Genomic DNA, 66,883 nt, shown 5'->3' with positions numbered 1-66,883 from the left:
CCAGAAGAGGAAAAAGGCTCCACAGTGCCGGGCACAGCCCGGAGCATCTCCAGGCACTCCCAGAGCCTCAGCGAGCGGCCCCGGAGGGTCCCGTGCACATGGGAAAGCTCCTGCCTGCACCCTGAGCCGCGCAGAATCCAGTTAAAGGCAGAACGAAGCAGCTCCCGCGTTCACAAGGCGGCTGCCACCAGCGATGCCTGACCCATCTGGGGCCCTGCAGCGCGGCCGGCCTCAGGCAGCGTCAGAGCGGCCGGGAGGAACCGTCCTGTGAGCGGGATGTGGGATGGAGGAGATGGAGGCTCAGCTCCTGGGCCCCCCCGATCGCTGCGGGGAGTGACGGGGGGGGAGATGGGGTTGGATGACGTGGGAGGGGGGGACGTGGTGGCTGCAGCCGGGTGCTGTGCAGCCTGCTGGGGGGGCGATGGAAGGAGAGAGGGTCCTGGTGGTGTGACTGCTCGTGGGACCGTCCCTGGGTCTGCGCTGGAGCGGGAGGTCTCATGGGCACCGAAGGGGTGTTATTGCACGACAGGCCTTGGGGTGCAAATGGGAGAGAAAGGAGGGTCTCTGTAACAATGACGTTTTGGGACAGGCACCGGTGGGGGCTGAGGGTAGCCGGGGTCTCCCCGCCTCGGTCTGGGACCTGCCAGTGCCCCCCGTGGCAGGGCGAGATCCCAGGCTCACCCGGCAGCGATTTGCTGGCACCTCCTGAAGTCGTTTCTCAGAGGGAGCCGTCAGTTCAGCTGACACCTTGATGTAGTTTAAAGCAAACTGCAAACATGAAGATTTATTTTTATCGAACAAGCAAGCATATAAAACACGCTGTGCGACGCAGCGCAGCCTGGCAGGAAGCACCCTGAATCCCAGGAGTGGTGACTTGGGCACGCGGGGCCATGTGCCATCCCTGGCCTACCCTGCTGAGAGCAGCCCCGTGGGGTTTAAGGGGGGGGAGAGAAGGAAACTTAATCACCAACTGCCAAACCCTCCAGGATTGCTGGCAAACACCAGGACCCTTTTGCAAGGTGTTTTTGCACTGGCACCATTTGGGATGGCAGGTCCTGACCCAGCCAGCTTGCCGAGGTAGAGCTCCGCCAGCATTACCGGTTCCCTGTCCCAGGGAGGTACTGGGAAGGGTGTACGACCGCACTCCCATTTTCCAGGGGGTCTGGTCATTGCCGTGGCCAGAGTGTGGATGCCACAGCTTCTGTGGTATTGCTACGCTTCAGTCAGAAGTGCTTAGTTGGAGGTAAGAAAGGGAGTAACCTAAACCTTTAGGAGATACTGCTGTTGTGCTGGAGCAGCCGGGGCAGAGAAGTCCTACAGATACAGAAAATAAATTAAACAGGCTTAGATATTATTATAAACTGCGTTAAGAGGCAGTCTGAACAGAGGGTCTGAGCTGATGGAAGCTTTAACAAACGTGTATTTAATGTTGGCTATAAAGACTGAGCAGAAATTCTTGTTGTGCCAATGCAAACCCACATCTCCCGCTCTCCTGGAAGCCACTGGAAGCTCCATCTTCATCTGCAGGGGGATGAGCCTGGGATGTCCCGCATGAGGAACGGTTGCGTTTGGCAACAGCCGTGAAATGAGCCGCAGCCCAGATCTTCCAGAGGGAGCATCCTGCCCCTGCCCAGGGTTTTGCCCAGAGCCGGGCCCCGGGACACTGGGGTTTGCCCCGTGCCTCTCGCTGATGCCCAGCGTGGGCCCCCCATTGCTGCCGTTCGTGGAGCCCAAGAACGGGACCACCAGGACGACTCCAAGAGTTACCTCTCGGCCGGAGCTAAAAATGGGAAATTGCAACCCAGGAGCTGCTGTGAGAGCTGTGAGCAGCAGAAGCCGGGCTGGAAATTCGGACTCAACATCTCCCGCCCGCCCGGTGCCGGCGGTGGCCGGGCGAGCACGGGGTGGCGAGCGCCAGCTCGGGGCTGGCCAGCGGGGACCAGGCTGGTCCAGCCCGGCCAGGGTGATGCTCGGCGGTGCCGTGTCACACCGGGTGCGCATCGCCACGCCAGCCCCGAGGCAGGATCCGTCCCTAGCCGCTTTTAGAGAGCAAGAAACCGGGGCCGGGGCCGGGGGGCGAGCAGCCGGCGGGGCGGCGAGCGGGGCTGCCCGCAGCGGGGCGGGGAGGCGAGCCGGCGGGCTAAAATGGCCACGCTGGGCTGCGGGCGTGGGCTCTGCCATGCGGCAAGGGTTAACCCCCCCCCAAAAGGCATGCTGGGAAAGGGGGCGGCAAAACTGCACCGGGAGAACGGGGGCGGCGGGGGGCAGCGCTCCCCCGGCTGCCCCCGGCGCCGGGCACAGCAGCGGGGAAAGCCTCAAAATGCCCTTTGTGTGAGCCTGGACGTCGTGGTTTCAGAAGATGGGGGGGTTGGGGGGGTTTCCCCCCCTCTCTTGGCGCTGATTATCTGGGTCTCCGCGCCGGTGTCTCCATCTCCCGCTTCCCGGGGGCAGCGCGCCCGCTCCCACCGCCGCTGCCGCGGGGGGGAAATGCCCCGCACCAACCACTGCCCCAGCAGCTGTTCAGAGCTCGGGGTCGCGGGGGCCTGAGAAAAGAAATAATTTATATTTTGATTATTAAAAAAAAAAAAAAAAAGAGCGTCAGGTTATTTAAAATACCAAACATAAGCTTTGGAGGGGGAAGGTTTGCTCGGTATCAGGGAGCCACCGAAGCATCTCAAAGCAGAGAATAAATGTTAATTTTTACATATGCTAGTAAACGTTAATTTTCACATATGTTAGTAATTCCACATGGCCTGAAAAATGAAGCATGAAACGTTGCCCCTGAATGTACCCATCCATTTGCAGTGCGGCGCAAGCCAGGCTGTCATTTTAACATCAGGAATGTTTTTTACAGCCACTGCCCTCTGCGTGCGCTGGGTCCAGCCGTGACACTGTCCTTCCTCCGCCTGCGTCCTTCTGGCACATGAAGTCACCAGCAACAGATAAAACAGGGAGATTCATTGTGGGTTGTGCGGAGAAGACGATGTGGTGGTCAGACACCAGAGGTGCCTCCGCTCTCCCCGGCTGGCTGCTGGAATGGTCTCTTATCTTGAGTTTAAGGGCTCAACCTGACCCTGAGCCATTTTTAACCCGCGGTGGGAAGAGCCCTCCCTGGGTGTCCCGCTCCGCTTTGAAAAATTCTTCACTCGCTCCACGGTATCTGCTTTCCTGACACTTTTCATTCTTGTACCTCCGCAACCTGAAGCAGACCCACTTTTCCCGTGTTTGATCCTCTGCTTCTTGAAGATGCTTTAGCTCTCAGGACTCAGAAATAACTCCTAGCAAAGGCAGCGCAGAGACCCAACGAGAGGACATCTAATCTAATGTATCACATTTCCATAGTTTGTGCTGCAAGCAGCAATTTGTGGTTCAGCAGCAACGGCTGAGTAGAGACGAGCATTATCACAGGAATTCCTTCCATCTCTCGCCTGACTATGTGACAAATAAGTCTTGGCCGTGGCATTGTCTTTTCTGCTTTCGGACTAGGGGGCTTAAGTCTTTTTTTTCTTTCCCTGGAAAGCCAATTTTACCTTTGTCTTGTGCACCTCCGTTCCCCGCAACTGAGGATTTGCCGCACGGTGCAGCATCCCACGCGCTTGGAGAGCGGAACGCCGGGGGGGCGATGGCACAGAGGGGCCGTGAATAGAAGCCCCCCCGCGGCCGCGGGCTGGCGAGGGCGGGCAGCGAGGGGTCAGCACGGCTCCGGGCGAGCTGGGTTTCCCAGGGACGGGGATTCTATACTGGAGGGACTGGGACTGTGTGCTGTGAGATGCTGAATGGCACAAGGATCCGGTAACCGGAGGGCTGCTGCAGAGAACCGGCCCGGCAGCCGTTCGGTGTGGGGCTGCGGGGCCCAGCCACCCTTCGGGGGCCGCGGGACGATCCCCCGCCGGCGAGGGGTGGGCTCCCAAAGCGCTCCCCCCTGCCGTTCTCCTGGAGAGGGACTGCAGGAGGAGCCAAGGGCTGGCCCTGCTCGAGGGCCGGGGGGTCCCGACCGGGCGCCGCTCCCCTGCCGGCACCGCTGCGGGGTTTGCGGTCGGGGGTGGCTCTGTTCCCGCATCCGTCCCTCTCCGGGGAGCCTGGGAGGGCTCAAATACAAACCTCCGGGCAAAAAGCCGGCGCCTACAGCCGCTCTCCCGGCCCCGCCGTGCCACCGGGCACCGGCTCCAGCCGTGCCCTCCGCGGAGCTGTGTCACACGGAGGGCCGGGGCCGGGGCCGGGGCCAGGGGCGGGCACAGCACGGCCAACGAGGAGGATTCCCCGTGTTTACAGGGAAAATTCACGGCAGAGCAGGCTGGCGGTACTGCCTCGGTGTGTGGCACTGGTGAGCCCGCTTTCGCGCGTACCGGAGGCTCCGGGAGCTGAAAAGAGACACTGAAATATCGGCGAGGAGTCGGGGAAGGGGCCGGGGGGAGCCGCGGGGGCGCGGGGACCCCACGGAGCCAGAGGGGCTGCTCGGCGTCTCACCGGGAAGGGAAGAGACATTTTGATGAGCCCGGAAACCTCTGCAGGGGGAAGAAATCCAGGGACTCGGCTGAGCTTTCAGCCAGTGAATGAAGACACCAGCGGATCCAGCGGCTGAAGTCCGCGCCGGCAGGAGCTGGAGCTGGAGCTGGAGCGCGGTGCCATTTTCACCGCGTCAGGGGAAAAAAAAAAAAAAAAATAAAAAAAAATCCAGGTGGGAGGGCAAAAATCGGGGCTGGTTGGCATCGCCCTGGGATCTGTTGCCGCTCTGCCCCGGCTGCTACGGCAGGATGCAAAAATGCGAGGGGTGTAATCCCCAGGCTGTGGGACAGGGACGGGCAGCGGGTGATTACACTGCCCCCCCCAGTCTTAAAACACCCCCGGCCCCGCACCCCGCTATTTTATGGACCCCCGTGATCCGCCTTGCCCTGCTGGGTTTGTATCTTCATCAGCTTTGACTTTTATGAGATTAATTCCTTCTCTCCAGGGCTCTCGAGTGTTTCGCCGGCGGCGGTGCCCCCACACCCCCGCACACCGACACCTCGGGGTGCCGGCCCGAGCGGAGCGGGGTGCGGGACCAGCGGCTGCGGCGTGGGGCCCCCCCTTCCCGCGGGCTCCCACACCGGCCGCGGTACCGCGTGTCCCCGCGGTGCGTGTCCAAGTGTCCGCGGGGAAGCGCAGCGGAGGTGGGACCCCCCGCCCGGGGGGAAGTTGCAGCGGGACGGCGGGGAAAGGAGAGCGGGGACGGGGGGAGGCACCGGATCAGACGACGGCGAGGGTGGGGGGCCCGGAGATAAGGTGGGGAGGGGGGAGTTCCCCTCAGGAGAAGCTGGAGCGGAGCAGGGCAGAGACCGGGGCCCCTCCCCGAGTCGGTGCAGCAGCGGGGGCTTCGCAGCGGTCCCGGCGTCGCGGGGGGGGGCCGCAGCGAGAAGCCGGGGAGTTGGCAGGGACAGGGTGACCTGCTGGCGTGGCCCGCGGGCGTTCAGCGCCCGGGAGCAGGATGAGCCCCCCCTCGGCAAACACAGGGCGGGCGGGAGGTCCCGGGGACACCGGCTGCGTCCCGTCTCGGGAGGAAACATCTCGCGGTCCCGGGCAGGAGCGGGAGGAAAACGAAACGGGGGCGAGAAAGCGGGGGAGAGCCGAAACCCGGCGCGGCTGGGGCGGGAGTCGGCCGGGTGGGGCACGGGATGCCCGTCCCGGTTGGTGCCGGTGCCCCCCGGCGTGGCGCGGTGCCCACACCTGCATTGCAGCAGCGGCGGGGCGGCGGAGCGCTGCCGGGCCGGCGGTCTCGGCTCTCGGCGCGGCGCTGCATTGCAGCACTGCAGGAGCCCCCTCCTTCCCCGCTCCCTTCTCCGCCCTCCGCCGCCGCTTGGCTACGGAGGCTCGGACCGGCCCCGCCGCCCTCCGCTCCCTCTCGCACGGGGCATCTTCCGCCGCTGCCGTGCTCGGGTCGTGCCACAGCCGAGCCCCCCCGCCCCGTCCCGGGAATGCAGCCGTGGGGCGGGGGACACGCACCCACCCCGCTGTGTCCCCTTGTTGGTGTCCGTCGCCGGCGTTCACCTACCCCCGCGCGGGTGGAGTCACCGGGCCGGCCCGTCGGGGCAGCCGCCGTCCTGCCCGCCCGGCCCCGCGCCCCCCGGCACGGCCCCGCGGCTCATCCCGGCCCCGCACCGCCCTCCCCGCCGGGCTGGCCGTGCGGTCGGCCCCGTCGGGCCGCCCGGCCTCGCGTGGGCCACGCACCGCCCGGCGCCGCCCCTACGGGCTTCCCGCGAGGGTGTTTGGGCTGGTCCCGCGGGGAGCCAGGATCGCTGCAGGCACCGGGCAGGGCTGAAGGGCGCCGTACCGGGCGGCCCAGCCCCGGGGCGGACCCTTCCCGACTGGACGGGACGGAACGGGACGGTCTCTCCGGCCGTCGGGGCACTTGCGCTGCCCGCGGGGCGGGCGGAGGGAGGCGACCAGCGCCGCGTCCCCGGCCCATCGGGAAGGGGGGCCGCGCTCCGGGCTCCCTCGCCTGGGGACAGCGGTCCGGAGACCGGTGCCAGCCCCGCGTGACCGAGTCCTGCGTGGACCCGGACAGCCACGACCGGGGCTGCTGCGTGCTCGGGGGGCGCCAAGGGGAGCGGGGCGAGCCCGGTGGGAAAGAGCCGGCGGCGGCCGGGCGTCCCGGGACCTGCCCCGCTGCCCGGTGCGGCGCCGCGGGGACGGAGGGGAGCGGGGCTGCGGGCCGGGGGGGGGGGCCGCCCGCCCCGGCGCAACGGGGGCCCGTTCCCAAGGCTCCCGCTCTATCTGTGCTTTGGGAAAACGCCAGCACGGTAACAAAATGGCGGGGAAAGGGTGGGATTGTCACGGCGAGCCCTGCAGCGAAGCCCGCCCGGCCCCCGGCACCGCCCGGCCGGGCTCAGGGCGGCCGTGCCGGCGGCGGGCAGCGGGGCGGGGGACCCCCCCGGGCTGTGCCGCCGCCCGATCCCGCCGCCCGGCAGAGCTTCGGTGGAGCCGCAGCTGCAGAAAATGGCTGCTCGGCGGAGCCCGATGAATCCTGCCATGGGTGGGGGGGGGCACGGCAAGGAAGCAGCGCAGCCCTCGCCGCCGGCCGCGGCCCCCCCGGGGAGCCCCGGGGCAGGCGGCGCGGGGGGCGGCCGGAGGCTCCGCGGGGCGGCGGGACTGGAGAGGGGCGGCGGAACCCGGTGGGGCCTCACCTGCGGCGGGGAGGGGGGACGCGGGGCGGCCCGCATAGATCGCGCCCGGCCCCCCGCGGCGGCGGGACGGCACGTGCCGGCAGCCCCCGCCCGGTGCCCGCCGAGGCGGAGGGCAGGGCCGGCCGCTGGCCCGGGGGCGGAGGGGCCGGCCGGTCGCCCCCCCCGCAACCCGCCTTGCTGGAGGTGCCCCGCAGCCGCTCCCGCAGCCGCTCCCGCAGCGCCTTGCTTAAAATAAAATTTAAAAAAATAAAATAAAAATAATAAAAACAGTAAAAGAGAATAAAAATACATTTAAAATAAAATAATAAAACAATAAAATAAAATAAATCACATAAAATGGAACCGGGGCGGGAGCGCGGGCGGGGGGACGCGGCTCGGCCACGGCACCGGCTCCGCGGCGAAGCCGCAACGAAAACTCGGCCCCGCGACCCCACACGGTGCCGCCGCCCCCCGCCCGCCACGGCGGCCGCTCCGCGGCGGCTGCCCACGGGGCCGGAGCGGGCACGCGTGGGTGCGTGGCGGGCGCCCTTCTCCCTCGCACGGCCGGAGGTTCGCTCCCCGGCGGTAGTTTTCGCGGGTGTCCGTGGGGCGAGGGGACGTCCCAAAAACGGGAGTGTGGGAGCCGGGCTGGGGGGGTCCTGCCCCCACGGGAGAGCGGCGGCGGGGGGTCGGGGCGGGCTGTCGCGGCCGGTCCGCCCCGTGTCGGCTGGACACGCTTTGCCGCGCCGGGGGTGCAGGAAACCTGCGTGGCGCCGGCGTGCGTGGAAACCGCCGGCCCCGCCGCGCACGGTGCAAAGGACGCCGGTGCCTCCCGGGAATCCCTCTCCCAGAGCAGCCCCCCCGCGTCCCCGCACCTTTGCGGGAGGAGGAGGCGGGGGGCCGGTCTGTATGCCCCGCAGCGGGGTCACCCGTGTCCGAGCAGCGCCGCGGCTCCCCGCTCCCCCTGCCCACGCGTGGTCCCCTGCCGCCGCTCGCCGGAGCGGGGCAGGGCGGCCCCCCCGCCCCGTCGTGGGGTCTCTCCTGGCCCACGGTCCCGCCGGCAGCGGACCCGTCCGCCGCGGGTGGGATGGACACGGTCTCCTCCGTGACCCGCGTTCCGGGTACCGGGACCGGCGGTCCCGCCGCACTTGGGGAAAGCCGTGGGCGCCCGCAGTGCCGTCGATGCCCACGGAAGACGGCGCTGCCTCCCCTCCTCCCGCAGCGTGCGGGACCCACGGGGCGGGAAGGGGCAGCGGGGCGGCACCGGGGGCCGGGCGGGGCGGGGGTTCCCACCGGGGCGGGGGGGGTGGTGTGTCCCGCCGGGGATCACCCGTGGGAGGGGGGTGCCGGCTCCGGCCCCGCTCCCCCGGGGGGTCCCGGCCGCGCGGCGGGGGGGGGGCGCGCGGGGCCGTTCCACTCGCGAGCGCCGGTTGCTGCGATACCGCCGGGCCAATGAGCGCTCACCAGCTCACCCCGGGCCCCGGCACCGCTTCCTTATATGGTGCGCGCCGTCCGCGGGGCGCCGCGCTCATCGCCATATAAGGGCATGAACCTAAATACAGCATCTACCTTGCGCGGGGTGGGCGGGGCCGGGCGGCGGGACGGGGCGGGCGGGGCTGGGGACGGGAGCGGGACCGGCAGCGGGACTGGGCCGGACCCGCCGCTGATGCCGCCCCCCTCCTCGTGGGAAGCCGCCGCCGGTCATTAGGTGGAATGCAAATGGGCCGCATTTCACCTCTAATTGCTTTTGTTAAAAGCCGGGTGGCGGGGCCGCGCGCGGGCGGGCAGGGACAGAGCACGGCGGGGGTAGGGGCAGGGCCGGGCCGTTGCTCTCGCACCCCGTGTCATCTGTCACATCCCAGCTGGGAATCCCCCCCCGCCCCCCCCCCCTCCGCGGGACCGCTGCCACCGGCGCCGCCGAGTCGGGCAGCGAGGTCCGTCCCGCCCCGGCGGGGCCGTCGGGTGGTCCCTGCCCGCTCGTGGTGGTTCCGTGACCGCTGCCGCCGGAGCCGCGAGGGAGCAGATTCGACCTTCTGCCGTCCTTGCGGCACCGACGTGCGCAGCAGCGCGGGGGGACGGAGCCGCGCGGGTCAGACCGGGGGGGGGACGCTCCCGAGACGTTCAGGTTTTTTCGCCCGACACAGCGCTCGGGTCGGTTCCTCCTTCTGCCCCCTCCGCAAACAGCTCGTATTTATATTCCTACAAATAATCAGCAAATTTAGAAACCCCGGAAACAAAAGGTCTTTTGTGCAAGGCGCTGGCGGCCTGGAGCGGGGCGATAGAGCGGCGCCCCCCGCCCCCGCCCGTCTCGCCCCCGCCCGCGGCCCTTTCCTCGCCCGGGGGCTGCGGTGCGACCCGCGACGTGGAGCAGCGCGGCTGCCGGGGGGCGGCCCCGGGGCGACGAGCGGCTCTCGGTGCGTGTCGGCACGCCTGGAAACGGGGAGGCGGTCGGTGCTTTGCCGTGGGCTACGCCGCCCCGCCGGGGCCTGTTGGGGAGCGTACGCTAAGGGCTGCCGGAACACGCGTGGGGCAGCTCCCCGGGCAATGCCGACGCGGGAGACTCTCCGACGGTTCGCGGGTGTGAGTTCCGGCGAGGACGGCGGCTGCTCTCCCCCGTAGGGACCGCGGAGGGGAGATCCCTCGCACCGCCCCGGGGCCTGGCACAACTCCCGGGGCCTCCTGTGGGCGCTTCGCTCTGCTGAAGTCCGCGGGGCGGGGGGGCTCCCCGGGGCGGAGGGGCTGGCGGTGCCCCCCTGGAGTGGCGGGACCGCCGCCGGCTGCGCTGCGGCCGCAGCCGCCATTTCCAGTAGGACGGTGCCACCTATGGAAAGCACCTGGAATTAATCGGGCCGGCGGGGCCGCGCCAGGAAGCGTCGCCTTTCCGTGGGGCACCCTGGGGACGAGCCCGGGCCGCGCCTGCCGCGGCCCCCGCCGCTCCCCGCGCCCGCCCCCGGGGGCCGAACCGAACCGGGCCGGGCCGGGCCGGGCCGGGGGGCGGCAGACGGGGCCGGGCCGCCCCGGTCGGTGGGGCCGCTGCTGTCCTTCAGCACCGCCGCCCCGGGCCTGGCTGCCCCGGGGAGGATGCTCGGCTCGGTCCCGCGGCGGCGGGAACGCCCGGGAGAGGCCGGCCGCGGCGGTGGGCTCTATGTCCCCGGGATGGTCCCTTCACCTGCTGCCCGGCGGTATCGGGGAATAACGACCAACGGGGGAGAGAGAAGCGGCCCTGACCCCGCTGCCCCGGCCCGACCCGGGGTGCTCGGCGTGGTCCAACCGGAGCAGCCCGGAGGGACATCCTCCAACGCGGAGGCTCTGCGGAGCGTGTCCCGCAGGGGACCGCGTCCTGTCGCGGTGGCTCCATCCCGAGCCCCGGCGGAATAGGAGCAGCCCCGGGCGCCTGCACGGAGGGGACCTCGGACGGAGGAAGACGGGGAAGGCTCCGGGACTGGCGGAGGGCGGTGGCGGGTCCGCAGCACTGCGGGGAGGGGGGAAGCGCGGACCACACCGCACCCGCCCAGAGCGGTGCCCGGCGGCCGTCTCGAGGGGAGCTCTCTCTGTTCTGGGGGAGCCCCCCCAGTCCTGCCTGTCCCAGCTGCCCCCCCGGCACACCCTGCCCGCACCCTCCTGTTCTCGCTGCCCCCTCCCCGGTGTGCCCGCTCCCCTCCGGGGCCCCGCCGGTCCCAGGGGAAGGGACAGCAGCCGTTCCCCGTACCCTCCCCGGATCCGGCGGGCTTGAGCCGTGTCCACTGGGGCACGCCGCCTGCTGCCCCGCCGGCCGTGGGCGCCAGAGCCGCCGGGGAAGCCCCGCTCGGGCGTAAATTCGATGTCAAACACGTCGACACGAAAACTTCCTCGCACGGGAATTCCTGGGCTTGCGGGAGTGGGAAGGAGCGGCCCCGCGGGGACACCGCTGCCCGGGCACCCCCCGAGATCTCCCGTCCCCGCACCGGTTCCCCCGCCCCCCGCACGGCAGCGCGGTGATCCGGGGGAGTGAGGCGGAAAACGCGGACGGTCCGGTGCCGCCTGCAGCAAGCCCACGTGTGACAGCAGCCCCGTGTATGACCCCGTCTCCGGGACCACCCTCGGGCCCGGGAGGGCCGGTCCTGCCACGGCCGCGCCCTCCCGCGTGGGGTGCAGGTGGCGCAGCCCGTGGCCGGTCACTGCCTCCCCGCTTCGCCCCGAGCTGCTCGGAAACGAAAAGGCAGCACGCCGGGGACCGGGCTGCCCCCCAGCCCGGAGCAGGGTCGGGGGGCGGCGGGGGCCGGCGGTGTCGCGGGGTCCCCGTGTCCGCGCCCGCGCCGCCGGGACAGCCCGACACCGGCCCGGGGGAGCGTGAATTTGCCCCGAGGCTCGTCCCGGCTCCGTTCACCCGCCGGTGGAGGGAATCGTTTGTCCGCCCGGTTCGGGCATGGAACCGGGACGGGAGAAGCCCGGAGCCGAACCGGGCGGCGGGGAGGGTCGGGAACGCGGGGCCGACCGCCCCGAGGGTGCGGGGAGTTGTCCACGCACACAGGAAGCTCGCGTGGAATCGGGCTCCGGGGCGCGCTCAGCCCTGCCCGGCGGTACCCACGGCGCAGCCGCGCTGCAGGACGCCAGTCCCGGGACATAAGGTCCGGCCCGGCCGCAGGGTCGGTTCGGGGACCCGCAGACGGTGGGGCTGTGCCGGGGGGGCGACTTGCTCTGCCCCCGCTTCCCCCCGCGGTCTCAGCGCTGGGGCCATGCTCGGGACGCCAAGGAGAAGAGGACATGAGGGAGCGGGACCGTGGCGTAGCCGGGTCTCCGACAGGCACCGGTAGCCTCGGTCGCCCGGGGAAGCGGGCCGGACCGGGAGCTGGGCTGGATCCCAACCGTCCCGGGCGTGGGTATCCGTGGGGTGGAGCAGCACGGTCGCCGGAGCGCAGGGGAAGCCGCGGGGAAGAGCCCGGCTGCGGCGTGGGGATGGATGGTGTCGGCGGTTGGGTTGGAGCCAGTTCCCTTCCGCCCCGCCGCCGGCCGCGGCTCAGCCGCGCTCGGACACGCGTGGTCTCCCCGCCGCCCCCACGCGCGGCCCTGCGAGGCGCAGCAGCCCCCCGGTTTCGTTGCAAAGCTCGCAGCTGTGGAAGCCCCCGCACAGCGAGAAACGAGGGGGGAGCCGGGCACTCAGCCCCGCGGCGGCCCGCTGAGCCCAGAGAAACTCATCGCACGAGTGCGCGCTGGGGGAGCGGAGATGCGGCGGCCGAAGGGCGGATTTGGGGTCAAATGGGCGGAAAGGGGGGTTGCCGCGGCGGCACGCGCCTGTGCCGGGCCGGAGCCGGAGCCGTCCCCGAGTCCGCGCTGAGCCCCGGGACCTTGGGGCCCGGCTGGGATCGGCCGGGGCCGGCGGAGGCGGAAGGGGTGCGGGGACGAGCGGCCCCCCCCCCGGCCGAGAGCCCGTGGGGCGCCCAAGCAGCTTCTGCCGTTGACCTCGGGAGCGCGGAGGGCGGCCCGTGCCCGGGCTCAGCTCCTGCTCCCGGTGGCCCGGCCGGGCGCGGGGGGGGTTACAGGGGGGTGCTCCGCAGCGCCGTGGGCCCCGGGCGACGGGGTCCCCGTGCCCCCTCCGGCAGCTGGAGGAACTGCCCAGGAGAGCCGGGAACGGTCCCGCCCGCCGCTGTCTCGTCCCGCGGCGCCGGGGCGGCTCCGTCCCGCTTCTCCTTCCGGGACAAGACCCCTACGAACGGCCGCAGCTGCAGCCCCGTCTCGCCCACGGCCCGGGGGATCCGGCCGGACCCCCACGCAGCGGCGGTCGCTCCCCGCTGCTTTCCCCGCGCCGTTCTCGTTTGCGTCTTGCCTTCTCTCCGCCCCCCCGCACCGCAACCGGGGACCCAACCCCGGCCCCGCGTGGGTCGCGCCGTGGGACGGAGAGCTTCCCTCCGCTGGTGCCCGCGCAGGAGGCGGCTGCAGCCACCGCCTCCCCCCTCTCCGCCCTCACGCGTGGCTGTGGGGCTCCGCGGAGCCGCGTAGCGCCGCGCAGGCGACGGGGCAGAAGCGGCTGCTCAGCCGGGAGCACCGCGGCCCCTCCGTGCAGAGTCGGGGCGGGGCGGGGCTCGGCCCCGGGACCGTGCTTCCCACCTGCACCGGGGGCAACGGCAGCGGAGGTGCGGGGCAAACACCCGGTTGCCCGGGCTGCAGCAGCCCCACGGCCACGGGGATGGGCCTCGCAGCGCCGCCGCGGGCGCTGCTCCGGGAGCCCCGAGCAGCGGAGGGAGGCGGGGGCGGCGGCACCGTCGGGCGCGGGAGGACGATCCGCGCCCCCCCCGCCCAAGCCCGGCGCCCCCCGGCCGGGCGTTGCACCCGCTCCCCACGCGTCTCTCTTCCACGCGGCACCTTCCCGAGAGCGGGATCCGCGCCGCCGCGTCCGCGCCAATTCAGGAGCCGCGCCCGCCACCGGCCTTAATTAACAACGATTAATTCGATAATAACGAAAATCTCCCCGGGACGTCCCTCGCCGGGGGCCGGGAGGGCGCGGGGGGTGCGCTCCCCCCGCCCGGCCCCTCCACGCCGGGCTGGAGACGCCGCGGAAAACCCGCGTGTGCGGAGGCGCGGGGCCGGGAACCCACGGAAGCCGCCGGGGGGAAATCGCCCGCCTCTCCCTCCCGTAGGCGCCGTTTCGCCTCGGCCAGCGGCGGCGGAGGGGGGGTTCTGCCCCCGGGGCCCCGACCCACTCACCCCGCTTGTGCCCCGTGGGGCAGCGGGGGCCCTGGGCGCCCACCCGTGTTTCCCTTCCGACCCCACCGCAGGGGAACCGTTGCCTCCGTGACCCCCGTTGGAAGTGAGGGGTGGGACCGGGCAGGGCTCCGCTGTAGCGGGCAGGAGCCCCCGGGAGATCACACACACACCCCCCCCCCGCGGGAGACCACGGTCCCCCGGGACGGCGACAACACCCGTGCCCTCCAGTCCCCCGCGTCCCCCGGGGGCCGTGGATCTCCCCCGGGCAGCGTCCCCCGGCCTGCAGCCGCTGCACCGAGCAGAGGGCGGGGGAGACGGTCCCGCAGCCGTTCCCTCCACGCGTGACACCCCTTTCTCCCCCCCCCCCCCTTAACGGTGGCAAACCGAGGGCGGCCTTATTAACCGTCGAGGAGGCGGAGCCTCCCCCTCGGGGCCCCGCCCACCGTGGGGTCCCCCACGCGTGACCGCGACCCCCGACCGACGCCCTCTCTCACGCACCCCCCCCCCGGGGGCTCCACGCTCCTTTAGTGGGAAAAGAGGGGGGGAGAAGGTCCACGAGAGTCTTCGTCCCGCGTGGGGGGGGTGTGTGTGTGTGTCACAGAATCCGGGGGGGTGTGACCACGCCCTCCGCGCCACGCCCCTCTCCGCTCCGGGGCGGGGGGGGTCCCCCCCCCGCCCCGGAGCGGAGAGGGGCGTGGCGCGGTGGGCGTGGCGCGGTGGGCGTGGCGTGAGAACCCGCCCCGCCCCTCAGCCCCGCCCCACGCTCATCGTGGACGCCGCTCACGTCGAAGGCGGGGGGGGTGGTGGTTTGGTCGCGGGGGGGGGGGGGGGGGGGGGGGGGCGGTTTATGAAGCCGGGGGGGGGCGGGCCGGCGGCGGGAGCCAATGCGGCGCGGGCGGAATATTCCACCCGGCTCCGCCAGCAACAAGTGCGGGGGGGGGGGGGGGGTGCGTGTGTGTGTGTGTGTGTGTGTGTGTGTGAAGTGTGGGGGGGGTGTGTGTGAAGGAGGAGTGTGTGGGGGGGGGGGTGGTGCGGGAGGGGGGGCCGCGTCGCTGACGTCAGCGGGCGGAGTATTATGGTCTGGGCTGCGCTGGCGGCTGCCTGTGTGCTGCGAGCGGCCGCGTAAACATGGAGCTCTCGGCCGTCGGGGAGCGCGTCTTCGCGGCCGAGGCCCTGCTCAAGCGCCGCATCCGCAAAGTAGGTGCACCCCCCTTCACCCTTAAAACCCCCCCGGCTCCCTGCGGACCTTCCTTTCCCCTCCTTCCCCGCTCCCTTCTTCCACCACCACCACCCGGCCCCGCCGCCGCCGCCGCCGCTGCGGCGGCCCCGGCCCGGTTGCGGTTGGGGGCGGCTCTTTCTCCCCGCCGCATGCCCGGGCGTGCTCCGCCGCTGCCCGCCCCCCCCCCCCTCCCCCGCCAGCTTACCCACCCCCTGGGCTTTTATTTTTAATCATTATTATTTTGTATTATCGCCCCCCCACCCCCCCCCCCCACACGCACCCCTCCTTTCCCCCGCGTGTTCTCGACACGCGCGGGGACGCGGGTGGATCTTTGTTGCGGGCGTCGAGCGCGGGGCGTCCGTGTCGTGTGTCCTCTCCCCCCCCACCCCCCCCCCCGCCCCTTTCCCCTCCCGGCGTATTTTATTTTATTTTATTATTATTTTTTTTCCCCCTCTTTGCATCCGCAGGGGCGCATGGAATATCTGGTGAAATGGAAGGGCTGGTCGCAGAAGTAAGTGGGCCGGGTGTGCGGGGAGCCGGCGCCGCAGCCTTGCGCTCCCATTGTAGTGGGGAGGAAACTTGGGTCCTTTCCTTTATGCCGCGGGTTTTCTGTGTTGTGTTTGTTTTGTTTTTTGTGTTTTTTTTTTATTTTTAATTTATTTATTTTATCGGTTTTGGTTTTTTTTTTTTTTTTTTTTTTTGGCCGTTCCTGGCTCCTCACACCGCTCCCTCTCTCTGTGCCTCCCCCCCAGGTACAGCACTTGGGAGCCCGAGGAGAACATCCTGGACGCCCGGCTGCTGGCAGCCTTTGAGGAAAGGTACAAGGCCTTTGCTGGCTGCAGCCCGGGCGCTTGTAAATGTGTTGCTGTCTTGTAGCTATGCTGAATTGAAGCTTTGGTTTTTTTAACACCTCTAGGGAGCGAGAAATGGAGCTATACGGGCCCAAAAAGCGAGGCCCCAAGCCCAAAACCTTCCTGCTAAAGGTAAGGAGGCCGGAGCCCCCCCTGCCCCGTGCGCGCCGGTGCTGGTGAGGGCTGTGAGCCGCGGCGGGGAGCAGGGACCCCCCTGGCTCCCCAGGAGGATGCTCCTTGCGAAGGCGGCCCCTTGTCTTGTAAGTTGTAATTATGCAGCCGGGTGGCAGGATAATAAAGTCACCGGTTGATTTATCTTCCTTGCAGGCCCAGGCAAAGGCAAAAGCCAAAACCTATGAATTCCGCAGTGACTCTTCCAGGGGGATCCGGGTGCCGTATCCTGGCAGGTCCCCCCAGGAGCTGGGCTCCACGTCCCGGGCTAGGGAAGGACTGAGAAACATTGCCCTGGCTCCCCAGAGCAGCTCCAGCACCAGCACCCCCAAGGCAGACGGCATCCGGGACCGGGTGATCCGTGTGGAGGAGAAGCCCGGGGAGACCCCCAAAAAGAGAGGCCCGAAGCCCAGGAAGGAGCTTTACAAGGACCTGGCGGAGACTCTGGATGCCTCCAAGAGGAAACTGGGGGAGCCGGGGGACAAGGTGGGGGACTACCTGAAGGCCAGGAAGATGGAGGAGGCGGCGGCGGGGGCGGCCAAGTTCGGCTCGGGACACAGCGTCATCCAGCTGGCCCGGCGGCAGGACCCCGACCTCCCCGGCACTCTGCCCGGCCCCAACCGAGCCGAGGTGGGTGCCAAGCTGGGGGCCGCCGAGCCCTACCCTGCGCGGCTGGCCAAGCACCGGGCAGACTTTCTGGACCCCAAGGGGCAGGGGGGGCTGGATCCCGGCGGGCCGAAGCTCCTGCATGGGGCGGTGAGCCCGGGCGCCGTGGGCAGCCTGTACCGCGACGGTGTGGGGGGCCAGGCGGGGCGACCCTCCCTCATCGCCAGGATCCCCGTCGCCAGGATCCTGGGGGACCCCGAGGAGGAGTCCTGGAGCCCCTCTCTCAACAACCTGGAGAAGGTGGTGGTAACTGATGTGACCTCTAACTTTTTGACCGTCACCATCAAGGAGAGCAGCACGGACCAAGGATTCTTTAAAGAGAAGCGATGAGTTTGGCGGAGGTGGTGCTGGGGTTTTCTTCGGTCAGATCCAGACAAAAGCTTGGTTAGAACTTGGTGGGCCTTTTTTTTTTTTTTTTTTTTTTAAATTCTTATTTTCTTTTTTTCTTTTCTTTTCTTTTTTATTTTTGGGTCCTGGAGAGGATTTAGAAACTGTCCTAAATTCATTAACTCATTCTTTTTTTTTTTTTTTTTTTTTTTTCCACGTCTTACATTTCGTTGGAAAGATTATCTCTAGAGTTATATTTTCTATTAGATGTAAATATGTTATTTAAGAAAAAATGCTTATATATATCTATATATATATATTTCAACTCTGAGTTGTTTTATTTAAATGGAGACAACAGTGACTGCTCAGTTGCTCTTAGAAAGGACAATAAAACTGAGAACTAACGGAGTTCATGCATCTGTTGCAGGAGCCAGTGTACATAACAAACGATGTTCATAGCTAATTATGTTCTGGGTTTTTTTTTAACTATTATTTTTCATATGATGCTATGGATGGTGGAGGGGGAAGGTGTTACTCCCTCGGAGGGCAAAGTGCCCTGATTTCTTGATTGTGATATAAGGTGTTGCTTGTACAATCAAGTGTGCTGTATCCAGAGCTGTTGCCCTTGACGGTTGAAGTGAGCACTTGAATTTACAGTATTGTTGGGGAGGGGGCGTTGCCAGTCTAATGAAAAAAAAAAAATAATAATGTTGCTACAAAGTCGGGGCGGGGAAAAGCAGAAATCCATAAAAAGGCTAAAACTGTTCTAGCGGAGTATTAACTTGAATTACCTTTTCTTGTGAAGGAAGAGGAGGTTTGTGTGTGTAAGGTTCCTGAGAGGGGTGATACTGAAATGCACTTTAATAGAGTTGTCGTAGCAGTTGTGGGAGACGGGACTGAGCTGAGAATCTGTTTTCATTTTGTCTGGTCGCTTGATTCTGTTCCCCCACCCACTTTTTTAAAAAAAAAAAAAGAAAAAAAAAAATCAACAAACCCCCCCTCTGTTTACATTCCTGAAATGCCAGAGAGGTTTGGGAGGGTAGCATGTCACTGCCCATATTTAGATGCTTTATACCGCTATAGAAAGTGGATTATTATTATTATTTTTTTTTCTTCCCCAAGACAGTTCACTTCAGACTGTTGGAAGACACCAGATAAAGTGTTTTGTAATACCCACATCTCTGACAAATCCCAGAGCCACCTTTATGCATTCAGAGACAATAAATATTTCCCTTTTCTTATGCTAGTTAAACAATAGCCAAGAGGCGAAATATTCCCGTGCGCGAGCAGCCCTGCTGGCTCGGGTGCCTTTTTGTGGTTTGTGAGCCTGCGTTATTTCTCCTGGCTCTGGAGGACCCTCCCGTGGGTCTCCCAGGGCTGGGGCAGGGCACGGCCGGGGGGGTCTCACGGCTCCGCACAGAGTGGGGCGGTTGAGCAGCAGCCCCGGGGGCTGTGGGGGCTGCAGCCCCCCGCTCTGCTCCCCCCTTCTCAGTGTCAGCCTGACCCGGGTGGGAAGCGGGTCCTTGCCCGGGGTGTGATTTCGGTTGAGCTGGAGGAGGTGTCCCCATCCGCATGCCTTGGGCTGAGCATCTCTGAGGGTTGGAAAGCACAAGTCTGGCTGGCAGCGCCCAAGGGCTGGGGCTGGGCCAGGTCACCCTTGTCCCTCCTCGCCACCGTTGGCCACCCTGGGGCTCTTGTTTTGGGGGCTGATGGCACATGGGGCCTGATGGACGAGGAAGGGACTGGGGAAGGAGCAGCTCCACCATTGGGCCCAGCTGCGGCCCCATGTTGCTTGGTCTCCTTCCCTGTCCTTCTCCTGGCACCTCTGTCAGATGGGCGAGTAGGGGGTGCTGAGCTGGCCGGACAAAGGGAGCCACAGTTGCGAGTTCTGGATTATTTGTTTTGTTTGTTTTTCTTTTTCCTCTTTTTTTTTTTTTGGTTTTTTTTTATTTTTTAACGCATATTTTGTAAAATTGAGATTTTTAACTTGGTTTGTACGAGGAACCAATGTGGTGGTTTCAGTGCCGGTGCCAGGGGCAGCCGACACGGGCCGCGGGTGCTGTTGGAGGGACGATGGTGGGATGGAGCTGCTTGTCCCCCCGCTGCTGCCGTGCCGAGGCTGGGGTGGGGGGTGGGGGGTCCTCCCTTTGCGCAAGAGCCCGGAGCCGCACTCCTGCCCTGCCGGGACGCGCTCGGGATTCGGTGTCCTTCGCTCCAGCCCTGTGTATGTGTGTGCGTCCAGCCACACATGTATATGGAGCAAAACGTACATGTGGGTGTATATGTGTGTATGTATATAGCGACGTATATACTGAGTGTGCGTGCGTGGGGGTGTGTGTGCGTGAATTATTTAAATCTAAGACTTGTACAAAACCGATTTGGCTAAATCTCAGTCTCAGAAGTGAAGCTTAACTACGTGTCTTCTGCCAGCCGTGAATGTCCATATGAGACCTGCTTTTTATGTGAGTTTAAATATATACTTTGTAAATAGAAACGTGTCTGTCTTCCCTTTGTGCCCTGGGACGAGGGGACGCGCGGGGCCGGGGGGGGGTGGGGGGGACCCGGGAGCACGGTGGGGCCCCGACGGGGCAGGCGGCCCCGCATCCCCGCCTCCGCCCGGGGAGCCGCGACCGTGCGGGGCCGGGGCCGGGCCCCGACGGGGCGGGGGGAGGCCGGGCCGCTCCCGGGCAGAGGAGCCGCCGGCCGGGCCGTCCCCCTGGGGGGGGGTTCCGCCATGCCCGGCCGGGGCGGAGGGCGCCGTGTGCGGTTCCGCTGCGAGGAACAGCCCCGGGGCCGCCGTTCCGCCGCCGGGTGCCGGGCCGCGGCGCTCCGCCCTTCCGACGGGGCGGGCAGCGGCGGGGGTGCGGGTCGGGGCCCGGCCTTTGTATTCAAATGTGCCCCGGCCGCGCTAGCGGGGGGGAACCGGAGGGGGGGTGGTGGTGGTGGTGGTTGGTTTTGGTGGTGTTTTTTCTGCGCTGTGTCCTCATTAACCTCCTTTCCCGGCTGCGGCGGGTGAAAGGCGCGGACCCCGCATTATGGGAGCTGTCAGCGGCTGGGCGCGGAAAATGAGTGTCAAGGAGGAGCGGGAGAAAGGGCCGCACAATGGCGCCTTTCTCCCCCGGCCCAGCGGGGGGGCCCTTTCACACGGGCCGCGGCGGGGCCCCCGGCGGGGCGGGCGCGGAGTGAAGGCGGGGTGGGACGATGACAAACCGGCTGGCCGGGCCCCCGGCCGCGGCCCGCAGGGGCTGACACCCCCCTCCCCCCCCCCCCCCAGCACCCTCTGCATCGGGGCGGCTCCGCACCCCACCCCCCGGGGCTCCGCCTTCTCCGACGGCAGCCCCGACGGCGGAGCCCCGGGAGCCCCTTGGCCCCCACCCCGCCGCCCGGTAGGAGCCGGAGCCCGGGGCCGGGAGGGGGCCGCGTCTGCCCGGACCCCCGGAGGGTGAGGGAGGGGTTGGTTGCCCGGCCCCGGTTCCCCTCCGCGCCTCCCCCCTACCCATCCCGGGGCCCTGCTCCAGCCCCGGCCGCCGGCGGCAGCGGGGACACGGTGCCCCGGGGAGGGAGGGGGGGACGCTCCCGTGGCAGTAACCACACCAGCCTGAAAAGTTTAAAAAAATATTTATTGATATGCTAAAAAAAGAGCAGTGAAAAAGTTATACACCCCCCCCACACACACACACACCCGACGTGACCATCTCCTAGTGTTTTCCTGCAAATAAATTAAAAGCAGCCTAGAGGTGGTGGCTCTACACTCGCGGCAGCGGCCAGAACAGCAGAGAACACCCAGCGCACCCAGCGCGGTGCTGGGGGGTGCGCGGGGGGAGCGGTGAGCAGTCCCGCAGCCCCCCGCCGCCTGTCCTGCTCCACAAAGCCCTTACGCTTTCCCAGGGTAATAACATCTCCCAACTTTTGTTCTCTGAAAATAAAAGCAAACAAACAGCTGTAGTTTAAAGCAATTATAAGTGTCATACAGGAACGATTTGGCTCTCTCTTTAATTAAAACATACAAATCAGACCAGCGACTGGCACAAGTTACAAGAACAATTGTTTGTTTTCACCCATCCCTCAATTTCTTTCAGTAAAAACCTTCTCTCCGGCTCTGGAGCCTTTCACACCCAGCTCAGAAACTCAACACAAACCAAACCCCCTAAACCATCCCCATCCGTCCACCAACTCCAGTTTTTTCTTTTTTGGTACAAAATATATATATAAAAATAGACTAAGTTTCTAGGGAAGATGGCTGAATTGGCCACCTCTTCCAGTCCAATGGAAAACAACAAGTATGCTTAACCAGATTATGCCTGGAGAAAATATCCATTCAATATACAAATACCGCAGGACTTTCCACATCGGAAACCCCTTAGAAAATGACAAGTGACAAACCTTTAATTGGCTGTTTGACACACGGCTGAACACTCCAACCCATAGCAGCAAACTTAAAAAAAAAAAAAAAAAAAAAAAGGAAAAAAAAAGGTAGACCTTGAATGCTAATGGTACTGACTGGTAAACAGGGTCTGCACCGGCTTTCAACCCCCGTCCACAAAAGATTACAGTAAATCACTCACATAATGTGCCTTTGAGAGGCAAACTCCAACAGGAACCGTTGGCTCAGACGTCCCAGCGCTGCTGGGGGAACCGCGATCCCGAAACACCAGGTCGGGAAGGGGCTGGGGAAGGAGCGCGGCGGGGGGGAGACGAAGGTCAAAAAAAATTTCCGGATTATCATTTTTACCATCCTTAGACCTTTGGAATCGAACCAGCTGGTGAGCAAAAGGCACAATAGCAAGTGGTGACAGCAGAGTCCTGACGCTACCGGGAGGAGACCGGCCCGGGAAGGGTGGGTGCTGGAGGGAAGGCGCTCGCTGTCGGGATACGCGCTCCCACGGGTGCCAGCCTGGGCCCAGAGACCCTTTGCCCGGCTGGGAGGCAGGAATGAGCCCCCGCACGCAGAAACGCACACGAGCGTCCACAGGGGCTCTGGAGGGAGCAGGGGCTGAGCTGGCATGTGAAGATGAACCTTCATGGTTCATCTCCTGCACCCGCTGTGGACGCTCGGTGCCCAACCCCTTCTCGGAGCATCCTCAGATGCTTTTCCCCCCCTCCTCGGGGACACCAGCCCCCACATCCTACAGCTCTAAGCAAGAGCATCCCTGCCGGGCCGGCTTCCTCTCCGTGAGCATCCCTCAGCCCTGCGGCAGGGCTCCGCGCGATGGCTGGGTGTCCTGCTGGGGACCAGGGCACCTCTCCCCGTCGGGGTCATGGCTGACCCCAGGACCCTGTCACCACCCAGCTTTGCATAGGCACAAACCTGTCGTGGGACCGGTGTCGCAGACAAGGCTGAGATAAGGACAGTCCGAAAGGCACATTGTCGTTCAGTTTGGATTATGCAAAGGCCAAGTAGCAAACATTTGGTGTGTGGGGAAGAGCGTCATCCCCGCGCTCCCGGATTCCTCGATTATTCTCCCAAAACGCTCGCATCCCCAGCGCAATAGCACGCCCAGCAGAGACCGCGCCGGGAGCGTTCGTTTCTGCTGACCCAGGCTAATGTTTCCTTGGATCGCTCAAAGCTACGGTAGCTCATTTGGCAAAGTTAAAGACTAGAAGGTAAACAGCACAGACTGTGACATTTTGGCATCTTGGAGCTCAAAGGAAACTCTGTCCTTGGGAACCTCCTCCACGGACAAGGCTCCCTCCTCTCCCCTTGGCACTTTGCCTCGCAGAACGTCGTGCAGCACGTTGCTGGCCGGGTGGCCAGCGGCAGAGCGGGGCTGCACCAGCCCTCTGCAACCCCCTGCCCCAGGCTGCCCGACACCCCGGCGAGGTGACGTTCCAGGCTGCCCGACACCCTGGTGAGGTGACGTTCCAGGCTGCCCGGCTGGACTGGGACAGAACTGGAGCTGGCTGAGAAGCCTGCACAGGTCCTGCCACAGGCATCCATACGCCTCCTCCTCCTCCTCCTAGGCTCATCCTTGGCTGCTGCAGGACGCCGTGCTCAGCTGCGTAACACCACAAACTCAAAGCCACGGCCAACGGAAGGCTGGGGATTGAATTCAAAAGCGAAGGGAGGGCGTCTCTGGAGCTCAGGAGCTGCCCTGGCAGAGGCTGCAGCCGCCGCTTGGGGAACGGCCACCTGCCCCGGGATGAGCCGGGCAGCCCGCGCCGGCGTTTCACTTCACCTGAGAACTGCACTGCCGCCAGCCCGCGGCAGCAAACGCGACTGCGGTGGGCTGATGTGGGGGGGGTGGGGGTGGGGAGGCACCTGTAACCCCCAGTTTGGTCCATTTCTCTTTGCACCCCTGTGTGTGACGAGACTGCGAGTGCCCCCGCCTGTGGCAAAGATGCCCGTCCTGGTGCCAGGTCAGTCACCCAGCAAGGGTGACCCCGAAGTGGTGCCTGCTCACGCACACACCGAGGGCCACCCCGGGGACAGCCCTCCCGAGGCACCCCCCAACCGCGCACCGAGACCTGGCAGACCGCAGGCTTCCCATCTCCTCCGGGAAAGGAGTTCAGCATTAACAGAACGAAAATGACCTCAAATGCTACTAAACTCTGCCTGAACTACTGCTGCTAATTTTGGCTTGTAAGAGTCATCTATAGCAGGGAAAAAAGAAGTCTGTAAAAAAGCCATTATTGGTCGCAATCACAAGCCAAACGAAGACCCCGGCTGCTGGCAGAGGATGGCAGGACGAAGGCGAAGGGCTGCCACAGCCCTCCAGCTCCTCGGGGAACAGCGGCCTGAGGTACCCACTGCCACTGCCTGGCCTGTCCCTTCTCCCTGGCCTCTCCTTCCCCGTCCCACCGCTCCAGACCACCCCTGCAGGTGTCCTCGACCGGCTTCTGAGTCCCCCCGGCTGGAGGAAAAGGTGATGAGTGTGAGTCCCGCTCAGTGAGCGCCCCAGCACAGGCTCACTCGCCCCCGGCTCTGCCCGGCCGCTGCTCTTTACCCAAATGGCAGCACCGACCTTGCAGATGCCCATCAGGCCGAGTACCAACCTACCTGCCGCTGGAGGGGTTCCCACGTTCCACAAGACTTAAAAAAAAAAATAAAAAAAATCTTCCCTGACTTGGTCCCTACAAGAGCCTGGGAAGTGCTGCAGGAGAGGGGGAGGTGCTGGCGATGCTGGCGGGAGGCGGAGGAGCGGCGCTGGGGCTCCCTGGGCCACACAGCGATTTGGGCCGCGCTTTCCTCTGAAAGTCGGGTCACCGCGAAGACGCCGGCGGCTCTCGCTGCTGCCCAAGGCAGGACCCTGCCTGGGGGGAAGGAGGTACCCATTGCCAGCCGCTCCCAGCTCCGAAAGAGGCACCTTTGGTGCCCCGTCTCATCAGTGGCACCCAGGATTCAGTCTTCCCGAGGCTGGGTTTATTCCCCTCCCTCAAAAAAAAAAAAAAAAAAAGAAAAAGAAGAGGATATTTCCTTGATAAAAAATGTAAACAATATTTCCCTATCAGCTGGAAACCACAACAGAAACGTTGTGGACTTCACCATCATTGGAAGTGACCTTGCCCAGGGGGGTGGCTGGGCTGAATGTACCCTGAAAACCCCCATGCACAGCCGCCCCCCCAGGCTGGGAGCAGCGGCTGTCTCATTTGGATTGATTTGCGGCTCCCCGCGGCTCACAGACAGATTCGCGGGGAGCCCAGAGGAAGGAAAAGGATCTCCTTTTCCTCTCCTCAGTATAAACCTGGCCCATGGCAGCTCCACACCCTCTCCCCGCTGCCAGAGCCGCAGACCTTGTCATCAGCTGCTGTTTCCAGCTGTAAAGCGAAGAAGCCCACCGACAGTGAAGCCTGGCTCAAAACTTGCCAGCCCGTCCCCCGCGGCAGCACCAGAGCCCCTGCTCCCGGAGAATGGCGTCAGCCGCTCCACCGGGGGCTCGGGCTCTGGGAGGGGATGGAGAGAAGCCGGGAGGGATCCATCGACCCGCTGGCAGTTCTGAGCAGGTTTCACCGCGTCTTTCTTAAGCCCCTCTGGACTCGAGTCCCAGCAGATCTCACGCATCCACTTGAAGAAAGAAAAACCTGATGGAAGAGCCAGGCAAAGCCGAGGGAGAGGCTGCAGGACCTTCCCCCTCCTCTCGTGCTCCCGCGCTCAGTATTGCCGTAGGTTGAAAAACCCGACGCTGGTGGGGGACTCCTTGACCGTCACTGTGATCAGGTTAGCGGTGACATCGGTGACAAAGACGTGCTCGATCAGGCTGCGGGTGGGTTTCCAGTCCTGGCTGGTCTGGATAGAGACAGACATGTTCTGACCCACGCCGGGGAAGGAAGCCGAATCCCGGTCCGAATCCGAGCTGGTCTCTTCGCCTGTGCTCACTTCGGAGAGGGCGGCCGGCTTGCAGCTCTCGGCGGCCGCATGCCCCTCCTGCGTGCCGGCTGGGCCGCTTTTGGCCAAGTCCCTGTCGCCTGCCCGCTGCGCCTGCTTCTCGCTCTTGCCGCCGTCCCCTCCCGAGAGCACACCAGCACCGGCAGCGCTCAACCCGGCACCCGCCGCGCTGCCCTTCGCCCCGCCGGCACCCGCGCTTGCCGCCGCGCCACCGCCGGAGCCTTTGGAGAGGGCACCGCAGAGGTGGCGAGGGAGGCTGCTCCCGCCGGCCGAGCTCGGCCCGTTCTTGACGCTCTGCAGGTTCAGAGCCTGGAGGTTCAGCTCCTGGCTGGAGGCCACCTGGCTGCCAGCCCCGGGCGAGCTGGCCGGCATCTTGCTGCCATTGTGCAGCGTTTGGCCTCCCGCAGCAAACCCCGATTTCTGGTCCCCTCCAGCACCGCCGCTTGGAGCCTTGGCAGTCTTGGGTCCCTGCACGCTCAGCCCGAGCTCCCCAGACCCTTTCTGGTTCCTCATCTTTAAGTCCAGCCCCAAGCCGCCCTTACTGGCCGCCTGGGCCTTCAGCGCCAGCCTGCCCAGCGGGGAGGTCTCTGCCGCGTTCTGGCTTTGGGACATCCTGTTCATGTAGTGCACGATGGAGCTCTGCCAGCTGATGGCCCGGCTGGGGCTGGCGGAGCCGCTCTTCAACATGTTGGGCAGGTTTTCTGCTGACGACCCCCCCGAGCTGAGCCCAGCCAAGGCGCCCGGCGCGTCCTTCAACCCGGCCATGCCCGAGCCCTGCGTGCCGTGCTGGGGCTGCAGCTTCCCCAGCAGCTTGGCGCTGCCACCCACCTCCTTCCGGGACGTTTTCAGCACCTTTGTCAGGTTCACGGTCCTTCGAGCCGCTTTCTGCTCTGGGGGAAGAGGTTTCCTCCCACGCTTCTTCCTGGAAGTGTCTTTCATCTCCGGCTTCGCCACCAGGATCTGAGCTTTCTTCTGCGGTACCGGGTGAGTCTCTCTGCTGCGGGGACCTCTCTTTGCTTCCAGGTCACTTTCGTCGTCGTCATCAGAGGAGGAGGAAGAGGAGGATGTGGAGGAAGAGGAGCTACTTGACTTAGTTTTTGCAGGCATCTCTGGTTCCTGCGAAGCAATGGAGAGAGAGAGAGAGGGAAAGAGTCAACGCTTATTACCAAAGGGCGGCTCTAGGCATTGCAAACCCTTCAGTGTTTCCTGGCCAGAGGCCTCAACGCACGCAGGTTCTTCCTCCACGGTGGGCTGGTCTGCTCAACCTCTGCCATAAAATGAGTCTGGGAGCGCACAGCGCAAACCCGACCCGGCTTAAATACCCTGGTGCCAGGGCACTTTTCTCTCTCCTTCTACACCATCGCAGCGATGAAGGGACATCCTCCTCGCAGGCCGCCTCCTCGCCCCACCCATCGCTGCAGCCCCTCACGGGGCCTCTGCAGGCATCACTGTGTCCCCACCACCCGCCACAGCCTGAGCAGCCACCGCACCCTGCGCCGTGGGCTGACACTGGCTGGTGCCTTCCAGGGTCAGAGCCCCTCCGGCGCCGTCATGGCCCTGGATTCCCACCGCCCCCAGGACTCACCACATGCTTCCTGGGCCTGCCCCTGGGCCGCTTGCCCCTCTTCCGATTCTGCACTTCTTTTTCGTGTTCCCTGGAAAAAAAGGACAATTAAGGACAACGTTTGCAGGGAAGAAAAAAACATGCAAAATCATCCTGGTTCCTCCCTTTCTTCTGTCATTAAACCCCCCCTTGCTGGGGATGCTGAAGGCTCAGCTCCCGTTCCAGCGCCGGAGCAGCGCTGGGAGGTGTCCTTAACCCCGACCGATGTGTGACGATTTTACAGGTTCCGAGCACATCACTTACTTGAACCCTGGCTGTTACGGGCACACCACACTCACGGGCAGTCAGAGACCCCCAAGAACTGTACAGAGACCTGGGGACTTGTGCAATTAAACCCCCCGCAATGTGTCACCCGGACCATTTACCCTGCGGGACCTGGCACAGGTCACTGGAAGAGCCGGGCCGTGAATGCAATGCAAGAAAAAGAATTGCAAAGTGAGGAAAAGGTTATAAAAATGGTGGCCTTGGAACACGCACAGCTGCCTGGGGGTGGGGGGGGCCCAGCTGGCTCAGCACCAGGTCTCTGCCCTGACGCTGGAGGAGAGGTGAAAGGGAAGAGCCCCTCTTGCGTACAGCATGGGGCTGAACCACGTGGGCGGCTGCGGTACATTTACCAAACTAATCACAGAGCCAAAACCCTCCGCCATGCAGGACCTTCCCACTGGTTCCCCCAGTCCCTTTGTCCCCCTGGTGCCAGTGACAGGCCCTCCAAAGGGAGGCATCGAGGGTTGTAACACCGTCCCCGAGAGCAGCTCCCTGCTCTGCTCGTGCCCCAGGGAACCGGCATGGGCCGGCGGTGATGGGACAGCATCCCCCTCTGCATCCCTGTTTGCTACAGTAACATCCCCACAGCAAGAAGCTTCCAGCGGTCAGCGATGGGCCACGCGGCGTGACTCATCCCCAGTCACTGGCTCTTCCAATTCACGGTAAAATTTGCGGTTTTTCTGCTACAACGGGATCGGGCAAAGGGAAGATCTGCCCCGTCTCTGCGAAGCCTTGCCTTACTCAGCCACCTGGCGAGCGGAGCTTCCCCCGGCTCCCCGCCAGCATCAGCCTCGGCACGGAGCAAAAGCAAACGCATTCCCTGGAATCTGCAAGTTCTCTCCTTCTCTGGCCCATGGATGCGGTGGCCCAGGCTGGCAGCCACGCAAAGCCCGGGGTGATGATATGGGGAATGTTTTCACATCCCTGTACTATTTTGTAGTTCTCAGTTTAAAAAAGACTGTGTTAAGCTCTAATACATATGGCGAATTAAACACCATGCGGTCTGCACTAACCACCAGATTCCATTCTTGAAAAAATGGATCCAGAAACAAGTTATAATTAAATCCTATCATAAACTTTAATGATTTTTTATTAATATGGAGCCAAAATATTTGGCAGCGCTGTGCTTACCGTAGCCAGCTGGCTAGTTCTTACCTCCATGTGTGACTCCTGGTATGTAAGAGCTGCAGAACAATCGCCGGTCCCCACTCCTCAGGGCAGTAGCCCCGGCCCTGACAGGGGACACCATTTTCTCCCACCCGTTACTTCCTCCCCCTCTCACAGCTCTGCCCTCCACAGGTACATTCTGGCACCTTCCAAGCCCACCCTTTCTGCAGTCCCAGGCACCGTCTCCCCCCAGGCACACTGAGGACGGGGAGGAAGAGCCGAAGGTCCCCACTGGGCGCTGCCGGGCTCCCATTGCGCAGCCAGCGCAAACCCAGGCTGGGCACGGGGCCACGAATTCTCCATGTTCCCCCACCCGGGAGAGACGTCCCAGGTGGACCCGCGCTGTAATTTCAGGAGAGGAACAAAAGGGCCGTGCCACAAAAGGCAGGGCGAGCTTCAGTCTGTTGTTGCCACAACTTCCACCGCACGCGCAGCCAATTAGAAGTTAATTGACTTTATCGTTCGCTTAGAAATATTTATAGTTTGCTCACTTCTTTTGGAAAGCGAGGAGGAGTCGTGGATCAAGGATGTTCTCCTCGGGCTCCCAGCTGTTGTGCCTGCAACAGAAGACAGGGACTGGGCGAGAGCGGGGGGCCGGTGCCCCCCACTGCCCCCGTTACCGGCCCAGCATCGGGGGGTTCATCCGAGGACAAACGGGCCTCCCGGCCCGGCGGGGACCGGGGCATCCCCGCACCGGGGGCCGGTACAACCCCGTCCCCGCGGGGCGAGCAGGGGAGAAGGGGCCGGGGGAGGCGGATCGGGGATGGGGGGGGGGGGGGGGGCGGCCACGCCGCGGCGGGTCTCGCCTGGCCCCGCGCATCCCGGGGGAGCTCCGGTTTCCGCGGGCGGGCGGGGGGCGCGGGGCCGGTGCCTGCCCGCCGAGGGGGTGTCGTGGGGCTCCGGGGGCGTCCGGCCCGGGGTGGGGGGGGTTGGAGGGGGTAGCGGAGCCCCACGCGCCGGCGGGGAGGGCCGCGGCCGCGCTTATTTGTAAACAAAAGGAGCGGCGCGACCCGAACAAAAGCGGGCGGGCGGCACCCCCGCACCGCGCACCGCACCGCGCAGCCCCGCATCGCGCAGCCCCGCACCGCGGCCCCGCTCACTTGGAGGACCAGCCCCGCCACTTGACCAGGTACTCCAGCTTGCCCTGCGGAGAGAGACGGGGAGAGGCGCGTTAGAGGCGGCGGCGGGGGGCGGCGGCGCGGGGGGGGGGACTGGCGGCGGCGCGGCGCGGGGCGGAGGGTCCCACCTTGCGGAGCCGCTTGCTGAGGATGCACTCCGCGGCGAAGACCTGCTCTCCCACGCTGCTCAGCTCCTCCATGGCCCCGGCCCCGCGCACACGCACACGCACACACAAGGGGAGCCCCCGGGCGCGCCCCCGACGGCGGCCGCGCGCGCCCCCGCCCCCCCCATCCCCGCGCGCCCCCTCGGCACAATGCGGCGCGCGCGCTCCCGGTGAGGGGGGGGGGGGGAGGGATGGCGAGAGGAGGAGGAGGAGGAGGAGGAGGAGGAGGAGGAGGAGGAGGAGGAGGAGGAGGGGTGTGTGGGGGGCTCCCCAAATTCCCCGCTGGCCAATGGGGAGCGGGGGGCGGGGCTTGCCGGCGGGGGGGGCTGCGGGGGGGGAAGGCATTGTCTGTGCGCGACCCCTCCCCTTCCTGCCCGCGCCGGGGGGGGGGGGTGGCCGTTGCCCGGCCGGAGCGGGGACAATGGGGGACCGCCCGGCCCGGGGCTTTGTTCCCCGGGAGGGGGGCTCGGCAGGGCTGGGGGGGATGCTCGGCTGCGGGTGGGGGGGGATCGGTAGGGCGAGGGGGGGGATGCTCAGCTGCAGGGGGGGGGGTCTCCATCCCATCCCGTCCCATCCCATCCCGGCTCGCCGCCTGCACGGAGCCCGGCTCCGCGGTCGCCCTCCCTTCCCGGGGACAAAGCAGCGGCGGGGCCGGGCACAGGCCGGAGCAGGCGGCGGCACGTTTTTTGGTCCCGAAGTAGTTGGTTATAATGGAATAAAGGCCATTTCCTCGCAGGGGGGCGGTTGTGTTAAAAACCATCTCGGCTCGCAGGCTCCCTGCCAGGTACGGCCAGGGCCCTCACCTCAGTCCTCACCCCGCCGCCGAGCCGCGGTACCGACGGTACCAACCCTGCCGCGGTACCAAACGTGCCACGGTACCAACCCTGCCGCGGTACCAAACGTGCCACGGTACCAACCATGCCGTGGTAGCGACCGTGCTGCGGTACCGACCACGCCACTGGGGCGTGCGAGGCGGCGTGAGGAGCTCCTCCGCGGCGGTTGTGCGCTGTGGGCGTGGAGCACTGAAATATGGTGCTGTAGAGGCATGGAAGAAGATGAGTCAGCACCTCAGGGAGTTCGCAGCTGCGGGCCCGGAGCCTGCGACTCGCTGTGCGGGAGCCACAGGGAAATGACCGTCCGTCGTCCCAGCGCCGGGGTGCCCGCGGGGCGTGGGGACTGAGCGGGACCTGGATGGGCAATGGGGTGTGCTGGGCGCGGGGCCTCACGCCAGCCCCGGGCAGTGCTGTCTCCGGTAAGCGATGCTGGGTTGAGAAAAACGTTTTTGAGCTTCAGGCTGGCGCGATGGGCTGTCCCCGCTGCTGCCAGGGAGCCCCTGCATGATGGAAGGGGGAAAACGGCCGCTTCGTTAGCGGAGCGGGGCTGACTCGGGTCTGTAGGACAGTGGATGTGCCTGGGGTGCTGGGTCAATACCGGGTAATTGTCCGAGGTCGAGCGCTGTCACGTTTTATTGTTTTCTTTTTACAATTACTGTGGTTGTTCGCTGAGCCAGAGAACAGTGAGACGCATTTTTTTTTTTTCACCAAAGGTGACACAGAAGTGCAACCCGGCACTGCACTTTTTCTTTCTTTAGAGTTAATTTACCTTTCGTCAGCTCTGCTCTTTGTGTGCAGCACGTCTTAAATTTTAGTAAAAAGAACGTGTGTGACTTTCCCTCCCCGCACACACGAGCCCTGTGCGCGCACAATACGGCATTCACGGCGGTGTGTGTGCAGCTCGGGTGACCGGCGCCCAGCGCTCGGGGCGAGCCATGTGCGGGGCTCACCCGGCCCCCGGGATCTGGCTCATCGGCACCGAGAGACTGACGCTGTCAGGAAACCAGCCCCGATGGGGGTGACAACGGGTGGGCTCTTCTCCTGGCCCACCCTTGGTGCTGGTGTTCCTGAGCTCCCCGCGAGTCTGCAGGAATAACGTCGCTGTTCTCTTCCTTCCCGGAGCGAAAGCAGAAGGGGCTGGGGTGATGGAGGTGCTCTGCCCACGGCTGGGAGAGCCGGGGGTAGGATGCGGGAGCAGCCCTCGGCGTTCGGGTTGTGTCAGGGAGGGAGCGTGTGCGGCGTTCGGGCGGACGGTGCCCGGCATGGGGCTGCACTGGCGGCTTTGTCCCTGACCCCTCGTGCCCAGCTCCGAGCAGTTCATTTCCAGCAAGGACGTACCGCGCTCCCACCTCTGCCTTGGCCAGGAGCCGAGTCCCCTTCGCCTGTCGAGGGGAAAAGGCCGTGCTGCTCCATGGACTGGAAATCTTTATATCCCCGGGGGTTTACTGGGAACCGGTCCTGGTCTGCACCTGGGCTGCGGTGGGCTTTGTGCTTTCGGCCAGTTCTCCCCAGTTTGGAGCTGCAGGTTATTTTGCGTAGTTTAAAAGCTGGGTGTGATGGCCGGGGCAGAGTGGGTGTTTCCTCGGAGCACAGAGCACGGAGCTCTGGCTGCCGGCCCTTCTGGGGTGGCAGGTTCTCAGGCTGGTCACGGATTTCCCGTTATTGGGTGCCTTTCATGGAGCCATGTGGTTAAATGAAAAATCTCACTTTTTCTCAGAAAAGAAAAGGGAAAGAAAGAAAAGAAATCACTCTGAGCATTAAAAAAAAGCCTGAACTTGTGCCTTTGAAGATTTACAAAAACAGGAAGAGAATAAAAAAATGCTACATTTGTTTATATGTTAAAATCTTGTGAGTTCTTACATTGCGGTTCAGATCGTTCGCTCTTGGGCTCAGCAATAGCAAAATGATCTTGCTGGAATCGTAGCTGCCTGACCCTTCCCGGTGCTGGCCTGGTGTTGCCCGGCATTCTCTTTGGCATTTCAGGATGTTTTAGTGCTGAAAAAAAAGAAATTGTCCATGAGTGCCTTTTTCCCCGCCTGTCTCCCCTCTGCTCTTCTCCAGCTCCCCTGGGACGGGCAGGGACGGTGTCTGCACCGAGCGGGGAGTGCGGGGGCTGCCAAGGGAAGGCCCGGGGCAGTTATGGGTCCTGGCACAGCGGGATGTCCCCTTGCTGCCGAGGCGGCCAGAGGGGACGGTCCCAGCGACGGCGCTTCCCTGGGCATCGCTGGCCGGAGCCACCCTGGGGCTGGTGGGGACAGAGCTCCCCGGGGTGCAGGAGGAGATGTCGGACCAAGCTGCGGCTCCACCTGTGAGCGCCTTTGGGCTGAACTCACTGTTCTCCATCCCTGACAGACGTCACCTTCCCGGAGAAACTTGGGAACACGCAGTAAATCGCTTGGCTGCCACATTCCCCAGCTCCAGCCGAGCTCAGTGACAGCAGAGCCAAAAAACTCAGCGGTGGCTGAGAAGACCTTTGGCATCTTAAAACTGAGGCTCAGACTCCTGAACTGATCTGGTGGAGCATAATTTTGTAGCTCTTCCCGAGTATGCTGGACATCCCAGGAATGCTGCGCATCCCGCGTTATGTGGGTCGTGGGGGGCTGTCACGCCGGGGTGGAGGTTTGCTGTCCTGAGGAAGGTGTTCCCCCAAATCCAGACCTTCCCGATGGAATCAGCGGTGCTTCTGGTGGGTCAGAGGGTTTGGAGCAGGGGTAGGAGCAGAGCTGCAGGACGAGCGTGGCGGGGAGCGAGAGCCCGTCCTCTCGGGCTTTGTACTGGCAGTAAGGGACACGGCTGCTCCCCAGGGGGTGCAGAGCAATGAGCCCCCCGGCTGGGGAGCACGGGGTGGGGGTCAGGGTCGTGGCTGCTCCCACGGGGCATTTGGCCTCTGTCTTTGTGCCTGGACCCACCAGGAGGAAGGAGCACGGGCAGGGGCATCCCGTGCTTCCCGCCGGTGCTGCGGGACCGGGGCTTTCCTGGGCCAGGGTTAACGGTGATGGCGTTTTCCGAGGGGGTGCCAAGTTGGGGTGATATTCCTGACTTCAAAGGGTGAAGCTGGGGCCAGCCCGGGGAGCGGCTGGGCCACGGTAGCCATGTTTGTTGTGGGCAAATGGTGGTTGTTTTCCCAAGGCAGCAGCCAATTGAAGCACAGAGATCTGCATATCATTTGGGCACCGCAGCCGGGTACGGAGCCGTGCAGCTTGCGCATGGGATGACTAGCGAGCGTGTTGTGCCCGGGCCCCGTGGCTGCGTGCGGGAACTGTAGGGGCACGTGCCACCCCCAGACCGGGCATTTCAAGAGGCAGGAGTTTTCCTGCAAACCGTGTGCGTGCCATAAATAAATAGGTGTATGTAGATGTTTGTTGTTATATTACCATCTTGGAGCAGCTGGGACCCCTGGGCAGCGAGCATCTTTCTAGTGCAGGAAAAAGAAAGGGAAGCAAATGGTGTGGAAATGCATGGCAAATTGGGATGCAATACACAGCGGGGCTCTCCCTGCTGTGTGACCCCCAGCCCCGGGGAGGGGGGCGGTGGGGAATGAATTACTCGGGGCTGGGAGGGCGGGGGGAGACACGGCATTCGCCGGAGCAGGAGTCTCGGCTGAGCCCAGCCGCGCATCGGGCAGTGCCTGTGTCCACCAGCACCAACCAGTGCCCGGGTTGCCGGCGAGGCCGGGCAGGGCTTTTTGTCCGGGGGGGGGGGTGTGTGTGTGCGTGTTTGGTGGAAATGCCACATGGTGAAGGTGTACAAGGTGCGACGGGAAGGGCTGGGAAAGACTCAGAGAAGGACGGGCCAAATTTGACGGTGTCTCTCTCCTAGATGCCAGGGTTTGCCTGGGCAGCGGCTGGGCTGGCAGGGGGGTCAGCAGCCGGGTCAGGCTGTGGCAGCTCCGTGTGTCTGTGGGGTTAAACCTCCTCACACCCACGGGGGGAGGATCCGCCTCACCCACCCGGCCTGGGACTCCCAGGCATCCCTCATCCCGGGCTGTGCTGTCGGAAGGGAGGGAAGGGCCGGAGGATGTAAGCAAGTGCATGACGGGCATCTCCAGGGCATCGCTCGGAGCAGCCCCGCGTGTTCTGGTGCAGCCTGAGCTGCGGTGGGTGCCGAGCGCTGGGGAGCACCCCGGGCTCAGCAGCTGCCAGAGGGGGGTCCCAGGGTCGTGTCACCGAGAGCTTCAGCTCTGTGCTGTCACCGGGCACGGGCAGCGCCGCAGAGGGGGCTCCTCCCCGGGGGCAGCCGCCGAGGCCTCTCGCACCGAGACCCGCCGGCGGTTCCTGGCCCCGGGGCGGCTGCCGGAGCTGGGCGAGCGGCCGGTAACTCCGGGCGCTGCGAGTTTAACAGATAAGGAGATGGTCCCGGCCGGGGGTTTATTATGAACCGCGTCCCCCCCCCCCACCCCCCCAACCCGCCGATGCCGGGCTCTGCCGGGGGGACGCCGGGCGCTGAGCGCGGCTCGGGAGCCACCGCCCGCCGGTTGCCGGTACTGCACCGGGACAGCGGGTCACCGGGACCCCGGGCGAGCGGGACCGCGGGTCACCGGGACAGCGGGACAGCCGCCCGCCCGCCAGTCCCGGGGGCAAATGAAGCTGTAGTCCGAGGTGTGTGTGCGGGCACCCAGGGGAGCAGCGGCGGGGCCGGGGCGAGGGGAGAGGGGAAGGGGGGCACAGGGAGAGGGTCTGGGGGGAGATGGAGAAGCAGGGTTTGGGTCTCGGGATCCCCCCGGTTCCTGTGGTGCTCAGAGACACAAGGATCAGAGGATGCTCTGTGCTGGAAATGCAGTTGGACTAAAGAAGTACCATGTTCGATGCTTTCTTTTTTCTTTCCCCCTGCTCTGAGTGAAAAGAGCTGTTCCAGGATATGTGTAATGGCAAACTGTGATTGGAGGGGCAGTGGAAACCTTCCTAGCAGGGATATGGCAGGGTTCAGCATTCAGCCAGAATGGTCTCTACCCGACAGGAGACTTTTCTGACAGAGCCCTGTCTCACTGGAACGCTGCCTGCTGAATCAGGAGATAAATTTCTGTTCACAGCTGAGGCAAAAATCAGCTGTTAGGTCAGGATTCATGTCAGGAGGTTGGTCACTATAAACTCCGTGTTGCCTGCGTGGGTCTGGGAACCAGGCTGAGACCAGCCCTACGAGCGTCCTGCTCTGTACCTGCTGCAGCCGACGGCTGGCACCCTGGCGATGCCCGGCGCAGGGCGTGCGGTGCCCGGCAGCATCGGGTTCTGAGCTCTGCAGGCTCTGACTGCCGGGATCTCAGCGACGCCAGCTTCACAACCGAGCGGGCTGCCTCTGTCCATAGACCTGGCACGGTTGTGCTGACCTGTGTGGAAAGTCCCAAGGTCTCCAGCAGGATCACTGGCAAAGTTGCTATGCACTATTATTATTATTATTATTTTAAATAATATTTGCAGCGCTGGCCCGTGCAGCTCCCCTTTCGGAGCCTCCCCCTTGTTTGCTGCCGGGTGGTTTGCGCTGCGTGCTGCCGGCCTGACCCCCACCCCCAGCACGGTTTCAAGCCAAACATTTTCTTCCTGTTTTTCCGAGTGGAGCGTGCGTCTCCTGTTTCATCTCGTTGGGTGATGCGGGGAAGGCAGCGCGAGCAAGTCTCTATGGCAACAGATGTTTATCGAGCCCCTGAGAGGAGGCACAGGGTTGGGGAGAGGCACTTCAGCGTCTGGGATGGGGTAGGGGGCAGCTGCCACCCTGACACCCCGCTGGAAGGGCAGGGACCGGGGCTGCAGGACGGAGGTTGTCCTGCTCCCTGTCCCCTCAGCCCCAACCCGGCTGAGGGATCCTGGGCTGTTTCCTGCAAAGAGAAGTTTGGCTCCATCTGAAGGTGTTTCACATCCAAGGGTGCACCCGGGGCAGAGGAGGGGGTACGGGACGGGTGGCACAAGCTGGCCCTGGGCTTGGGATCTGCGGGGCTGGGTGTTCGCTTTGAGCTGGGGGGTCCTAGCTGTGTCACGGTCACCTCCTCAGTCTCTCCAGAATGCATCAAGGATTAATGCCCCCTCCCAGAGCCCCCAGGAGCAGATTCAGGGCTGTAGATGGGCTGAGCCCCATCAGTGCTGCTATGGAGTAGCGCAGCCGGGGCCCATCCTGCTGCAGGTTTTGAGCTCAGGGGGCGTGTAAGTGGTATTTCCCATTTTTGCGACAGCCATAAGGGACAGAAAATTACGGTGAGACAAGTAAAATGGTGCTCAGGGCACCCAGGGCCCTCGGGGCAGGGGCTGGAAACACTGATTGACTTTGGGATCCCTCCGAGGCTCCCAAAGGCCGGGTGGCCTTTGCCGGAGCAGAGCTGGCTCTCCCAGCACCGCTGCCACAGCCAGCCCGGCCCTGTGGCCAGCAGAAACCAGCTGGACCTGGCTGGCTCCTCGGTCGTCAAGGCTGTCCCCTCTGTGCCAGAGCCCAGCACCACGTACAGGAGGCTCCCGACGCACTCACAACTTCGATATGCTTTTAATTGCTTTAGATGCTCAACAGGTATTAACTCCAAACCGAGCTGGAGTTGCTCTGCCTCCAGCAGGCGGGGAAGTTGGGGTAACCTTGTCAAGGTCAGCCCGTACGTCGGTGCCAGCTCCCACAGCGGTGCATCCCCGTGTGCACCCCACAGCTTGGGAGAGGTGTCTCCCCCGGGACTCAGCCATTCTGGAGGAACCTGGATCAGTAATTTGAGGAGGTTTTGGGAACTCTGTGCAATTCTCTGAGACCGGGACTGGTTGTCTTCATGAGACATGTCCTTCCTCATCTCTCCACACATTTCTGGTAGAGCTGCCTGGAACTCGGAGGCTGCCAAGACAGGAGAGCACAGCGCTGCCGTTACTTATTTCACGTATATGCAGCTTGTGGGTATCGGCTGGGGGTACGCAGTGCTGGAAGTGACAGGGAATTAGATTGAGAATTACTTGTCCTGATGGGTCTCCAGGCACATATGCACAGTGAAGGCAAGCAACAAACTTACGCTCTCGTTTCTCTTGCAGCCACACACAGCGCCACAAGCAATGAAGTGTTCGCCCGCCCCGTGATGCTCATGCAACCGCCCGGCGCAGCCTCAGCCGCACACGGAGGCCAGGGAGCGGAGGGAGGGTTGAGCAGTGGCAGGCGGGAGGCAGGAGAGACATCCAGCCCTTCTTTGTAGCCCAGCAAGTGCCCTGGGTAGTGTCAATGCTGACCCGGGCAGTAAAAACCCAGAGTCCCTCTGCTTGGGGTCCAAAGGGTCTACTGTGCCCTGTGGGGAGCAACGCGCAGCGGCGGCTTCTGACGGACAAAGCCTGGAGAGGCCAAGGACAAGGAGGGCACGGTCCCGCCTGGACAAGAGCACTGCCCGGGGGTTTTCTGCATGTCCCGAGCGCCAGTTACCTCTGGTGGGGGGGGGTTTAGAGTATTCCTCCCCAGAACCCCAGAACGAGAGCGATTCCCAGCATCGCCGGCAGCTTCTTGGCAGGAGGCAGAGGAGCGCTGGAGCCTGCGGTGAGGACGAGCTCAGCGTCAGGTTGGTGCCGGCTCCTGCCCAGGTGAGCAGCAGCCCCGTTCCAACCCCCCGCCCCGGCTGCGACAAGGGGGACCTTGTGCGGGGGATTTGGCACCCCCTGGCCACCCACTCTACCGTCCCCCGGGGTGACGCGTTGGTGGCCTCGGCGCGCTGTGCCCCTCCTGCCGCCAGCCTTGCGCCGGTGTCGGGGACATTTCCACACTCTGAAGGGAACCCTTCCCGCTGCGGGGGGGCTGCGGGGGAGCGCAGCGGGCACCTGCCTGCGGCCATGGGGCCGTCCCCCGTCCCCGCCGGTGCCCCGGAACCGCCGGGCGGTGGCAGGAGCGGCGGCGGCCGCCAGGTGTCGCTGTTCCCGCGGGAATCCCGCCGCCGCGCGCTCCCGGTGCCCGCGGACCCGAAATGGGAGAAACAGGGATTTGGTGGATGGACCAGCGACAAGAAGAGGGTTTTAAACTGGAAGAGGGGAGATTGAGATGAGATCTGAGGAAGAAATTCTTTGCTGTGAGGGCGGTGAGCCCCTGGCCCAGGCTGCCCAGAGAAGCTGTGGCTGCCCCATCCCTGGAGGGGTTCAAGGCCAGGTTGGACGGGGCTTGGAGCGACCTGGGCTGGTGGGAGGTGTCCCTGCCCAGGGCAGGGGGGTGGGACTGGATGGGCTTTAAGGTCCCTTCCCCCCCAAACCGCTCTGTGATTCTGTGACTCACGCAGCATGGGCTTCATGATCTCCAGGGAGCCGTCGTGGGGCTCGGGGACGATGCCCAGCAGCTCGCAGAGGAGAGCGTAGACATTGACGCTTTCGAAGGGCTCGACCACCAGGCCCTGCTTGAAGGCCGGTCCCACGGCACGGAAGATGGTTTTCATGTTCATGGCCTCGTTGTCGAAACCGTGTTCCCCTTTATTGAACTGGACCTTGTATCTCTGACAGGGCGAGAGAGGACGTGAGTGCCCAAACCCTTCAGCCCCCCCAGCACGGCCCCCGGAGGCAGCAGGCACCGAAGCAGCAGCACTGCTGGCTGCCTCCACCTCTCCTGCGTGTGGCTCTCGCGTACCACGTTCTGCAGCCACAGGGTTTAACAGTCTGTTTGGTTTCTTTGATTTTTTTTTTTTTTTTAAGTTTATCTAATAATGTTAAGCTTTGCAGAAGCTGGAGGGTGCTGCCTAGACACCGCTCCCAAGCAATTGTGTCTTGTGAGTTCCCTCCCTAAATGTCAGCGCATCCGAATTTCGTCGTTCTGAGGAGCTTCACAAAGGGAAGCTGCCTGCTGGCCTCGGCTTTGGGCTTCCCTGAATGCCGGGTTAGGAGAGGATCCTGCGGCTGATATTCTCTGTTAGTGCGAGTCCTGCTCCAAGACCTCTGGGCCTTTTTACAAACAGCAGAGAAGGTCTTTACACAAGGAGCTGGAATTTCCATCTGTTTGTAGGGAGGCCAATCAACAGGAAGGTGCAAAGCTGGGGATGTACTGGGGTGCCATGAGAAGGACAGGAGGAGAGAGGCAGATCCCCAAAAGACAGTAAGATTTGTCTGCGCATACACCTTACCCCATGGATCACATATCCCGGGTCGCCGTACAGCAGGAGCGGGGTGATCCGGGGATGGTTGGCGTAGTGGAATCTCCTCGGAAAGTCTGCTTTCTTGTACACGTGTAATTTTGGGTGGGCATTTTTCAGGACTGAATACACATGCTCTAATTTTCCTTCTTTTGGCAGCAGTAGTCCATTTGGTCCGTAATCCAGGAGTTCGAACTGGATGTCTTTGAACGTGAAGTTTTTTATTGCCCCGATGTGAATCTCATCGGTCTTTATGACAGTCTCCATGCCGTGGTCAGACGTGATGATGAGGTTGAGCTTGGATTCCAGGCCACTTTCCTGGATGCGCTGCCTCAAGTAACCGACCGTTCTGTCCACCTGCTTGATCATGTTTTTCCTCTGCGTGGATTCGGGGCCGTACTTGTGTCCGGCCGAGTCGGGCTCACCGAAGTAGAGGGCGATGAAGTCGAGGTTGTTCTGCGTGAACCATTCCATGACGGTGTCAATGTTCTTTCTCCAGATGGTTTCGTTGCTGTAGTTGAACAGGGGGGGCTCCACCAACTTCATATTCACTTCTTCCCCTTGATACTTTGCTTTTCCGCCGGGGAAGTGGATAGAGCCTGTCTTTAAACCCTGTTAGTGGAGACATTGCATAAACTCACCTGAACTCGCTCTGCAGCTTCTCTCCATCTGTCAGTGCAACCACCTATTAATGTGGTTAGTTCATTCAGCCCCCTGATGTCTACCTCTGCCTCTAATGAGGTTTTCTTGCTCATTGTCAATTAAAAGTGATTAATTGGAAGCTCTGCCCTTCCCAGAACTCCTGCACGTTGGTTTTCTCACTGTGTTAGTAACAATAGTTATAACTTTGGAAACAGTGACCCGTTTGTACCTTGCATGGACCCTCCGGCTCTTGGCCGCCGAGACACTGAGGCGTTTTACTCCAATCACATCAGCACTCACCCTGAAGCCAATGGGGCCAATTTGGCAGGTAAATACAGGCAAAGGCACGTGTCTTGGGCCAGGTCTCAGGTCCTGTCTCAAAGCCAGCTCCACAAGCCTGCTGGGGTCTAGGAAAGCCTTGCTGCAGCCCCCAGGGAAGAGGGGACCAGCCCCTGACGCTGCCACCCAAAAGGTCCTGGGTGAGGCCGCGGAAATGAGGTTTGTGCCTTGGAGCGTACGGAGCCCCAGGGCTCGTGGTGCTCCCTAAGGACCCGGGCGAGGTTTCTTTAAACAGGAAAAGGATAACCTGTCCTATTAATGTCTTAATGAAGCTGAAACGCATCTATTATTTTTTGCTATTTTTAGTAGAACGATCATAATTATTCCTGCCGGTGTCTGGGGATTTCGTTTTGGTTTTTTTTTTTTTTGCTGGTCTAATTAGCCTGTCTTTTGCAGCGCGGCTGTTAGCTCATGGCCACTAGAGATCGTGGCTTGCCCGTAGCTTTTACCACACGGCTGCGGGCAGGAGCCGCCTGTGCGGGGTCGGTGGGAGCGAGGAGGCGGGCGCACTCGCCTGTCTCTGGGCGGTGATCCAGATGGGCAGGCTGCCGTTGTCCCACCAGCTGTCCACGCCTTGCGTGAGGTAGTAGGGCAGCTTCTCCTTCGTGCTGGTGTTGAACCACATGTTGTGAATCACCCCGTGGTTCTCCAGGTATCTCCCTGTGAGGAGAGACGGAGGCGGCGGGGGTGAGCCAGGCCGCGGCTTGGGGGGTGTCTCGCCCCTGCTGCCGGGCAATGGATCTTCTGCCTCTTTCACCCGTCCCACCTCTCCCTTCGCCTCTGCTTTGCCTCCTCCCCCTCCCCGCCGCGTACAGAGTGGGGTTCCCAGGGGGGGAGTGAGGTGCTGGGGGGATGCCTGCTCCTCACCGCCCCCCCCGGAGCCGGGGCGCCCTCGGCCCCGCAGGGGCCGGTGCCGCCCGCGGTTCCTCCTGCCCTTCTCAGCGCAGCCGCAGGCCGCCGTTCTCCTGCGTTTGACTGACCGCTCTGCTGCTTGGCTTTCTCCGTTCTTCACAGCCCCCGAGGTCGGCACGCAGCAGAAAGTCCCATCAGAAACGAGAGACCTGCGCTTTGTACTATTACGTTTCACGCTATTTTTATTATTCTGGTCCTGAAGACTGCACGGTTACCTCTGCACGACATCCCCATCCTCCCTTGTATTGACAATGCCTCCCTGCCTTTGCTCATCAGCAGATTTCATTAGCGTGTTCCACTCTTTTTATGCCAAGGTTATTAATTAAAATCTTAAATAAGATTGGCTCCAAAATCGATTCTTCAGGAATTCCCCTGTTGCCCTCCCTCTGGTTTGACAATCTCCTCTCAGCATCACCTGCTCTCCTCCTCCCCGTAGCCCCTTCCTGCCCCACATTACGGATTTTGTACTGATCTTCATCTTCTCCATCTTAACTAACGATTTCCCGTGTGGCACTGTATCAAGTACATTACTGAAGTCCAGAAAGATGAAATTTAGTGCATCTCCCTTGTCTAAAAAAATCATTTATCTTATCAAAGGAGGCTATCGGGTTGGTCTGGTGCTATTTCCCTTTGATAAATACAGGTTGAGTTCTACCCCTCTCTGCAGCTATCGCCTTGTCTCTCGCTGACTGGGGAATCTAGCTTAGGAGGATATTGTGTGGAATCTTATTTTGTCTTTGCGCCTTTGTAATTACATCTGTGTGTTTGCAATGTTGTAGTTGTGTTCTCCTTGTATCTGTACACAGGTTAGAGGCTATCGATATTTGGCACCTATATGACGTGAATAAGGCAGGTATGCTAATAAAGCAAAGGGAGGACACTGTAGTGAGACACTAATTTGTGCCAGAGCTTATCACCAGTAAATAAAGCAAATGAAGCTTTAGGCTGCATGAACTGTACTTTAATCTTTGTTTTCTGGCTACGGGAGATAGGGATGTATATGTAAACTTTAACTACAGGCTATCCTGTAACAAAAGAGGAGGAAATGTCTCAAGATGCAGACAAAAAAGGTGCCTGGAGGCCGCCAGAGCGCACAGGGCTGGATGAGCAGAAGTGCCATGTGGAAATCAGGAAATCAGGCGACCAACGGAGACAGTAAATCCAGTCACAAGCGACTGGCTGGAACAACCCAGCTCGAGCCGCTGGTCGCGCGCGTTAGGAATAGCTGTATACGAAAGAGTTGATCTGATCTGTTATTAAAGCGGCACTTGGGGACGAGCCCCGTTGGGCTGGCCTCTGCCTAATTCCTCCCGTGGTCGAGGGATGGCTGCGTAATTCCTGCGGTGCCGGGTGCTATTTACCTTTGATAAATGCAGGCTCAGTTCTATCACTTCGTGCAACTCCTGCCTTGTCTCTCGCTCTATTTCCGAAGCACGGCTATTGGGAAGCATTGCCTGCCGCTGCGGCCGGGCGGCAGCGTGACTTAGTTTCCTTCACTGATGCATAAGCGCATAAGCGCATCAGCGATGTGCGTAAATTCATCAAATCTAAGGCATAAGCCTTACATCTGCCCTTCCCCAGCCTGCACCCGGTGCTGCTCCGGCGGGGACTCACCCGTCAGCAGCGTGAAGTGGCAGGGGCTGGTGATGGTGATAAAGGCAGGAGTCATGTACCGCGCCTTCACCCCCTCGGCAGCCATGGCGTCGAGGTTGGGGGTGTCCACGTCCTGGTCATAGTTCCACCGAAAGCCATCGAAGGACACCAGGAGGACTTTGCTGCCTTCGGATACCTGCTGCACGGGGATACAGCTCGCTAAAGAGAGGGCAGCAAATGCGAACGCCAGTGAAGTGAACATCTTCACGCTCCTGAGCTGGAGTAGCCCAGACACCCAGAGAGCTCCCATTAATACATGCAGGGTGGGACTAAGTACAGCTTTTATCTAATCTTGCAATTGCTCATCAGGTGCGTGGCTTCGGCCAGCGCTTCCTATCAGAGTGAGCCTCTCCGTTTTTTTGTCTAGTTAAAATAGATTAGCTTGGATTTCCTTCTGGGTCAAACACCAAACCTGCCCCCTCCACCAGCGGCGCTATTTTAGCCCTCAGGAATGGGAAGAGCAGCTCGTGTGGCAGGAGGCTGCCTTCTGCAGGCAGCCCGAGCGACACCTGTCCCCCCGGCACACCGTACCCTGACCTGCCCCCCCGGACCCCGTGCCCCAGCCGCCGTCCTCCCCCCAGCGCTGGCTCCCTGCAGCCCCTTGCCGTGCCCTTTCCACCCTCCCGGCCTTTGGGGCCCTGCTCTTTAGTCAGTTGTCCAGCTTCAAAAGGCAACTCGCCCCCTCCTGTGGCCACTCGTCCACCTCGAGAGGTGCTCAGAGGCTCAGAGAGGAGCTTGGAGTCCTGGAGTGTGGCTTTGTGGAGGTTCATGCTGGGGGAGGAGGCTCTCCCTGGCCCCTGGCTGTGCCAGCAGCCCCTAGAGATGCTGCGGGGGCTGAGGCTGGCTCTGAAGCCCTTGTGTCCCATCAGCTCCTGCTGCTCGGGCTCTGCTGCTCACCACGGCTGACCCTCACCCGTTTGTGCACTGCTGAGCTTCGCCATGTCAGCATCCCATTTTATCAATATCTGCTGGTTTTATGACTTCTCTTGGGTTTAATCATTGCTGACAACTCATTTCTCAGCAAAACTGAGTTTAGGGATTTTGTAGACTTATGTAACAGACGTTGCCTTAGTTCCCCAGGGTCTGAACTCTCAACCTTTGTGTCTTTGCTGATCTCCCTCTGCTTGGGTTCCAGATTTATTCCTTGGTGCTTTGCTTCCTAACTGCCCAGCCACCCCCTCCCTCACTGAGCAGAGCCCTCTCCACTGGTTTCCCAAGCCCCGTCTGGGATCATTCCTTGGCATTTCACCCCCAGGGGTGAGCTGGGCAGATGAGTCTCACCCATGCCATGGTTTGTCTTTCCTGGCCCATGACAGTCTCTCTGTAGACCTGAGCATCCCCGAGTATTCCCATCTGGACCGATTCCTCAGGATGCATCGACGTCTCAATCGCCTCTTCCCCTGTGCTCGTGTTTCTCTGGTGTGACGTGGGATAATCGTGCAAAGACACTGCAAGAAGTTGGAGGGATCCCACCAGGGACCTCATGGCCGACACCAGCCAGGGGCGCAGCCTTGGCCGCTTCGTTTGCAGATGCTGGAAACGAGCCCGAGCCGCGGTGGGATGGAGCCTGCTCTGAGCCCCAATCCACCCTCTCCTCCTGCTAAGGGAGGGCATGGCGGCGGGGGGGTGTGTGGTCTGCCGTCAGCCCCAGGGGAAATCCCTTTGCTGGGAGCCAGGGTTGCGGGGCTCTGTGGGGCTGTGCTGGGCTGTGTGGGGCTGTGCTGGACTCTGTGGGGCAGAGCTGTGTGGGGCTGTGCTGGGCTGTCCTGGGCTCTGCGGAGCTGTGCTGTGCTGAGCTGTGCTGGGCTGGGCTGCACTGGGCTCTGTGGGGCCGTGCTGTGCTGTGCTGGGCTCTGCAGGGCTTTACTGGGCTGTGCTGGGCTCTGTGGGCTCTGTGGGGCTGTGCTGGGCTGTATGGGGCTGCACTGAGCTCTGTGGGGCCGTGCAGGGCTGTGCTGGGCTGTGCTGGGCTGCGCTGGGCTGTGTGTGGCTGTATGGAGGCATGCTGGGCTGTGCAGGGCTGTGCTGGGCTGTGTGTGGCTGTATGGATCTGTGCTGGGCTGTGCTGGGCTGCGCTGGGCTGTGTGTGTCTGTATGGATCTCTGCTGGGCTGCGCTGGGCTGTGTGTGTCTGTATGGATCCGATCCGTGCTGGGCTGTGCAGGGCTGTGCTGGGCTGTGTGAGGCTGTATGGAGCTGTGCAGGGCTGTGCAGGGCTGTGCTGGGCTGTGCTGGGCTGTGCTGGGCTGCGCTGGGCTGTGTGTGTCTGTATGGAGCTGTGCTGGGCTGTGCTGGGCTGCGCTGGGCTGTGTGTGTCTGTATGGATCCGATCCGTGCTGGGCTGTGCAGGGCTGTGCTAGGCTGTGTGAGGCTGTATGGAGCTGTGCAGGGCTGTGCAGGGCTGTGCTGGGCTGTGCTGGGCTGTGTGTGTATGTATGGAGCCGTGCTGGGCTGTGCTGGGCTGTGCTAGGCTGTGTGAGGCTGTATGGAGCTGTGCAGGGCTGTGCAGGGCTGTGCTGGGCTGTGCAGGGCTGTGCTGGGCTGTGTGTGTATGTATGGAGCCGTGCTGGGCTGTGCTGGGCTGTGCTAGGCTGTGTGAGGCTGTATGGAGCTGTGCTGGGCTGTGCTGGGCTGTGTGTGTCTGTATGGATCCGTGCTGGGCTGTGCTGGGCTGCGCTGGGCTGTGTGTGTCTGTATGGATCCGATCCGTGCTGGGCTGTGCAGGGCTGTGCTGGGCTGTGTGAGGCTGTATGGAGCTGTGCAGGGCTGTGCTGGGCTGTGCTGGGCTGTGCTGGGTGCCGTGAAGCCAGAAGCCGCTGGTGTGACCGGTGCGTCCGTGCACGCTGGGTTTGGCCAGGCTGGCGCGGAGCGGTTGTTCTGCTGGGGTCCCGTCTGTCCGTTCCTGCAGCTGCCGTGTGTCTGGAGAGCGGAGAGCACTGGGAGAGGAGCTGCTGGCCGGTCCACCCAGTTCACTCAAGGAACTATTTTGTTATCAACGTTTGCTGCCCTGCGCCTGACACTGTCCTGTCAGGAAGGAGAGAGGCTCCTGGCAGGCACGGAGGGTTTAAAGGGCTCATGTAATAAAGATGTTATCGCCTACCAAGTTCAGGGAAATTCCTAAATATTCAGCGTGTCGTTCCGAGGTGGGTCAATAAGTCCCTATCCCATTGCTAACAGTGCAGGGGAGGGCCCCGATAAGTTATCGTGCTCATTGGCTCCGCTGGGAGGGAAGAGGCTAGAGAGAAGGAAGCACTGCTCTAATCTCAGAGGAATACTTAATAACAGGAGTGTTTCAAGGCACATCTTGATATTCAGTATCTGAGGAGCATGAGGCACAGATAAAGAACACCACCTTTGGCCACGCTGCCTGGGGACACCGTCGATCTCAGTTAAAAAGGCTGATGCAGTTGATCTTGCACCAACAGCACCCCGGACGCTTGTCCCACCCGCAGGTGGGTCTGAGGGGCCAGGGCTGCTGCAGGGCCGCCGTGGCCCTGCTCCTCCTGACCATGGGCCCCTTGCTGACGGCACTGATCCTGCACCTTTGGAAGCAATCATGAGAACGTGCAACGGGCTATGCTCTGACAGTGCCAGTCCCAACACCTAACTGGGGAAGATGGTCCCTGCAAAGGCGTGTTGGGGCTGAGACTGTCTTTCCCACGCTTGTGTACCAACTAACTCAGCGGAGACAGAGGAAGGGACCAGAAAATAGAAACCACGAGCACAGAGGAGTCACCTGCCAGTGGAACTGCCCTCTTTGTCTGAAACATGCTGCCGGGGGCCCAGCCCGTTCCCAGCCTTTGGAAAAAGCGCCGTGTGCCGAGCCCCAGCTTGGGCGAAACCGCGGCTTCCCTGCGGCGTGCGACCCCAGGGTGGGGCTGTGCTAGGAGCAGGTTTGGCCAGGCAGGCAGAGGCCGGGCGGTTTTCCTTCTTTAATTATAAACGGAAAATCCAAATTGCAAATTTCTAAAGGGTTCCACAAATTTCAGTCGGGAATGCCACGCCTTGCCCCACGCGAGGGGTCACTCAGCTCCATGGGGCACATGTCCGCAGGGATCCGTTACTGGCGTGGCCCGAGCTGCTCGCCGGGGATGGTTTGAGGAGCGGGCGACGCCTGGGCAGGGCTCCACAGCTGAGACTGGCTGCCCCTGGGGAGGGGGCTCGGGGGAGGCTTTATAAAAGCTCCACCTGGGAGCCCTTTTGGTGCTGCCTGGTCCCAAGCACAGAGGGAGGAAGTGCTGGGAGGTGGAAGGATGGCAGAGACCCAGGGCTGAGCTACCTCAGGTGAGGCGGGCTGTGTGCGGGCTCTGTGGGTGGGCAGGGGGGGGCGGCTGCTCCCCCCCCGGGGAAAGGTTGAGCCCCAGCTTTCCCTGTGCCCTGGGAGAGCCCCTTCCCAGGCGCTTGGCGGGGTGTTGGGGGACAGGATCTTGGTGCGCTTGGGCATAGCGTAGAGGGTGAGTTGATGGGGAACAAGAAGGTGTTTTCCTTTTGCTCATCTCGCTGCCCTGCCCGGGGTCGCCCTGCGCTGTAGATCAGCTGCGCTGTCCCAGGGTTTAAGGCGGTGCATGTGCAGCCCTTGGAAAGAGGGTGAAGGAATGAAAAAGGGAAGAGAGAAGGTGGCCAGGAGAGCGAGGAGAGAATTGAACAAAGCAGCTGGAGATGCCCTGGTTTGCTCTGTACATCAAGCCTGCCTCCTTTATCAGTTCGGGGCGGCTCCGACGCGGGGTAAAAGCCTGCAGCGCTCCTCAGCTCCCAGCACGCCACTGCCCGAGTGCCAAAGGCCAGATAAGCTCATTGGCATCGCTGAAATATCTGGTGCCAGGACTTGTAGTTAAAGTAATAATGCTGCCCCGGGGGAGCAGTGCCGGCAGCAGCTGAGCAGGTCTGGAGGGGCTGCCGGGGGGGGGCACCTGCAGCTACTGAATGTTGGGTGGAGCTGTGGGGCCTGAGGCAGCTGCTGGGCACTGGGTGCACCTGGGACAGCCCTTGTTCTGCTCCCTGGGGGCTGGTCTCCTGGGGCACATTAAGAAGAGCGTGGCCAGCAGGTGGAGGGAGGTCATCCTCCCCCAATGCTCTGCCCTGGGGGGGCACAGCTGGAGCACTGGGTCCAGTTCTGGCCTCCCCAGTTCAAGAAGGACAGGGAACTGCTGGAGAGAGCCCAGCAGAGGCTATGAAGGTGATCAAGGGACTGGAGCATCTCTCTGCTGAGGAAGGGCTGAGAGACCTGGGTCTCTTCAGCCTGGAGAAAACACAACAGCGAGGGGATCTCATCAGTGCTTGTTGATATCTAAAGGGAAGGTGCCCAGAGGATGGGGTCGGACTCTTCTCAGCGGTGCCCGGTGACAGGACAAGGGGCAACGGGCACAAACTGGAACATGGAAATTTCTGTCTGAACATGAGGGAAAAACTTCTTTGCTGTGAGGGTGCCTGAGCCCTGGCACAGGCTGCCCGGAGAGGTGGTGGAGTCTCCATCTCTGGAGACATTCCAAACCCGCCTGGACGCGTTCCTGTGCCACCTGCTCTGGGTGACCCTGCTCTGCCAGGGGGTTGGACGCGGTGATCTCCAGAGGTCCCTTCTGATTCCGAACCAGTCTGATTCTGCAAGAAGAGGGAAGGAGGCTGGAAAAGGAGCGTTGACTGCCGCAGGGCTCCTCCGGCAGGGCCTGGGTGCCTGTACGGGTGTTTGGGTCTTACCGCTGTCAAACTGCTCCCTGTGTGCTCCGGAGAGCTGGGGGGCTGTGGTCTGCGGTGGCACCACCAGGGTGGCCTCCGAGCTGGTCCCATTTGCCAGGGGGCTGCGGGGGGGCCCCAGAGCCCACCACTCCCCGATCCCGGGCAGGGCCCGGCTTCAGCCGCAGATCCGGGGGGGCTGTTGCCGGGACCCCCAGGGAGGGACCCCCCCCGCAGCGGCGCCGGGCCCGACCGCCAGGTGGCGCTGTTCAGCCGCCGGCGGGGCGGGGGGGGACCCGGGGGTCCGGGCCGGGCGGGGTCCGCGGAGCCGGGGGGTCCCCGGGAGGCTGCGGGGCAGCAGCGGCGGGTCCTGCGGTAGCCCGAAAGAGGGGTGTGTGTGTGGGGGGAATGGCCGGGTGACACCCCCACACACACACACACCTAGGGAGCACCTGCGGGCAGTGGGAGAGGAGGTGGGGACCCTGCCCGTAAATGTGTCGTCCCCCCCCCCCAACCCCGTCTGGGTGTCGCCCGGTTTTCCGTTACCAGCCGGGATGGGTGATGTGCCACCACCTGCCCCTCTGTGAGATGCTGCTCGGAGCGGCGCTGGGCCCGGAGGAAAGTGTGGGAGGGAGACGTGAGGAGGGGGACGAGCTGGTCAGACCTACCCACGGTCAGCGCTCCAGTCTGGTGACAGATGGGTCACTCTGGGACCCCCCAGCCCATGCCTGGCTCACAGGGCAGCCGTCCCCATTGGGCTGCAGGGTCTGGGAAGCAGGAGGGTGACAGGAATGGGTCTTGCACAGCCCAAGGTGACAGGACCCAGTGATGTGTAGGGATGGAGCACGTGTCCTGTGCTCCAGGAGGGCCAGGAGCAGCCTCCTGGGGCCAGGGATATGATTTTGGCCCCGGTGGGAGAAGGGAGTCCACACTGTGGGAGGGACCTCAGGGGACAGCCGTTGTTCCCCTTCCCTTCACAGACGCATATAGAAACTCTGCCTTAAGCACAACCCCGGGCTCTAATGCTCTTGGGACATTGCTGGCTGAGTGCCTGCTCCCTGGAGGCTCCCTTGCACGGAGATCAGTGCTTTCCCTCTGCCGGCTTGGCTTGGATCAGGCTCTGGCCATCAGGTTTCAGCAGGAGTGGGAAGGGGAGCAGCAGTGGTCAGGGCTGAGGGCGACAGCCTCGGAGGAGGTGAGAAGGGAGCAGGGAGCTGGAGTTCAGTGTTGGGGTCGGGCCGGCTGGAGGAGCTGGGTGTTTGCTGGAGCCCGGGGCAGGGTCTCGGTGCCAGGGCTGAGTCAGCCGCCGCGCTGTCAGCGAGACCCGGAGGTTGTGCCCACTCGCTGCCGGGGGCTGTCTGCCTTCCCGAGCGCTAAATGTGCTCATGGGTTGAAAATCAAGACTCTCTCTTGACGAAGCCCCGTGTGCGGTGACTCAGCCGAGTGCCGGCACCACCCGGACGGGCTCCGAGCGCCCTGGGTCAAGGGGGGCACCGGGGCATCGCTCAAGGTTGGGGCCTGGGCAAGCCCTGACACAGCTGCAGCTCTGCTTACCTGGGCTGGTGCAACACCTTCTTGGGAGGGTGACCTCCTTGCCATCTAGTTTGCCCTTCTTCCATGTGGTGGCCCTGGGGGGGCAATCCGGCACAGCCCTCAAGGTGAGGAGAGGGGAAAGGGACAAGAGCAGTGAGGAAAACTGCCCTGCAGCCGGCCCTTCTCCGAGGACGCAGCTGTCAGCCAGGCTGCGAGCAAGGCTTTGCATATCTCCTCTGCTCTGGATGATGTCCCCAGAATGCCCATAGTTCCCCCCGTGCCCTCCTGGGCTGGGTCCCACAGCAAGGACCAACACCTGGAGTTCAGTGCAGCCTTTGGTCCACAGGAGAAAAGCCCATGGCTAAAACCCTGGCTCTTGCTCTCTATGGCCAAGTGATGTCCCTGGATGATGATGGGCTCGGGTCCTCCTCTTCCCTGCCAGCACTGATCCCGTTCCCTCTCACACTCTTGTTGCTGTTGCTGAATACTCGTGTCTGGTCCAGGGTCCGTGGTGCTTCTCGGGGCTCAGCACCAGGCTTCGCAGTGGGCCATGGCCCTCTTTCTGCTCCCTGTTGGGGGTCCGAGCCCCAGGAGTGGAGCAGGGTCAGCCCTGGCTGGTGGTTGCAGCCTGGCTCTGCTCTCCACCGGGACCCTTCCTCTGCTGCTCAGTTAAACCCGGTATCGACTGCTCCGTCAGAGCCTGGGGCTCTTTCTCAGCTTTCTTAGCTAATGGCTGTGTCTGCCTCCCATTGATCCTCAGCTGCAGAGCTCATTGATTAAGTACATTTCTTATTATACTTAATGGTATTTTACTCCTTTCTGTGCTTACCTTGTGCCAGATGCTCACCCTGTGCTTCTTCCTGCCAGGGGGAGAATTCCTCTGGTCAGATAAATGTCCCTGCTCTCCTCCCCTGGGTCACCACCCCTGCCCTTTCCTTCTGCTTTGCCTGCCTGCCTCTTCCTCCTGGGCCAGGGCAATCCCTCTGCCTTCTGTCTTCCCCTTCTTTGCCCCTTGGTCGCTGCTCCCGTGCCCTCCTTGCAGGTCTGATTTTCTCCCAAGCAAAGTGACGAGGCAGCCACAGTTCCCAATGCTTCAAGAGGGCCGTGAGCCCTTGGGAGAACCCGTCCTCTACCTCCGTATGGCTCCTGCTGCATCTCAGTAATGCCTCCGCCGGGCTGCCAGGGACCTTGCACTAAACTCCTTTCCAGCCTGGTGGTGCCTCCCTCCCTGTTGCTCCCATCAGCGTCCCCTCAGCCCGCCAGAGTCCACCGCGCGTGGGGCTGCCCTCCCGAGTGCTCATGGCCTTTCTGGAGTATCGTGGCTGTCTGGGGGGCAGCTCTCACAAGGACTGCTCTGGATGCGTCTTGCAGACTGCACAGAGCCTCTGGAGAGCAGGAGGGCTCCTGCCTGCTGCAGCCTTGGCCAGGGGGATGCAGGTTTCTCTTGCGATGACTCCCTGGGGCTGATGCCAAGCGAAAGGGAGGAGATGGGTCAGCACGTCAGCTGGCGTCACCCACCTGGGGCACGACCATCTCCGTGTAAGGTTCACTCTAAGTTTTCTGCAGCACAAGGGTTGTCAATCCCGCAGCTGGAATAGCCCTGCCCCGCTGCCCCTGCCAGCAGCCACCGGCCAGGGCACCGCGTCCTGCTTCGCTTCCCCCCACAAACACCTTCACACTCGGCACGCACTGTGTGTTTCCTCGCTCTGTGCCTCACCTCCTTTCAACTCTCTTGCATGCATCATTCAAAAGCCATAACATTATTGGGCATAAAATATTTACTTAACTGAGCTTTTTGCAAATATTCCCCTCCATTATTTTTCCTCCTTTTGGGAGCAGACACTGCTTCTCCTGTGCTCTCAAATGGCTTCTCTTAAATAATACAACAAGAACATATGAACACCCAGTAGCCTTTTTCTTTCTCTTGAAATACTCATAAATATAACGGTGTCACTGATCCATTTCAGCCACACCAGGCCCATGGCTCAGGAACACCCCGTAGCAGAGGCCCGGGCTGCGTAATCACCCTGCTGCTGGAAGCGGGACAGACAGGGAAGGTGCTTGGGGAGGGAGCGTAAATACATGAGAAGATCTGACAGGATGCAGAGTATTAATATCAATTAAGAAATATTCCTTTCAGAAGGGACGTCTGAAGCTTAGCAGAGGGAGTGCAGGACTGAGCGCTCTCAGTCTGGTCCCAGCTAGGATGCTGGGCCAGCTGCTCAGAAGAGAATTCCCTGCGGCAGCCAAATGGCTTGTCCCCGGGAGGCCAGCCTGAGGCCTGGGGATGCTGAGGGACGCTTCCCACTGCCGGCAGCAGGACGGGCAGCCCTCAACAGCTCTGAAGGAACAGGAGAAAGTACTTCAGGATTTGAGAATGCCAGAAAGGGAGGCTGTTTTTCTCAGAAGTAGGTGTGTGTGGGGGGTGGTGAGCGTGTTCTCCCCATGTGTGAAGGCATCTGGCTGCACATCCACAGCTTTCCCTGCCGTGGGCTGGCGCTTGGGTGGTGGGTGGCTCTTCCCACAGTGGGTGCCACGGGACGACCCATGTCAGGGGCCTGGCTGTGGGACATACTGTGCCCTGTCTGGGGCTCCAGCTCTCTGGTGTGGGGTGGAGTGTGCTGTATCTGATGTGGGGCTCCTTGGGTGTGTGGGGGTTGGCTCCCTGGGTATGGGGCCTGCTGGGCTTTGCTGCGGGGGTCTGGCTCCTGGATGTGCTGTGGCCGTGTCCGGACCCGGGGCGGGGGGGGTGTCTGGCTCCCCCCCGTGGGGTGTCCGTGCCCAGAGGCGGGGTTTGGCCGTGGGGTGTCCGTGGCCAGGGGGTGGCCGTGCCCGGGGTGGGAGGGGGCTCTGGCTCCGGGCCGGGGGGAGGCGCGCCCGTGGGGCTGGGCAGCGGGCGGGCGCTGTCCGTGGTGCTGACGGCGGCGCCCGGGGCCGCTGCGCGCTCCTGCTGCGCGCTCCCGCCGTTACACCCTATCGATTCGCTCGGTTCTATCAATATGTGCCCAGAGGCGTGATCCTCCCTTAACCCCCCCCGGAGGAAAGCAGTTCGCGGGGGCAGGTGGAAGGGCCTCCCCCAGCCCACGGCCCCGTCCCTGCCAGAAAGGCTTGGCTGATCTCTGCAGTTCTGGCCAAATGTTCATGGGGTGCTTGGGCTTTTGCTTCTCTCTGGGAAGGCGTCAAATCATCTCAGAGGGAGGAAAAACTGCAAATGGCAGGAAAAAGTCGCACAGAGAACACCGCTGCAGTAAGGAAAAAAAATAATCAAAGAACCTTGATCCCATATATGTGTGTCATCATTGTTCTCATGTGATCTGAGCCTCCGGGACCTCACTGCCTGTAAGGAAACAAGTAATTAAATTAAATGCGTTGGGAGGAGGACATGGGGGTGTACCTGAAGTCCTGTCCCCCACCCAGGAGAGCTGTGCTAGGGAGCTGCGAATTGAATAGCCTATCTGCCTGCACCAATCTCATTTGCTGGCCGCTATCAGTGATAGTTGGGATAGTTTAAAGCTGATGGGGCAGGGTTGTGGGAGAATCTCACAGTGTGAGTCACTGGGTGGCAAAATGGCAGGTGAATGTTGCTGAGTCCAAGTAATACAGATGAGAACACATCCTTAACTACAAAACCACAAAGCTGGCCTTTAATATTTCCTACTCAAGAAAAGAGACCTCACAGTCACTGTGGGTAGTTGTATGAAAATGTCATCTCAGTGCCCGGTGTCAGTCAAATAAGGAAAATTGCTTGTTAGTAGTCATTAGGAATGAGACTGAAAACAAAACAGGCAGCAGCATTATGCCAAGATATAATACGCGGTGTCGCAGTGCAAATGCTGTGTGCGGTTTTGGTTGCCCAATCACAAAAAGGAGGTAGTTGAAGTAGAAGGGTAAAGAAAAGGATGACAAGGCTGATCAAAGGCACAGAACAGCTTCTGTGTGAGGAGAGACTAATAAATTAGGGCTCTTGGTTAGAAGAGAGACAATAGAGGTGATATAGGGTAGAGTTCTATAAATTCAGGAGTAATATAAAGGTGAGCAATAGGAAATGGATATTCACTGTTTTTTATAAATAGTTGGCATAAAATGAAACAATTGGGCAACAGGTTTAAAACGTAAATGAAGAAAAGGATTTTCTTGTTTTCATGCAGTGCTTAATTACGCTGTGGAACTCGGCACCGTGGGGTGGTTCAGGGACCCACGGCCCCTGGTTCAGAGGGCAATTAGACGACTCCGTGGAAGGTGGGTGCATTAGCAGCTGTTGAGTGCGGTGGTGCGGATGCAAGGCCTGGCTCAAGGAGGGCTCTGCTGTTGACGGGCAGGGAGGGCGATGAGAGGAAGCTGCCTGGCTCATGGCTGCTGCTCCTGGGGTGACCTGCAGCCTCCCCCTCCTCTCCCAGGGTGGAAGGTTGGACACGGGCGCTGGGTACGGCCCCGTGGGCAGCGGGGAGGAGCTGGGGAGCAGAGATGGAGCCTGCAGCGGCTCTGAGCTGCGGTGTGTAGCTGGATCCGGGCCGTGGGCAGCTCAGCACACGCAGCCATGGCTGCTCTGTCGTCCCCTCTCCTGCAGTGACCTGCTGTGACTGTCCCTGGCCTTGCCCGGAGCTCAACTGGCCAAGATGTCAGCGAGCCCTGGCCTGGGACATGCCTTTGTGTCACTGAGGACCATTTAAATGTTTCCCTGTTACAGCTAAACGAACAGACCTTTCTCTGTAATGCTGGCAAATCCCTGTTCCTGAGGAGCCGTTAATTGATTTCCCTTTCCATCGTGGGTCCCCTGCCCGTGGCTGTGCTGACACCCGCCTGCCTGTGTGCTCCCTGCCTGCGCTCCCAGTCAGTGCCTGCGACAGGCAGATCCTGAAATTATTGAAAAACACTCATTGGGGCTGGAGCCTGGGAAATTGCCAGCAACCCCAGCGGGTTTCTCTCTTGCCAGCATCATTTTTCTTGATGACAGCATGTTCCGAAGTTTGTCGGGGAGGGGGCAGGGCCTCCTGGTAACTTTTTTTTCAGTTTTATGCTTCGGTTGTTTTAAAAGATCCCTGCGTAAAAGGAGAGCGAAGAGGCTCGGGAGCGAGCGCCTGCAGTTATCTCTGCCCTCCAGCCTGTCCCCGAGGAGCGCTGGCTGGGCTGGATTCTGCTCCCAGCTTGGCCTGTGTCCCCCCTCATGGCTCGGCCCCTCTCCGCCATCCCGCTCAGCACCTCTCCAGGCTCAGGAACTTCTTCGTCCCAACGTGATGGATCCCTGTTTCCTCCTCCGAACCCGCTGCTCCAGCGGGCTGTTACCCCGTGTCGCGGCATGCACACGGGCAAGGACGCCGGGCTGGGGTCTGGGCAGGGAAAAGAGCCAGCGTGGGCACAGCAGCTGGCGCAGGACATCCCTCTTCCCAGCCAGGACGGTCCTTGTCACCGCGGAGCCCAGCTGTGGGAAGGGCTGGCTCTGGCTGGCAGCCTGCCCTGCCCAGGGGGCAAAAACCAACTGGAACGTCTCCCGTGGCCAGTCCCTACCGGACCGGTGGAGTTTGACCTGGGCGCTGCTCCGTGCCCGGCTTACCCAGCGCATACAAATGTGTGCGGTGCTCTGGGTCTCTGGCTGCTGCTCTTTCTGGAGCTCGGAGCATTTTTCTCTCTGCTAGGTCTGCTAATTAGAGGGAGGTTGTGGATCAGGAACAGAGGGAAATGTCCTTCTGTGGTTCTGGCACTGGAAATAATTGAGCCATTTTTCACCTATGGCCAATCTAATTCTGTCCACATCTTGATTTTTCTCTTAATAGCTTGGGGATAGTGTTGGCAGCCATGGGATTCACAGCCATGTCCAAAGCTTTTCAGTAATCGCCTGGATTTCGTGCTCTCTCGCTAACTGGTTGCTGGTCGTTTCATAGTTTTTGCTTAAGCTCCTCCAGGGCTGGGAAAGGAGCTAATTTTAAGCCAAGCTGCGTTCGCTTTTGAACCCATATTCCTCAGTCCCTCTCCTAGGGCAGCGGTGCAGGATGGTGCACCCGGCGCGGCTCCTCTGCAGCCAGCAGCCAGCCGCGTGCCCCCAGCAGCCGCATGTCCCCAGAGCCGCCACTCGGGTCTGGTTCCCGTCCCTTTCCTGCCCTGCCCCAGCAGCCGCGTGTCCCCAGAGCCGCCACTCGGGTCTGGTTCCCGTCCCTTTCCTGCCCTGCCCCAGCAGCAGGCAGTGTTCCTGCCTCCGTTGCGTCACCCCAGGGTCCCCTGGACTCTCCCCTCGGCGCACAGGGGACGTCCAGTGGTGGGCGATGATGAGCAGTGGCTCCTTGGGCTACCATGGCGTGGGAAGTGGAGCAGCTCCTTGGGCTACCATGGCGTGGGAAGCAGCCCCGGTCTGTGCCGGGGGTTGGCCCTGGGGGGTGTGCGGGCAGGGGCTACGGGAAGCGGAGCTCCTCGGGGTGCGGGGCCAGCAGAGACGGGGGCACGGGGCATCACCGCCGGCTCGGGGCGTCTTCGCAGCAGCGGCCGCTCTCGCTCCGTGCCTAACGAGCGCCTTCCCGCACACCCCAGCGCTCCCAAACCAGCAAACACCCCATTACAGTTGTCATGGAAATTAGAAAGTGCGTCTGCTCAAGTTTCCTCAGCGCAGGGCTCCGTGTTCCCAGCGGTTGGTACCCCAGAGAGCCTCTCGCCGTGCCGATGCCGGAGCGGCTCTGGTGAGGCAGCCGGGGCTCTGCGGGCACCCCCCGCTGCCCCCACCACGCTGGGGCCGAGGCCGCGGTTTGAGGTGTTGGGAACCGGCCAGCCCGGGGAAGTGAAGATGTTCACGGAGAAATGAAAGGTGTGATTTATCAGTGCTGGTCCCCAGAGGCTCGGGGGCCTGTCAGGCACCAAAAAATCCCATACATCACAGGGGGAACTGCTGCCTCTCTTTTTTTTTTTTTTTTCGGACCATTTTATTTTTCTGTGAGTGCCGAAGCACCGCGAGGCAAGCGGTGGGGCAGGAGAGGGGCAGCAGCGTGGGAGCTGGGACGGGGCACGGCAGGGCTGGGGCTGACGAGCTGCGGGGATCGATGGGTGCAAGCTCCCCTTCTCACGCGTTATGGAAATCTCCCCCCTCGCCCGCACGGTTGGAGGTGGGGAGGCTGCGGCAGGTGTGAGGAGGTCTCCAGCCTCCACACAAGCGAAGGGGCTCCGACGTCTCCCCCAGCCTCACCCCGTCCTCCACGTTTGCCCCTCTGTCTGCCTGTATGCGTGTGCATGCGTCTGTGTGCAGATCTGATTGTTTTCCTCTTTATAACGTTTTCTTTTTCCAGTGTTTATGGGCCATGGGATTGGAAGTGAAGCATCTACTTAATTGCTGTCAGGCAAGGAAGCGGGTTATAAAGTTGCCAAGGGAAAAAATAGATCACACTGGGGTAAATGCAGGGGAGCGGGGCTGAGGGAAAGAGGAGGGGGAGGAAGGCTGGGGGTGGGAAGAGATGGAGAGGGGAGAAAGGAAGGGATCTGCAGGCAGCGAAGGGAGCTCGGGCAGGGATGTGGGGGGCTTTCCCTGCCTCCAGGCTCAAATGGCAGCTCCTCCCCACGGTGCTCTCCTGCCTCGGAACACCTCGGTTCTACTAACCTGGCGTTTCTGGACATGTCCTGACACGGCTGAGCGGACGGGCGCCTGCGCTGGAGTGCGAGGCCATGGGGCACAAGCCGACCTGTTCGCCCTCCCTTGCGGCTCTGCCCGCGTCCCCCAGGAGGGTGCGTTTGCCTCCCGCACGCTGCGAGAGGGGCTGCTGGGGCGCAGATACCCCAGAGGGGAATGTGGGAGAAGGGAGCCCTCCCCATCCCTCCCATCCTGCCCATTGCCGGAGCCTCCTGGCTGCCGCTGCTCCAGTTCCAGGCTCTGAGCTTGGCAACTCTCTTCATCTGCATCACTTTCTTGTTTCCTTCATTATTTCCCCCAGTCTAACCCTCCACCATGTCATCTTCATTGCACGGCTCCTCCCTCTCCCCGTTCACCACATTACTGCAGCAAGGACTCACTTTCCCATCTTTTAGTCTCAGTGCCATACATAAAAGCGCTCTGATGGCCATGGCGTGATAGCAAAGACAGAACTTAATTTCACAGCATTTTCATATAATACTCCATAAAACTGAACAAATTTGCTGGAGTCCAAATCCATCTCATTATGCAGAGTCATTGAAAGGGAGGCTTTTACATTCTGGGACTCGGTGCTCAACCAGGGGATGGTACAGAAGAAGAGGAAAATATTAATTAGGTGCTGCTCTGGATCTTTGATCCTGCATCGCAAGGCACATTAAATAAAATGCCTGGCTCATGAATAAGTGCTGCACGGAGTCCTGTTTTTCTGACCCCACGCAGAACATTTTCAGTGAGTCTGAGGTGTTTGTGGGGAGATCCCTGGGCTGAGGCTGTGCCCTGGGAGCAGGGCAGGGACAGGGATGGAGCGGGGCAGGGACAGGGATGGAGTGGGGCAGGGAGAGGGATGGAGCGGGGCAGGGAGAGGGGATGGAGCGGGGCAGGGAGAGGGATGGAGCAGGGCAGGGAGGATGGAGCAGGGCAGGGAGAGATGGAGCAGAGCAGGAAGAGGGGATGGAGCAGGGCAGGGAGAGGGATGGAGCAGGGCAAGGATAGGGATGGAGTGGGGCAGGGAGAGGGGATGGAGCAGAGCAGGGAGAGATGGAGCAGGGCAGGGAGAGATGGAGCAGAGCAGGAAGAGGAGATGGAGCAGGGCAGGGAGAGGGATGGAGCAGGACAGGGAGAGGGGATGGAGTGGGGCAGGGAGAGGGATGGAGCGGGGCAGGGAGAGGGATGGAGCGGGGCAGGGAGAGGGGATGGAGCAGGGCAGGGAGAGGGATGGAGCAGGGCAAGGATAGGGATGGAGTGGGGCAGGGAGAGGGGATGGAGCAGGGCAGGGAGAGATGGAGCAGGGCAGGGAGAGGGATGGAGCAGGGCAGGACGTCTCCCCGGGGCAGTAGCAGTGGACTGCAGTGACAACCCCACCAGCATGGTTACTGGCATGGTGCTGGGGGTTGGGATGGGATGAAGGAGCACCCAACTTCCCCAGAGCTCTGCTGAGGTCCCTGCGATCCCTGCGATCCCCGTTGCTCCCTGAGCCCTGCCCGGCACATCCCAAGTGTTAGCCCTGCCCCGTCGGGAGAGGCGTCAAGGCCAGGAGCCGTCCCTGCAGCAGTCAGGGGGGGTGCGGTGTGTCGGGTTCCCTGCAGCGATCCCCATCCCCTCCCCATATCCCTTACATTTCAATTTATTCAGCCTCTGAGTGTTTGTAAGCGAGCTTGAGATTCACGCGGCGGTCGTACGTTTTGAGTGACGCGATTTGTGAGATGGAAGGAACCAGGGTCCAGCCCAGCCGGGCGGCCGGCAGGCTGGGGGTGCACCGGGCGCGGGGTCCCAGGGCAGGGGCTGCGCTCCGAGCCCTCGGCCAAGCTGGGAACGAGCCCTTGCGCGCGCTCGCCGTGCTTTGCCTGGCAGGAAGGGCCAGGGGAGGTGATTAGACCAGGCAGAGCTGACCTGGGCAGGGGAGCGGGAAGCCTCAAGGAAGCCTTAAAGCTTGGCTTTATTCCCCGGCATCCCCCAGCGTCCTGGCATGGGAACGAGCCCCAGCTGGGGCTCCTGTGCCCGGATCGATGTGCAGCACCGCTGCCCCGTGCCAGGGCGGCGTGGTGCCCCTGGGGGGCAGCCGTGGTGCCGGGCAGGTGGATTAAAAATGCACCAGAAAAGCAATCCTGCGGAGGAGAGAGCTCGCTTCACCTCGCGCTGTTAATTAATCTCCGAGCCAATGAGGATGCTCTCATCTGGTCTTTACTTAATCCATAACCCAGAAATCTTCAAATTATGTCATTTGTTCAATACAGATGAAATTAATTACTCTGCGAAATAGGCAACAAGTTGCATTTCTGATGCCCCTTATCGCATAATCAAATCTACAAAGTGCTTTCCGTGCAGCCGCAGTGGCAGCAGTGGGATTGCCTGCAGCAGGCATGAAATACTGAGCAGCATCCCCGATAAATCTTGCACGGGCCTGGCTCTTACAGGAAGGTGATGGCTGAGCGAGGCCGGGGACTCTCCGCAGGGGTGCCGGAGGTGGCCGGGCAGCGAGGGCCAGGCGGCCGCCGCTCTTCCCACCGAGGAGCCTCCACCAAGGGCTTCACCACCCGCCTTGGCCCCGCCGCCCCCTCCTGCGCCTCCCACCAGCCTCCCTCTTATTTATTCCCTCTTTCTGGGATTATGGATACAGCCTGCAGGGCTTCCTGGGGGATCCGGAGGGATGTTTCCCCCCTGCAACTCCCCCCAGAGCCCATCCCCTTCCCCGGGGGCTCTGCAGGAGGAGTCCCTCCGCCTGGTGACTTTGAGGCGGCGAGGGGAAGGTCCTCATCAGGATGGATCAGAAGAGCTGGGTACAGAATAATAGCGATTTGCTCTTTATTGGAGTTATCACGGGGAGGCAGAGCTGGGACGCGAGAGGCAAAGGCTGTGGCCGCGGCTGCGGCAGCGCGGTGGGAGCGGTGGGAGCGCGGTGCTTGCCCCGTGGGTGCTGGTCCCGTGGGTGCTGGTCCCGTGGGTGCTGGCCGTGCAGCCCAAGGGCCTCTGCTCTGCCTGTGGGGGGGTCGGGGGGACATGGTACGGAGGGGTAGGCAGGTCAGGCATTGCCTTTCTGCCAGGAGAGCGGGAATGGCTGCATCTCTGTGCCTAGCCCGGCATCACCCGAGCAGGGCGCTGCCTTCCCTGCCGTCACCCCTCAAAGCAGGGATCCCCTGGGAGGGGTTTTGCCCTTGCTGGTCCCCCCCCTTCTGCCGCTGCCCCTGCCCTTCGCTCTGCACTCAGCTGATGCCTTTTTAATCGCCTGCTTGTCAAACCTGGGCAGCGCATAAAGCGCTCCAGTGAGCCTCGGAAGCTGTCGGCTGTTTGCCCCCTCGCTGCTGCCCACCTTCATGCCCATGGTGGCACCGGCAGAGAAACACCCCGGTGCCATGACTGCCCCGATGGGGAGCAGCCCTGGCACGGCTGGAACCTCTCCCCACGCCAGCTGTCACCCGCTCCCCCGACAAATTCACCCTGAGAGAGGGCTGCAGCCTGGAAAAGAGCCCTTCCTTCCCCGCGGCTCCTCAGCGTTTCTCCCCTGCGCTGGGAAAACCCTCCGAGGTTTGTGCCGGAGCCTGTTGTGGGGGAGCCCGCGTGCTCCAGCACAGCTAGAGATCTTGTCGAGAGCACTAAAGACGATTCCCAAAGGCGTAAGAGCAAAATATGCAGCCCGAGCGCGCTGCCTCCTCCGGCGCTCGGCTGCAGAACGCTGCGCTGGCATCTGCTCTGCCGAGCGGCGCCGGGGTGGGCAGAGCTCGGCCCCACAACGGCGTTAATTGGGGAACGGGCTCTCGCAGCGGGACGAGCCCCCGGGCCGGGCGCCCGCATTGAGGGACGCCTCCTTTTCTTGGGGTCCGCAGGGAGGCGGCGGGGGAGCCCCAGCCCTTCCTGCCGGGCTGGCGTTTTAGTGGGTCATTTTTCTGGAGGGAAACATTTCCCGGAAGCAGTTAAGGCAGGTACCAGCTTACACACGACTAACGCGTTAAGGGCTGTTGTAGCAACAAAATCTATACTGGCTGTTTGCTAAAATGGCAGTAATGAATTGAAAAATATGACAAGCCGATCAAGGCAGCTCTTCCAAGGCATGTTGGGGCCCTCAGCCCGGCTCTTCATCTCGCCAGGGTCACCAGACACAGTAAAATCTATTCAGGGAAGATAGAAATGTAATTTCTCTCTGCCCTATCAATTTAAATAAATTAATTATTAGATTAGCTGCACTTAAAACAAAACAAGAAATCAATCCCAGCAGCCTTGGCTGCTATTAAACTATGTTTTGCACCACTAAACCTGTAATTGCCAGAGGTCCCTGTGAAAGGGGAGCAGCCCGGCTGCCAGGTGCTGCTGGGGGGCTCGGGCTGTGCCCCCCGGGCGGGAGGGAGGGTGTGGGGGGCGGTGGCTGGGGGGGGATGGACTGGTTGCCTGCCTGCTGCCTGTCCTGAGCCCCCCTGCCCCAGCCATGCAGCCGGAGAGAATTCCTGGGCTCGCTCCCTCCGGTGCCTGGGCTCGGCCGGGCAGCGCGGTCCCAGCCCCGGAGAGGTGCCGAGGTTGGGGCCGGCTGCTGGGGTCTCCCTGTGCACCCCCAGGGATCGCCACCGGCGAAGCACCTAAAGCCCCGGGGCAGGGGGTCGGTTTGACATGTGACCCCTCTGCACCCTCCTCCCCTGGTTTGCTGCTCCCAGTGGGTGAGCAGAGCCGGAACCCTGCCCAGAGAGTGCGGAGCCGGAGTGCAGGCAGCCCATCGGGCAGAGAGGGATGGAGGCAGGAGGCAGGAAAGGAGGCAGGGAAGGAGGCAGGGATGGAGGCAGAAGGCAGGGATGGAGGCAGAAGGCAGAGATGGAGGCAGGGATGGATGCAGGAGGCAGGGATAGAGGCAGGGATAGAGGCAGGGATGGAGGCAGGAGGCAGGGAAGGAGGCAGGGATGAAAGCAGGGAAGGAGGCAGGAGGCAGGGATAGAGGCAGGGATGAAGGCAGGGATAGAGGCAGGGATGAAGGCAGGGATGGAGGCAGGAGGCAGGGGTGGAGGCAGGGGTAAAGGCAGGAGGCAGAGATGGAGGCAGGGATGGAAGCAGGAGGCAGGGATGGAGGCAGGGAAGGAGGCAGGAGGCAAGGAAGGAGGCAGGGATGGAGGCAGGGAAGGAGGCAGGGAAGGAGGCAGGGATGGAGGCAGGGATGGAGGCAGGAGGCAGGGATGGAGGCAGGGATGGAGGCAGGGATGGAGGCAGAAGGCAGGGATGGAGGCAGGGATGGAGGCAGGCATCCCCGCAGGGAGCTGGGGAGGGCAGGAGTCCCCGGGAGGGAGGGCAGGTTTCTGAAGCAGCATTTCAGACATGGCTGTTCCCTTTCTTTTTTTTTCTCCTGCTGAAACTGCCGCCTTGTGCAAACCTGCTCGAGCTCCTCAGATAAATTAGCATCTGGGGGATTTTTTTCCTCTACATTTTGTGCAGTTGCGTAAGAGGGAAGAACAGAGGAGCCCAAGTAGCAGATTGCTTTGTAGAGAAGCATGAAACAGCCGCAGAGAGAGCGGCCGTCTCCCTGCTGCTAACGGGGCTCATGCCTTCCGCTGGATGAAGCACACGTGTGTCATCTGGGCGGATCTGGGACCCAGCGTGGGCAGGACGGGGGGACCAGGGGGGACCATGCAGGAGGCTGGAGCTCTTCCCAGCATGGCTGGTCACCTCCCAGCTGCAGCTGGTGTTCCGAGGTCTCCCAGTTTGCGGGATGGCCGTGCCCGGCAGAAGCAGCCCCTGTCCCTCCCTCCAGAAGGCCCTTGCCCACTGCTGCTGGTCTCTGCCTCTTCTCCCCTCTCCCAGGGGATCAAGAAGCCCCTTTGCAAAGAGACCAAAGTCGGGGGGGGGGTCAGGATTTGCCCGTGCAGAAGCCGGGGAAGCTGCTGGGGCTTCCCGGGGGGTGCCATTCCTGGAGAGAGGAGGAGGAGGGGGGTATCGGTATCCACTCAGCCGCCTCTCTCCCTGCCCTAACCCCATCGATTTGTACCGATCCGACGCTGACGAGCTGTGTGAAGCAATCGATGTACCTGCGGCTCTGCCAGCGGATGCAGGGAGGCAGGGGATGGGGGTCCAGCATTTAACCCTTCCCGTCCCCCGCTGCGGGTCCCACCATCCCCGGGGCTCAGGGTCCCTCTGGCCAGGCTGTGCTGTGTCCCATCGCTGCCCGGGGACAGATGGGTGGCTCCTGAGTCACGCTTGTCCCTCTGACCACATATCCTGGGCTTTCCCCTGCCAAGATGGTACCCCCCAGGCGCTCCCCATCCCGCCCGGCCTCTACCTTTCCGTCACCTCCCTCAGGGATCTCTCGCGCGTGGGCAGCAGGACAGATGCCACGGGGCTCCTTGGGGAGCACCGCGGTGCAATGGCCTCCCTTCCCCTCTCCAGCCTTCCCCGCGGGGAGTCTGGTCCGGCTCAGGCTCTGCTCTCACCCTGGGGCCATTTACAGCCTCCTCAACACACACATGCGGTAGCGTTTCACCTTCTCATAAACTCCAGAGAGGAGCCTGCGAAGACCAGGGGAGAAAAAATACAAAAGGGGGAGAAAAAAGACTCAAAAAGGCTCAAACTTGCAGAAGGGGTAGAAGAAGCGTGGGGCGGGGAGGGGGCTGACGCACCAGGGGTGCTCGGCAAGGGGAGCCGGGAGTGCTCGGCCCCAGGGGGGGCCGGGGGGCAGAGAGCTGGGGAGCGGCTGCGCTGGGGGAGCTCGGCTGTAAGGGCTTCCATCGTCCTCAGCCAGGAGTGATTTTTCTGAGGCATAAGTAGTGTAGGTAAATAGGATTATCTCACGAAAGGGAAGGGCAAAATAATAAACATCCTCCTAACAGCAATGGCCCGGTAAGTGACTGGGGCCGGGGAGGTGTCGGGGCAGGCAGCCCTCCCCATGGCCGGCACCGGGAGCGGAGCCGTGTCCATGAGGGAGCACGCTGGGAGTCGTCACCAGGAATCCCAGTCGGGACACTGCGGAGCGGCCCTTGGCGAGTGGAGAAGCTGCCGTTCAGGACCTGCCCGATGCTGCGGCTCTTTGTAAGTGCAAAGCCGCGGCCGCGCAGGGCGAAGTGTCGTGGATCTGGTTCTCGGTGTCATGGACTCGACGTCATAGAACCGTAGAATCATTTAGGTTGGAAAAGACCCTCGGGATCATCGAGTCCAACCATCAACCCCACTCTACAGAGTTCTCCCCTACACCATATCCCCCAACACCACATCGAAACGACTCTTAAACACATTCAGGGATGGCGACTCCACCACCTCCCCGGGCAGCCTATTCCAGCGTCTGACCACGCTTTCTGTGAAGAATTTTTTCCTAATGTCCAGGCTAAACCTACCCTGCTGCAGCTTGAACCCATTCCCTCTTGTTCTATCGCTAATTACCTGTGAGAAGAGACCAGCCCCAACCTCTCTACAGTGTCCTTTCGAGTAGTTGTAGAGAGCGATGACCCTCCCTCAGCCTCCTCTTCCTCAAACTAAACAGTCCCAGCTCCTTCAATCGCTCCTCATCAGATTTATTCTCCAGGCCCTTCACCAGCTTCGTTGCCCTCCTCTGCGCTCGCTCCAGCACCTCGAGATCTCTCTCGTAATCAGGTGCCCCAAACTGGACACAATTCTCAAGGTGTGGCCTCACCAGTGCTGAGTTAGAGGGGGACAATCCCCTCCCTGCTTCTGCTGGTCACACTATGTCTAATACAAGCCAGGAGGCCATTGGCTTCCTTGGCCACCTGGGCACACTGCTGGCTCATGTTCAGCCGTGTGTCAATCAGAACCCCCAGGTCCTTTTCCGCCGGGCAGCTCCCCAGCCACGCTGCCCCCAGCCTGCAGCGCTGCGTGGGATTGTTGTGGCCCAAGTGCAGGACCCGGCACTTGGCCTCGTTGAAGCTCAGCGCTGCCCGTGCTCGGCAGCCCGCCCTGCCAGCCGCCACCGAGGGCTCTGCCTTCGTCTGCCGGGGAGTATTCTTCCTCCATTCTGCAGCCCAGGGTCCGTCCCAGCCCCTCCGAGCTCGGTCTGACAGAGCCCTGCTGGTGGTGCAGGGCCGGGCTCAGTTGCGTTGGGAGCAGGGGGCAGTGACGGGAGACCCCTGCACCAGGCAGGAGATAACGAACCAGGTCTGTGTCTGGGGGAAATGGAGAGTGACGCTGTGTCCGAGGGGGACGAGCTGTCGCAGGCAGGGAGAAGCGCTGTGCTCCCCACACGCTCTGCAGCATCCTCGTCGGGATGCTGCAGGGGCGAAGGCACCGGAGTCCCCCCCGACTTCGTTATGGCGGCAGAGACTGAGTCTCCTCTAGCGGGGAAAGGCTCTTCAGCTGCATTAACAGGCTGGGACCCGATGGGAAAGATGAAAAAAATTGGTCTCCTCCACATCACTCACTTGAGACTCTATCAGACTTGCCACAATTAGGAAAATTCACATCGAAGGCTTCATTTGTAAAGGACCAAAATAAGAGAAAACGTTTGGCCGAGAGGGAAGCAGGGAAGGAATTTAAGCTGCCTCTCATCTTTCATCATTTGCCTTCTCCCACTCCGATCTTGGCAGCCCCAGTATTTTGCTTTGTCTCCTTCAGGTGACTAATCATTAGACTAATTAGTTGCTAATCAATGTTTAATTAAAACTTAGCTGTTAATTACTGGAGCTGCTACTGGAGGTTGGATATGAAACGTTATGAAAATATTTTTAAGGGCAGTCCGTACGCAGCTGGCCTCTCTCCCTTGTCCCTGGTGTGTCCCTTGGTCGGGGTCCCCTCCCCTGGGACGCTGCTCTCCCAGCTGAGGGATGGGGATGGGGACTGGGGGCGTCTGGCACCCGCACGGCACCCCGGCAGCACCCCCGCACCCCGCAGTGCCTGCTGCCGCCGGCTCCGGCACCGGGGACCGGGCTGTTGGGGGTGGCTCAGGAGCATCCCTGACACTTTCCCATGGAGCAGCCGGGGAAGAAATTCTTTGCTGTGAGGGTGGTGGGACCCTGGCCCAGGTTGCCCAG

At 62.3% G+C, this 66,883-nt stretch overlaps 3 protein-coding genes across 4 annotated transcripts; 1 reads left to right on the top strand and 2 right to left on the bottom strand.

Moving 5' to 3' along the window:
• The first annotated feature begins 14,874 nt into the window (after positions 1-14,874).
• Positions 14,875-17,797, top strand: CBX8 (chromobox 8). Of its 2 annotated transcripts, none has more exons than XM_054221794.1 (5): positions 14,875-15,017; positions 15,507-15,550; positions 15,792-15,857; positions 15,956-16,022; positions 16,218-17,797. In XM_054221794.1, exons 1-5 carry the CDS (start codon positions 14,949-14,951, stop codon positions 17,055-17,057), a joined length of 1,086 nt encoding a protein of 361 aa, XP_054077769.1. In that variant the 5' UTR covers positions 14,875-14,948; the 3' UTR covers positions 17,058-17,797. The 2 variants fall into 2 exon arrangements, with proteins under 2 accessions (XP_054077769.1, XP_054077768.1); XM_054221793.1 differs by having other exon boundaries at positions 15,932-16,022.
• Positions 17,798-23,331: 5,534 nt separating this feature from the next.
• Positions 23,332-29,802, bottom strand: CBX2 (chromobox 2). Its single transcript, XM_054221715.1, has 5 exons — positions 29,679-29,802; positions 29,533-29,576; positions 28,924-28,989; positions 26,963-27,032; positions 23,332-26,493 (listed from the first exon to the last, which is right to left on the bottom strand). The coding sequence occupies exons 1-5, from the start codon at positions 29,748-29,750 to the stop codon at positions 25,144-25,146; spliced, it is 1,602 nt and encodes a 533-aa protein (XP_054077690.1). The 5' UTR covers positions 29,751-29,802; the 3' UTR covers positions 23,332-25,143.
• An 8,127-nt stretch (positions 29,803-37,929) lies between these two features.
• ENPP7 (ectonucleotide pyrophosphatase/phosphodiesterase 7) lies at positions 37,930-43,338 on the bottom strand. The gene is made up of 5 exons (XM_054221981.1): positions 43,098-43,338; positions 41,086-41,231; positions 39,582-40,202; positions 38,747-38,960; positions 37,930-38,018 (listed from the first exon to the last, which is right to left on the bottom strand). Exons 1-5 carry the CDS (start codon positions 43,336-43,338, stop codon positions 37,930-37,932), a joined length of 1,311 nt encoding a protein of 436 aa, XP_054077956.1.
• Positions 43,339-66,883: the final 23,545 nt, after the last annotated feature.

This window comes from Rissa tridactyla, chromosome 15, assembly GCF_028500815.1.
Source record: "Rissa tridactyla isolate bRisTri1 chromosome 15, bRisTri1.patW.cur.20221130, whole genome shotgun sequence".
Classification (NCBI taxonomy): Eukaryota; Metazoa; Chordata; class Aves; order Charadriiformes; family Laridae; genus Rissa; species Rissa tridactyla.
This window is presented reverse-complemented; position numbering and strand designations above follow the sequence as displayed.

What these genes read in the sequence shown, in the direction of transcription:
- CBX8 (XM_054221793.1), top strand. Translation starts at nt 14,949, where the DNA reads ATGGAGCTCTCGGCCGTCGGGGAGCGCGTCTTCGCGGCCGAGGCCCTG. An exon ending in TGGAAGGGCTGGTCGCAGAA is followed by an intron (nt 15,551 to 15,791) that starts GTAAGTGGGCCG and finishes CCTCCCCCCCAG; the next exon opens with GTACAGCACTTGGGAGCCCG. An exon ending in CCAAAACCTTCCTGCTAAAG is followed by an intron (nt 16,023 to 16,217) that starts GTAAGGAGGCCG and finishes TCTTCCTTGCAG; the next exon opens with GCCCAGGCAAAGGCAAAAGC.
- CBX2 (XM_054221715.1), bottom strand. Translation starts at nt 29,750, where the DNA reads ATGGAGGAGCTGAGCAGCGTGGGAGAGCAGGTCTTCGCCGCGGAGTGC. An exon ending in CTCCTCGCTTTCCAAAAGAA is followed by an intron (nt 27,033 to 28,923) that starts GTGAGCAAACTA and finishes CTTTTTTTCCAG; the next exon opens with GGAACACGAAAAAGAAGTGC. An exon ending in GCAGGCCCAGGAAGCATGTG is followed by an intron (nt 26,494 to 26,962) that starts GTGAGTCCTGGG and finishes ATTGCTTCGCAG; the next exon opens with GAACCAGAGATGCCTGCAAA.
- ENPP7 (XM_054221981.1), bottom strand. Translation starts at nt 43,338, where the DNA reads ATGTTCACTTCACTGGCGTTCGCATTTGCTGCCCTCTCTTTAGCGAGC. An exon ending in CCACTTCACGCTGCTGACGG is followed by an intron (nt 41,232 to 43,097) that starts GTGAGTCCCCGC and finishes CTCTCCTCACAG; the next exon opens with GGAGATACCTGGAGAACCAC. An exon ending in GGATCACCGCCCAGAGACAG is followed by an intron (nt 40,203 to 41,085) that starts GCGAGTGCGCCC and finishes CTCCACTAACAG; the next exon opens with GGTTTAAAGACAGGCTCTAT.